This window comes from Talpa occidentalis, unplaced genomic scaffold, assembly GCF_014898055.3.
Source record: "Talpa occidentalis isolate TD23 unplaced genomic scaffold, MPIMG_talOcc4v2.1 talOcc4.9, whole genome shotgun sequence".
NCBI lineage: Eukaryota > Metazoa > Chordata > Mammalia > Eulipotyphla > Talpidae > Talpa > Talpa occidentalis.
The window spans coordinates 100,951,722-101,023,810 of record NW_023605305.1 but is presented as its reverse complement, the minus strand read 5'-3'; the positions used below and the strand labels follow the sequence as shown (position 1 = coordinate 101,023,810).

Sequence of the window (72,089 nt, the reverse complement as noted above, 5' to 3'; positions counted from 1 at the left end):
TGATTATATTCTCTGAGCAAACACATGGCTAGAATATTTGGAAACAGAGCGTTATCGCAATCCTAGCAGCCATCGTGGTTTATTTTGTGTTTACGGCTCTTCGTTCCCACACTCACAGTTATAGACAGCCAAGGATGATGTAGAGGTCATGGAATCAGTTCAGCATATAAAGATGTGGCTCCAAACTGAGCTGATTCATTAGCATTTTAATGTTACAACACATAGGCACATCATCATTTTAGTTCCCTGCTAAGCCAAATTTGGAGATGAGATTCTACACTTCTAGATCTTTTAGAGCAAAAACAGATGAAAGACCTGTGTGTTTTGCTGTATAATAAACATTCATATTAGATTTTACTAGATAATTTGAATTATCAAAGCTGCCATGCCTGGAACAATTTTTATATTCAAAGTAATACCTAGTAGACTGGGAGTTGGCATGCCTATACTCTAGGTCCAGGGAAACTGGATTGTGAGGTTTAAAGAGGATCACACTCTTAAAGCAAAGTCACTCGGGACCATCTTATTAAAGCTCTGCCAATGGATTAAGCTACACTGAACAAATCAATCTTTGGAAATTGTGCTGTGGGGATTTTATATCCCACAAATTATCTCAGGGGAGAGATGAATTCTGATGCAAATAAATTTCTGTCTGAACTCCATATAGTTTTGGTAGCAGATAATTTTGCTTAACCTTTGTCCTTATCATGTACATTCTTTTCAAACCCCCTAATGTCAGGCTTTGGAGCACTACTGTGTGCAGAGAATGTGTGGGGAAAGAGGACTATTTGGTGTCTGACCATTTGTCTTTTCAACTGATTGCTGAGAATGCCCCATCCTTTATGGTAGTGGACCCTTCAGTTATCGCCTCATCCCAGGCCTCAGTTCTGGGAAAAAATATTTTGCTCAGCGGTCCTTGCTCCTATACCTGCTTTGTGGGGCTTGGCGCCTTCCCTAGGAACTGCTAGAAATCGGCCTTAGGTCATCCTGGCTCTCATTGGGGATGTACCCTTCTTTCCTTCTCTCTCCTGCTTCCATTATAGGGTAGAAGGGGTAGCCCGGGACCCCAAACCTGTCTGCTCTAAATGGGTTCTGCCACCTGCTGCATAAAGACAAAACATACCCTACTGCATAAGACCTGCAGTAGAAAAGAACTTTATTTTTTTTAAACTTTTTTTTTTAAGATTTATTTTATTTTATTTATACAAGCACTGGGTACAGTCAGAAGCGTGGGAGGGTTAGAGAATTCACCAGAGCCAGAGCAGGGAGCAGAACAGGCAGATTGACGAAGTACACTGCTGAGGGGAGCAGCGGGCGGCAGGAGAGGTCTGCGCGCCATGTGGGACCCTCACCTGGCAGCCGGGGATTGAACCAGTGCTGTAGAGGCTGTGGACAGCTTCGCAGCCCAGCACTCAACCACTGCGCCACCAGGGGAGGCCCAGAAAAGAACTTTAATACAATTAGTGTGCAATAAAGAGAGAAGGAAAAGAAATTAGTAAAATAGTTTTCCGTGAAATATTTGAAGTTACCCCTCGTGGGTAAATGCCCAGCCAAACAGGGTTGGTCCACAGCAGGACCACTGAGGCCCAAAAGTCTGCCACAAGTCTAAGGCACCTTCTGGTGGGGACCCATAGGAAAGGGGCAGAAGGGGCCAGGCAAGTCTGGAAGGAAAAAAGCAAAATCAAGATAAAGGCTGCCATTGTTTGCCTCCCCATGGGTTTCTCACCGATGTCTGTTTCAAATGTCTCCTTCCATGTTCCTCAAGTCCCTGGTACAAGTCCAAGGCCAAGAAGCAAGCTCATCTTCTTTACATCCATTCTAGTCTCTTTTTTTTTTTCTTTTTCTTTTTTAAAAAGATTTATTTATGCATACGAGAGCTAGGGTACAGGTCAGAGGTGTGGGGGGTGAGAGGATTCACCAGAGACAGAGTGGGGAACAGAACAGGCAAACTGACTGAAATACACTGCTGAGGGGAGCAGCGGGCGAGACAGGAGAGGTCTGCTGCACCATGTGGGTTGCTCCCTGACCAGGGATTGAACTTGTGCTGCAGAGGCTGCAGATTGCTTCATAGCACAGTGCTTAATCCCTTGTGCCAACAGGGAGGCCCCAGGTCTCCTTATTGTTCCCCCTTCCTTCCTTCTCTCACCTCTTCTCCCTCTTCAGCTCCATTATTTTCTTGGGTGGGGCAGGGTACCTGGAACCTTCGTTTTCCTGGGGATACCCTATTCCTTCCATCTCTCTCCTCTCTTATTCCTTTTCTCCCCAGTACAGAGGAATCTTCTGGTGTGATTAAGCAGACAGGAACCCACCTGGTACCTTCACTCAGCTACTTAACAGACATCTCAAGCATCACACATAAAAATCAAAGTTTATGCCTTTAGCTACTTGCTTGGGGTTCTCAATCTCAGAAAACAGCACTGATTCACATTCAAAAACCAAAAACTCAGGTGTTCTCCCTTGATTCCTCTCTTTACTTCACCCTCTTGTGCCAACTCTTTAATGGTTCACTCTCAAATCTGGTCCTTACCTTTCCCCTGCTTTGTTTTGTATTATACTGCGAAGGGGTTGATTCTTGCAGATTGTAATTAATTCAGGGTTCCAGGGCAGCCAGCTTCCAGCTGGACTTACTTCAGAGGCACTGGCAGCAGATGTCAGGGTAGAAGAAGACCAGAACGGGGGATTTCCCTCCTTCCTATGAATGGGCTGCAACCTCCTGGTCTTCCATGTTCCAGATTCGGTAAGATGATCCTGGCTTCTGGGTCACAAAAGATAACTTCCTTACTCCATCCCTCCAGCATGGAATGATAAGAGGTATTCTGCTGTCACCAATGCCTGGGGTATCTCATCGTCCCATATGGCTTCTTGTATGAAGAGGTACTCTTGATATTGGGCAACCCCAATGTGAAATGGGTTGGCCTGCATGTGGGTCCCCACCCTATCTAGGGTGTGGGTGGAGTCCATAAAACCTGTGTTTGTAGAGCTCCTCAGGACATCCTTTTGGGTCATAAGGCAAGTTAGGAATAATTAGGCAGCTTCGGGGGCATAGCAGGGATTTCAAGAGAGTTAGGGAAGGCTTCAGAAATAAGGGCAACAAATTCCAAAGGGAGCTATTCAAACACCCTAGGACTAGGAGCTACAAGGGCAACAGGACATTCCAGGATCAGGGATGATAAAATATAAGGGATGTTATGCAGAAAGATCCCAAGTACAGTAGCCGATTAAGTGAGACCACCTAGAACTAACCAATCACAAAGAGACTGGAGGAACTTTAGCATCATTAGGGGAAGAAGGTATGTATTCCCTGGGGCACAACTCCACTTTGGCTTCCTTGCCCCTCCCTTGCCTGGTTCCACCCACCTAGGAGTCCCATTTTATTTCTGTTCCTCTTCTCCTCAAAAAAACTGTTTTATTTCTCTAAACAAAGCTGCCTCTTCTCTCTTGTTTGCCTGAGTGTCAGCGAAGTTCTTGCTGCAGCTTGCTCTAGTAGCTGGGAGTCAGCACTGCCCCTGCAGCCTCGGATCCGTTCCTGGCTGGGAGACTCGACCTGAAAACCTGAAATTATGGTATCACATCCTCCCCCGACCCCCAAACACTCTCACTGATATAAATTACCCCTCCTTACACTCCCTTCTAAGCATCTTATTGGTCAAGGTGATATGAAGTGGTCAAACTTAAATACTGTCAAGGGAAAATGGAATTACTCCAATTGACTTATCCACCTTCATCCTCTGAAACTGGGGAAAAGCCATGAAGTTCTTAGTTGCTGAATGTTTATTTTGCCACTTCACCTATTTATTGTCATCACCCATTTCCACTATTTGGTAATCAGGAGAGAACAAGGCAAAAGAAGTGCAAACCTAGTGTCTACTTCCTGGACCCCCTTTCAATTTTCTGCCCCAGCCTAGGCCAGCAAGAGGGCAAACTTATCTTTGTAGACTTAAAGTCAACACAGGTTCCACCCTGTAGTCTAAGCAGAGTCTGCTGCCTGAGGGCAAATCAGCCTTTTAGCCCCACTGAAGACTAACAGCCAATAAGAACATTCTAACACTGAGGATGCATTCTAACAGTGAGAGATACATTTGCATCTCTACAGTATATTCTTTAGAAAGGAGGAAAGTGATTAACCCTCAGCTGGCCTGCTGTTCTCAGTCAGGTAGACTGCATTGGCACACCTTTTATATTTTTAATGACTCTCTGTTCCTACCTACCAAAAGTAAATACACATCATGTTGGAAACAGTTCTGTGAGTAAAATTGATGGGATTTCTTCCCAGGCTCAAGTCTTCACCCTTTATTCATTTTTTAAGATTTTTATTTTATTTTATCATTTATTTTGCTGGGTGCAGTGCAGACTGGGTGCAGGCCAGGGATGTGGGGAGAGGATTTACCAGAGAAGAGTGGGGAGTAGAACAGGTGGAACTACTGAAATACACTGCTGAGGGGAGCAGCAGGTGAGACAGGAGAGGTCTGCTGTGCCATATGTGGGTCAGCGCCCTTGCAGGGGATCAAACTCAGGCCATAGTGGTGATAGCGCTGAAACTTAAACCCCTAGGCCACCAGGGAGGTCCCCTGACCCTTTATTCTTCAATAAACTCCTAATTTTGCTTGTCCCAATTTGTGACAACTTTCAATTCTGTTTATTACTCTACATAATTGGTAATATTTGTAAATATTGTGAGATGTTTTCCTATGCACTGAAAGCCTTCGAGGGGTGTCAATGAGATTAGAAACTGAGCCTTGATCTGTTTTTGCATTTTGATAAAGAATTTTATCTTTCTCTTCATTGCTATGTTTTTAAGTATCACATTAAACTATGCTTTTATGTGACTGTTACCCGTGAAAATGCTATTTTTAGAACGATTTTTCTCATTTTGTGTTGGGAAATTCTGTGAGGAAGTTTTTATGAACCATCTTAATGCAGAGTCAAGTAATATTTTTATAAACTTTCACAACATGTAACAAACTATACTACATTAGGACAGACTGCTGACAAGGAAAACTGTAAACAGAGTTAATTAAGTGACTACTCTAAATGTCAGCATGGCTGAGTCTTGGGGCTGATAATCTAGTACTGGGAAGGACCATGAGCCAAGAGTGCTTTTGGAAATGTTCTATTTCTTGACTGGGTGATAGATATATTCTCTTTGCTTCATAATTATTTATTAACTCCTTACATTATTTTATGTATTTTGCTTGTGTGTTATATATTGCAATTTTGCAATTGAAAAAGGTTAAAGAAACAGCTGCAAACTATAAGATATTACTCCTTAAAGGAATGTCAGATTATGCTACTCACATGCTTAATAGCCTCCAATAATTTCCCAATGCAACTATAATTGGATCCAAATTCTGCACTGTGAACCCCAAGGTTTTTCACAATCTGGTATCCATCCACCTCTCCAACTTCTCCTATCCTTGCTCTAAGCCCCACCCACACCAGCCTTAAATTTCTTGAATATATCAAATACAGGTCCACCTTGAGGCTGCTGCTTTTTTTTTTTTTTTTTTTAACTTGCTGTTTTCTTTGCTTCAACTATCCATCCCTTTCCAAGCTCATCACCAAGCAGGACCTACCTTAAAAGTCATATTCAGCTTCTAGTTTATCATCATTGCAGTAAGGCAACCAGGAGCAGGGCGGGTAGGCTGGTTCTGGGGGAGAAAGTCCAAATTTTTTCTTTGGCTCTCTCTGCATGGTCTCGTGGTCCTGCCTCTCTGTAGTCACTCATCCTCTCGTAGCAGTCCATCCACAGCCATGTCCTTCCTGTCTGAGTGACGCCACCCTTATAGCATCTGCCTTCAGACTCAGGTGTGCCCACTGATGCATGCCCACACCAGGTGTCCACCATCAGGCATGCGTGCCCGAGTCCACGCTCCCAAATGCCTCCTGCATTCAAGGCCACAGGTCATAGCCACAGAGGTCCCATCAAAGTCTGACCAATTCACTCACCCCACAATCATCCAGTGCCTTCCCTTCATATCTGATCTATATTGCTAATCGTGCCGAAAGGTCTACCCCAAACTCTCCACTGCTGTACTCCATCTTATTGTTTTTTTTCATATATACTTACCACTACATGAAATTACAAAATACAAAAGCCATTTTGTATATTCATCACTATTTGAAATAATCTTGTGAATGTGTTTACCTGTCTATTACCACCCCCTGCTAGAATATATATTCAACAAGAACAGGAAACATTTCTATCTTCTTGATTATTTTTTACTTCTGTACCAAAAACTGATTGAAACATAGTAGGTGTTTATTTGTGGAACACATCCAGTTCTTTTTTCTTTGCTTGTGGATATAGAAATTCTGCTCTGCTTAATTGGAGTGAGTCTGGACATTGCTTTGTAGTTGACAGATAATTGGATGCTTTCATTTGAGGGTAAAAAGCACCTCATATAGCCAACCTATAGCCCAACAGAAACCAAGTTGATTTTAGTGATTGCTCACTGATAGATACATTGACAACATAATTTCAATATTGGAGGAGAGAAGTTATATAAAATGGCTGAGGATAACAGTAATGGGAAATCAGTGGTAGCAATCAGCATAAAAATGAGGCAAGGATTGAAAATCTGAACATAAAGGATGTCTTGGGGCCATAGGGTAGGAGAGGAGAGGGAAGGAATAGTAAATTAAAATTAAAAAAAGAACAGTGGAGAGGAAACTATGCGGGAAATTAGGATAAAAGGCAAGCGAAGCAAGATAGGAAGGGTTGTAACAGTAGCAGGAAATGTTTGACCCCAGGTCTGGGAAGTCTCACAAATTTTGCAATGAGACATATAGTCAGAGAAACAGGAGGTCACTCTGCAGAATGTATGGCTGGAACAGAGTTGTTTTTCTTATGTTCAAATGCTGACTTCTGAGTTCTGCTGCCTCCTTTACTTTGATTTTTGCTCTAGATAATTAACAATTTGAGTTGATGGGAGACTGAAAAACAATTACTAGTGGGTGTGGGTGCCCAGGTTCTAATTTTCTAAATGCAGCTCTGGCAGTCAGAGGACTTTTCCCTAGGAGGATGCTGATTTGTGTGACAAATGACTTTCTGAGAATGCCCGTAATACCATACCTTCCGTGGGGGAGCACTTCCATCCTGGGATCCTCACAGGACTGTCGGACCTAATGATCACTGGAGCTAAACCAAAACCAGCAATAGTAATCACAAATATCTTCTTAATATTTTATTTAAAAAGTCTTTTTAATATTTTATTCTGCTTTTTAATACAGAGCTTTTAAAAATGCCGTGTTTGGGAGACCTCAAATGGTATTTTACTGCATTTTTTACTATCTTTGGGCAGAGAGCTGGCCAGATAATAAACATATACTAATAATCTGAACAGTAGGTAGGGAAAGCTTAAATGCAATAGAAAAAAACCCCACAAAATATCATAAAAATACATCTGTAAATAAAAAAAAAGTATGAGAAGGATGGGTTTTGGAAAAATAAATTTTTTAGTTTACAATGCACTTCCAAATTACACAAGTAATATTGATTATGAAAAGAAATGTTGATTATAAAAAAATTTCAAATTATATATATGGAAAAGTGAAAGTGATTTCTCAGCTCTGATTGTGACCACATCTCATGATGTTAACATGTTAACAGTTAACTCCTCTGGGCACGTATAAAGACATATATACACATATACACCCCAAGTTTCTCCACCAGCCCCAGACTCCTCTGCCATCTTTAAAGGGTGACTTTCACCAATGTACGTAGGGGAAGAGGAGGTTTCTTTAATGTTTTTCTCAAAGTAACATCCAGTCAGGAGAGAATTTTAGTGTCTGTGGACCACATTCATCTTGCTACTGGCACCCCCTGGAACTCTTAGATAACTTTCAAGAGGATGCAACTTACTCTCCAAATTCAGTTAAATTATTAATTAATAATTTTCCAATGGAGGAAGGTAAAAAAACTAATATTATTCTTCTAGAAACAACTACATCCACTGATATACAGTGTTTGATTTTATTAAAGAGTAATGCTCTATATATTCTAAAATTGTAAGAGTTAATATCCTTGATAAAGAGAGCTTTTACAAGGAAAAGAAATTATAATAGCTAAATGTCCAATAGACCAATACCATTTATGAAAGAAAAATAAATAACAAAATTAAAAATGGTCATCTCTATAAATATATAAATCAAAATAAAGCAACAACAAGACATCATTGTCCATACATTCATCAAAAATTTTTAAAATGATATTCCTTGTAACAGTATAATGACATGAGATGCTTAATCTAATCTTGGTAAAATTATAATTTAGTAAACTGATTTGAAAAAGTTTAAGAATATGTATCAAGGTGCTTTCTCCTAGTACTTTTAATTTATAAAGTTCTTCTAAATAAATAATAAATATTAATAAATAATTTTATGCATAAATTTTTTCAATATTATTTTAATATCTAAAATTTGAAGTAATGTAAGTGTTAGATATTAGGGGACAATACAGGGATATTATGGTACATACGTGCAATGAAATATTTTGTAGCCCTTACAAAATATTTATTGAATTTTTACAACATAGAAGATATATAACATGTTTAATGAAAATTCATGATATAAAATTATTTTAACATCAAAATAAAGACATATGAATTGATAATTTAATAAACAATAGCCAATTCTGTTTTTTGGGAGGGTCAAAGATTATTACATTTTTCATCCATTGTTATTTTTTCCAAAATTTTCCACAGTGGTCATATATTTATTATTCTTATCATCAGAAAACAATCCTTTGTATTTAAAAATTATGAAGAGCAATAGGCTAGATATACACAAAACATTAATGACAAAGAGAAAAAGGTGGATGGGCCTCCCCTGGTGGCACAGCGGTTGAGCGCTGGGTTGCGAGGCTGCCCACAGCCTCTGCAGCACCAGTTCGATCCCCGGCCACCGGGCGAGGGTCCCACAAAAAAAAAAAAAAGTTCAGAGAAAAAGGTGGAAACAGAATATGACCTAAATACATTCTGATTCTAAAGTTAGAATTTTTCAACAGATAGTCACTGTGATTTGAAATCTTACTATTGAGTAGACTACATAAGTTTCACTATAGACTCATTGGAAAATTTTGGTATCACACTTTGTAAGTCCAATTACCCACATTGAAAAAGAAGTAATGATATAAATTACTTTATAGTTTACTTTGAAAAAAAGATTGTTATTCCAAAAGTCATAGTGAATTACGCACATATTTAGCACAAAATACCAGTTGTAGTACTTACCTTTATAATGTTAATAACACTGATATATATAGACGCATATGTATATATTAGCAAATAGACAAAATGTAATTAATACCCTTCAAAAGTTTTAAAATTATGTTAAAATTAAAACTATGTAAATTAAGTAAGTGATATTCACTAAGAAGGGACCATATGATTCTGATTTATATAAATTGATTACAGATTCCTAGGGCAAACGTTCACCCTAAGCAGACTAGATAAACCTTATTTAATAAAACACACAATTTTTTTGCAATAAATCCACTGTTTAGGCAGTTCACTTAGTGCTCCATGAGCAGATCTCAGGATAAATTCAGCATTTCTGAACAGGAGAAGATCAACATGAGCTGAGGAAGTAGAAAAATTCCTACATCCTTTCATTTGAAGGGCAAAGAGGCAAATAAGAAGTTATGGAAGCTGTACTTGACATTAGCATTCTCCACAGAAAGCAAAAACGAATTCACATATTTATCTCTTAGGTTAAATGGGTTGATTCTTCAAGATGTTTCTCAATACTATTTAGCAGTTGAGAATTAAAATGCAACAAAATCCTGTTTGGCAAAAATGGATATTCAAACACTCTTTTATAGTCTATTCTCAATATTCTATTAAATTCTCTGTATTTTATATGTCTTTTGATAAGTCAGTAGGTAAAATGAGGTTGAAAATGAGAAAACTACTTAATATAGTCACATAATTGCAAATATTTACTGAGCACTTATTCTAGGCCCTGAGATACAGCAATAACAAAGTAATGCTGCTGTCCTTAAGGAACTGATGTTCTAGTGGGGAATAAATAAATTAATTAATAGATGCATAATATAATTTCAGAGAGTCAGTGCTATGAAATAAAATAAAGCAGGGTAAAGGGTTAGAGTAACAATAAATGGTTGTGTGAAGACTACTTTAGATCAAATACATAGGAAAGGCCTTTCAGAGGAGATCCAATTTAAACAGTTAAAAAGGAAGTGAAGAAACAAACCAGGAGATAATCCGAAACAAGAATGTTTCAGGTAAGGGGAAGAGGAAATGCAAAGACCCAAGTTAGAAACAAGCATCATGATACACTTCAAGAATAATAGGAATGACTGAAGTGGAGAACAAAGGAAAAATAGATGAGGAAACAGTAGGGAATCAGATCATCTTAAGGGAGGCTTTGGATTTTATTCAAAATGCATTTGGAAGCAATTGGAAGGCTTTAAGAGAGGGAGTGATGCAGTTTGATTTACTCTGATTTTGGCTGCTGTGAGGAAAATAAATATCTTTAGTCAAACAAATGTGGAAATAGGAATATCATCTAAGATGCAATTATTGTGGTAGTTCAGGTGTGAGATAACAGTGGCTTGCACTGAGTGATAGAGATGGTGATGGTGATCAATGATCAAGCTTGTATATTTGTTGAGAATAGAGGCAACACAATGTGCTAATAGACTGACTTTCTTATGAGATATGGAGAAATGTCAATGATGATGTCCAAGGTTGTTGGTATCATTTATAATATGAGAACTGCTAAGGGATTAGCAGGCTTTGGGGCAATTTGATTGTGAAGGTAATATTTCATTATTTATATGTATATTAAAGCATTACATTGTACACCTTAAATATATACAATTTTTGCCAATTATACCTCAATAAAGAGATATTGGAGGCTCAAAGGCTAAAAGAAAGTTGATTGGTATCTTTAAAGCACTAAAAGAAAAAATTAAATGGTCAACTCATAATTCTATACTCAGGAAATTACCCTGAATATTAAAAGTGAAAACAATTGACTTACCATAATCCTTATTAAAATTCAATAGCATGTTTTGGCAGAAATGAAAAAGTTGACTCTCAGATTCATAAGGTATTGCAAGGGGACCTGAATGGGCAAATTAATAGAAGAGGAGGAATAAAGTCAGATGCTTTGCACCTTCCAGTTTTAAAACTTACTATAAAGCTACAGTATTCAAAGCAGAGTGGTGTGGCATAAGGATAGATGAACTGACAAACAGAATACATCTTACAGCACAGGAATATACCAATATATCTATAGCCAATTGATTTTTGACAAGGGTGCCAAGTCCTGAGAAACAGGACTTGTAAAGAATGAAGTTGGACCATTGTCCCATACCACATACAAAAGTTAACTCAAAAATGGACCAGCGCTTAAATATGAGTTAAAACTATAAAACTTTATTTTTTTAATTTTTTTATTTTTTAAAGATTTATTTATTTATTTATACAAGCACTGGGTACAGTCAGTAGCGCGGGAGGGTGAGAGAATTCATCAGAGCCAGAGCAGGGAGCAGGACAGGCAGGACCAAAGTACATTGCTGAGGGGAGCAGTGGGCAGCAGGAGAGGTCTGCGAGCCATGTGGGACCCTCGCCAGCGGCCAGGGATTGAACTGGCGCTGCAGAGGCTGCGGGCAGCTTCGCAACCCAGCGCTCAACCGCTGCACCACCGAGGAGACCCAAAACTAGAAAACTTTTTAAAAAGAAAACTTAGAAGTAAAGCTTTATAACCTTGAAGCTGGCAGTGATTCTTAGATATGGCACCAAAAGACTTGAATAACAAAGGAAAAAAATAGATAAATCACACTTCATCAAAATAAAAGAATACTATGCATCAAAGCACATGATCAAGAAAATGAAAAGAGATGCTACAGGATGGGAAAAATATTTTCAAATAATGTACATGATAGGGTTTTAATATCCCTACATCTTACAACAAAAAGACAATCTAATTTTATTATGGGAAAGGATTTTGAAAGACATTTTTCCAGAGTATATACAAATAGCCAGTTAACCATGACACATGAAAAGTTGCTCAACATTATTATTTATTAGAGAAGTGCAAGTCAAAACCACAGGGAGGTAGTACATCACACCTGCTAGGATAGCTATAATTTAAAAAATAAATAAAATGAAAATAAAAAGTGTTGATGAGACTGTGGAGAAAATGGGACCCTTGTATATTGCTGGTGGACATGTGAAATGTTGCAACTACTGTGGGGGAACAGCTTAGCCTTTCCTTAAAAACAAAACAAACTATGACCCAAAAATTCCACTCTTAGGTATATACCTCAAATAATTGATAAATGGCTCAAATAGATATTTGTTCATCAATATCAATTGTAGCATTATTTGCAATAGCCAAAAGGGGGAAACAATTCAAGTGTCTATCAACAGATGGATAGATTAAAAGATTGTTATATACATGCAATGGAATATTATTCAGCCGTAAGAAAGGTATGGCATTCTGGCACACAGTAAATAATGATGAACTTTGAAAGTATTATGCTAAGTGAAATAAGCCAGATAGGGCAAATACTATGTGATTTCATTATATAAAATAGTTAGAATAGGAAAATTCATGGAGACAGGAAATAAATCAAAGGCTAGGAGAATGAAGGATGGGAATTCATTACTTAATGATTGGTTGCTGAGTTTTGAGGTGTAAAGAAAAAAATTTAGAGATAGATAGTGGTGATAATTGTACATGATAAATGTAATTAGTACCACTGAATTATACACTTAAACTGGTAGAGAGAGCACGTTTTAGTCTGTAGATTTTTACTGCAATTTTAAAAATAATTTTTAAAAATGAAAGAAAATAAAGACATCATTAGATATCCAAAAATAGAGTATGCAGGTTGTCACCATCTTTGCCATTACAAGACAGCCCATTGCAAGAATGTGGAGCAAAGGAAGCTTTTTAGCCTGCAAGGAAATTATTCAAAATGGAAATCTTGATTGAAAGGAAGGAAGGAAAGAACTCGAAATGGTAAGTATGTGAATAAATAGAAAGGTCTTTCTTTTCATAATTTCTTTAAGAGTTAATTGACTAAAGCAAAACTTTAAAAATTATTTTGGGTTTTAAACCCAAAAGAAGCAAAATGAAGAAGCAAAATGTGTGACAATAGCACATGTGCTGGGAGGGGATATAAGTGAAATTGTGCTGTTGTAAGATTCTTACTTTGTATATCTAATAGTATAACATTAATATTTTTGATAGGTTATAACAAATTAAGGATGCATATTATGATGCCTAGGAAAGCAAAGAAGTAGTTAAAAAGAGAAAAATAAAGGATATAGAAAAAATTCTAAATAATACTCAACTGAAGAGAAGATAGAGGAAAATTCCCACAAAACAAGAAAAATAGAAAACAAAGAGCAGGTAGTAGATTTAAATCAAATCATATCAATGATTACATCAATTGTAAATGAACTATTATAGTTTAAAAACAGAGATCAAAGACTAGGTAAAATAAAAGCAAGGCCCAACTATACCAACTATATACAATTTAAAAAGGGAGATCTTTCAATATATAAACACGGACAGGTCAAAAATAAAAGTGTGAGAAAATATGCAATAAAGTCAGTAAGCATAATATAGTAACACTAGTCTGTTAGTGATATCAAAGAAATGACTCTTTGGACAAGAAATATTATCAGAGATGAAATTATTTCAAATTGGTCAATGGTTCAATTCATCAAGAAAATCTAATGAACTTAAATGTTCATATTCTTTTTTTCCCCAGATTTATTTATTATTTATGCATGTAAGAACTGGGGTACAGGCCAGAGGCGTGGGGTGTGAGAGGACTCACCAGAGACAGAGTGGGGAGCAGAACAGGCAGATCTACTGAAATACACTGTTGAGGGGAGCAGCGGGAGAGACAGGAAAGGTCTGCTGCACCATGTGGGTAGCTCCCTGGATGAGGATCTAACTCATGCTGAAGTGGCTGAGTCTTAACCCCTTGCACCACCAGGGAGGCCCCAAATGTTCACATACTTAATAAGAGTTTCTAAAAGAGTTCATATACATAATAAGAGTTTCTAAATACATGAAGCAAAATTGATAAAACAAAGTGTTCTCCATTTGTTTCTACATATTGCAGGTCTGATTTGCTAAGAATTTTTTGGCCTATGATGTATGAATTGAAAGACTCAAGTGTTAAGATGTAAGTCCTTCTCAAACTGCTATATAAATCCAAGGCATTCTCATTTAAATTCCAAGTGGGTTTTTCATTTATTGTAGAAACTAGCTAAATGTAAAATTTACAGAAAAGTCAAAGGACCTACACTATTATCTTTAAAAAGAAGAATAAAATTGCAATTATTAGCCTGACACCAAAATTTATTAATTTATTAAAAAGCAAGAATAAGAAACAGTATAGAGGCCAAAATTTTTTTCCCTATGACAAGGTCCAAATATGGGAGTCTTGGAATTTTCCCATGCAGTTCACAGATGTCTACTCAGATGTATATCTTCCTGAAAAGTTTTTCTTCACTACTAAATTGTTTTTCACAATGCTTAAAAATATCCTTCATTGATATTCTAATTATGAATTCTATCTGTTGTAATCGCAATAATGATCACAAGATTTTGTTCACCACGTGTTCAATGTTCATATTATTTCTCATGAACTTGTCATCAGTATAAAAATTGGTAGGCTGTATGTCTTAATTGTAAATAACTGGTCAATTTTCAGTACTTATATTACTAGACTATGTCGTCTGAAGCTGGATCATCCATTCTTAAAAATACCTCTTTCTTTAGTTTCTGCATAGTGGTTGAGCCCTGATCAACTCAGATTTCAAGTAGAATTTTAAATTTAACTTTCTTCTTGAATGCATTTTTTAAAAAGATTTATTTATTTATGCATACAAGAACTGGGGTATAGGCCAGAGGTGCAAGGAGTGAGAGGATTCACCAGAGACAGAGCGGGGAGCAGAACAGGTGGATTGACTGAAATACATTGCTGAGGGGAGCAGCGGGTGAGACAGGAGAGATCTGCTGTGCCATGTGGGTTGCTCCCTGGCTGGCCTGGGGATGGAACTCGTGCTGCAGAGGCTGTGGATAGCTTCATAGTGCTGTGCTTAACCCCTTGGGCACCAGGGAGGCCCCTTGAATGCATCTGAATGAGGAAAGAAGCCATGAAAAGCAAGAAAGCCTTGTGTTTCAAGCTCCTGAAACATCTTGTTATTTGATTCCCCTTTGGCTAGAGAAAAAAGTGTTTAGTAGTTATTCTCAACCTGCTCTGTTATTTCCTGATAAAGGTAATTACATCACAGCATATCTTTTTATTAACCATCTTGGCTTTATACATGGCTAGCTTGGTGATTCAATTAGGTTACATAAGCTTAGATTCCCACTCAAGGCTGTCTCCTGTGTTCCCCATTCTGATCATCCACCCACTAGTTAAGGTCATCACTGCATCCTTTTTTATTTTTGCAAGAAGCTTTACCTAATGACTGTTTCATCTTTCAGAGTATCTGCAGACTTCATCATGCAGAGTGAGTATATCCCTAAGCACATCCCAATTCATGTCAACTTTGTGTTTCTTTTTACCTACAGACTAATGTTTCATGTGCCTTAGGATGACATTCAAGGCCTTCAGTGATCTGGCCCTGACTAGTCTTGGTCATTTTAAGTATTTAATTCCAACTCAGTTGATCCGGTGAAAGTTGCAACCAATAATACATCGTGTTTATTGATATTTACTGTGTACCAAGCACAAATCATCCTTAACATGGTCACAAGATTTGACTTAAAGTAATCCTTGTCCTGGGCCTCCCCTGGTGGCGCAGCAGTTGAGCTCTGGGCTGCGAAGCTGCCCTCAGCCCAATGCCGGTTCGATCCCCTGCCATGGGCGAGGGTCCCACATGGTGCGCAGACCTCTCCTGCCACGCCTGCTGCTCCCCTCAGCAGTGTATTTTGTCAGTCTGCCTGTTCTGCTCCCCGCTCTGGCTCTGGTGAATTCTCTCACCCTCCCGCGCTTCTGACTGTACCTAGTGCTTGTATAAATAAATAAATAGATCTTTAAAAAAAAAAGTAATCCCTGTCCTAATCTGACTTTTGATCTATCACGTCATCACCCACCCACAGCCCTTATTTTACTTCCCTTTAATCCAGTCTCTCTGTGGCATCCTTAATGTTTGGCTTCTCTAGTTATTTCTGCCATCATATTTTTTGGCGTTCCGTCTTCTGATCATCATGACATTTGCCCAGCTTTCCTGTTTGTTAACTAACCTTTGGCTTGTCCTCTGGATGCCCTGCTTAGAGTTACCACTACAGGAAGCCCTGCTGGCACCAGCCCCAGCAGTTTGGGCTCTAGTCTGTTCTTTGGCTTTGATACCAGAGGGTGGGTCTTGGGCATTCCAAACCAACTTTCTTGATTTTTTTCCTAGAATCGCAGGTTTGAAAGGAATCCTAAATTCTCTAACAGTACAAACTGTATCTGAGTTAAAAAAAACCTATGTTCTTATTACTATTTTGCCATTGTTTATAATATTTCAAATATTAGATAGCAGATTTCTGTCTCTAATATTTCCTTTTCCATTCTAAACATTCCAGTTCCTTTATACACTGTCTCCAACCTAATTGTCTCCAACCTTCCTTTCAATTAGCTTCAGTTGATTTGTGCCCTTTTTATATTGGATGGTAGACAGAATTTTACCAGTGTCCCAATTATGTTCTGACCAGCTTGGACTAGAAAAGGGTTTTATATAATTTGTGATTAACTTGTACCTAGACTTTTTCATGCTGATTGTGATCTTTTAAAATGCTTGTTTTGGAATCAATATATGAACTACATTCTGCTTCAGCTTCAGCCTCATCTCAGAACTAAATCATGAAACTCAGATCTGCCCCAAAAGATTAAAGAAAATTATGAAACCTTTGCCCAAACTCTGATTTGCCATGTCAACTGCATTCCTCTTATTTAGAGGTTTCATTAAAATTGAAAATTAATTTAATTTGGCTTAACTTCCTTTCCTCCTTCCTAACTTTGTGTCTTCTCACCACTGTCTTCCTGTTGTTTTCTCTCACTTAAAATGTTGCTGTAACACATTATATTGTTAGATTCCTGAGTTTGAGCCTTGCTAAATTCTTAAGTTTTTGGAATACATAATATTTGGTCATAGACTGTTTTTTGATACTGTAGGGTAAATGGTTTTCCAGTTTTTCTGCCCTCGCACCATCAGGATTGCCCTGCCTGATGGGGCACCTGCAGCTGTTACACTGTTGTAAGCTGTGTTGTTTACTTCTGTGGGCCATGGGAAGAGTATTGAGGTAGTCACCAAGAGAAGCAGTGGCAGGAGAAAGAGGCAGGAGGGAGAAGGAGAGAGAGAAGCCAGAGAAGCCCAGAGTGGAGACTTGCCCAGGGCTCCAGCCTCCCGGCCTCCTGGCCCCCTGGGCACCCCTGCCTGCCGTGTACCTGGTTGCTTCATTACATGTAAGAGCTCAATAAAGGCCTGAGAAAGTCACTTAGGGGTCCAGGACTCCTCCTTTACCTGTCAGGTCTGCTCAAATCATAAAGAAACCTGCTCTATGCCTATCCTGCCCCAATGGATACCTTGCTGAGTTCTACAAGCTAGTATTTTATTTAGACATTTTGCACTTTTATTAAGGGGTGATTGCTCTATAATTTTCTTATTTTTATTAGTTATTAGGTTTTGTTATTAAACCTTATTGGCTTTAGAAGATGAATTGGGAGAGCCTTCCATCGTTTTTCTGTGATCTAGAACAATCTAAATTTTGCACTGCAAACTTGGAAGAATCCAATACCTTACCTTTTCCAGCTTCTAGAAGTCATCTGTGATCCTTGACTCATGGATCCTTCTATCTTCAAACTGAGTCACCCCTACCTTTGCTTCTACTGTCACATCTTTACTGATTCTGTCCTTCCTGTCTTCCTCTTACATGACGGTAGGGTAAATGGTTTTCAGGCTTTTCTGCCCTCCTACCATTGGGATTGCCCTGCCTGATGGGGCACCTGCAGTTGTTACATTGTTGCAAGCTGTCTTATTTACTTGTGTGGGCCAGGAGTATGGAGATAGTCACCAAGAGAAGCAGAAGAGAGAAAAGAGGAGAAAGAAGGCCAGAGAATCCCAGAATGAAGGCCTCCAGGCCCCCAGCACCCCTCCCTGCTGAATACCCGTTTGCCACACTACACATAAAGCTCAATGTAATGTGCTCCAAGACTCTCTTTTATCCGTCTGCTCAAATCATAAAGAAACCTGCTCAGTGCCCATCCTGCCCCTGCATATTACATTGGACCCTCAGCATTGACCCAGGATAATCTCCCCACCTCAAGATCCTTAATCATGTCTGTAAAATGCCTTTTACCATGTAAGGTAATATAGTCCTAGGCATGACATCATTTCTTGGGGGGGGGTGTGGAGAGGTGGGAAGTGGATCATTAATGGGTCCAACAAAACTGGAGCTAAGCTTCTCTTTTCCAAAATGATCAGGTTCAGTTAAGCACCATTAAGTAGATTGTCTTTGCTATCTGTATCTTATTGCCTTTTCTGTTTGTTTTGGTGCAATACACCAATTTTGTGTCAGGCCATTTGGGCAATTTTAATTCTTTCTTCCTTCCTTATTCTCATTAGTACAGAACACTTGAAGCACTCATTTGGCTTTTAAAATATTTTTTTTCTTTTCTACTTTCCTTCTTCCTGTCTCTTTACCTATTTCTTCCAAAGTTTCCAAAATCAAAAGTACAAATATACATCAAGCTCAAACCTGGGCTATATTTTAGGTCCAAAGAATTTTCTTTAGGAATTTGCTCATGATGGCAGATAGTGGTTTATATACAGTGACCCATATGCTTCTTTTAAATTCAATAGAAAGAAGATAAGTGTCCAGGGAACAGTCCTGGATCGTTCACATAAATAATCTGGGATTCTTATGCTCATCACATAAACACACAGCAAAAACTTATCTGACCAATATTATCAGCCCTTCTTTCTTCCCATAACAAACTGAGGACATAAGAAATTTCGCTTTTAAGATTACTGGTCATCTGTACTTCCAAAATGTCTAAGCCTGTGGAAGTCTATTTCATGTGTATGAATTAAAGGTAGCAGAGCATAGAGAATAACAGTGCAGGTTCTAGAATCACACAAACTGTAGTCAACCACAGCTCCATAGATTACTGACTTTGGGAAAATTACTTAACCATTCCAGTTTAACTTTTTTTATCCGTGAGTTAATAGAACTTAGCTGGATTGTTGTATACATAAAGTAATTCATGCAAAACTCTTAATCTAGGACAGGCATGCAGTAAGTTCTGAATAAATATTAACTAGCACTTCTTTTTCTCAGGTCCCATGAAAATTGTATCAGGCATTTCAGAAATTTTCTCCCAGATTTGGTCAGCTTGAAAAACTATTAAAACAGTCTGCCTGATGTAATGGTACCACTGACAGAAAAACTTTCAAAGCCCATCTTCTTTCTAAGTTTTTCATAGATGTTGGCCTCAAACTCACTGACTGAAAAGAAAAAAGCTGGTTTGCACCATCATTATCTTAAGATTCTGAAGAATCTTAGGAAAAAGAAAGATCTAGCCCTCTAGAATTTTTCTGTTACTACTTGTCATGTTTCTCCTTTCTTTTCCTGGTAAAGTTATAAAAACTCCTTTTAAAAGACTTAAAAGGGGCCTCCCTGGTGGCCTAGGGGTTAAGTCTCAGTGCTATCACCTCTATGGCTTGAGTTCGATACCTGGGCAGGAAGATAATCCACATATGGCGCAGCAGACCTCTCCTGTCTTCCCTGCTGCTCCCCTCAGCAGTGTATTTCAGGAGCTCTGCCTATTCTGCTCCCCACTATGTCTCTGTTGAATCCTTTCACCCCCAGTACCTCTGACCTACACCCTAGTTCTTATACACAGTAAAAAAAAGACTTAAAAGTTTCTAGACTTTGTTTAGAGAGTTTAAAAACTTAGAGCTACCACTATTCAGGTAAATCCTTGAGGACACCATGGCAGAAATAAGAACCAAAAAGCAAACTTTGGTTAGCCAATATAAACCTGAAGAAGACAGATAATAGAATAATTTCATTATGTCAAAGACACAGACCAAATTCCAGAGCTACTTGGCTGAAAATTTCAGAGACAACCAAATGAATGAATAAATCCAGTTGCTCAAATACAATGATTTAAAATATTATGATTTTTCACCTTTCCCAGGGTTTCCTTAAATCCCTCCTAGTCTGCTTTATTATTACCAGATTCCTACAATGGTAAATTATGCAAACCGGAAAAGAGTGAAGAAATGATTTTTGAGGCATAAAGTCAAAATTGCAAGAGGTACCAGTGCCTGGCTGGATAGTTGGTGAAGCCAGGATAGTTGGTGAAGTCTGGAGACTAAACGTCAGTGTTTCCCTCAGTGTTTGCACCGGACGCTGACGGCTGGATCCTTTCCACTCAGCCCCATGAGAGTGTGGAGTGATGGTGCACAGGCACTTCATGTCATCTTCCCTCACTCCAAGGTCTTGTTTAGAAATTCCAGAGGCGGCGTAGTGATGAAAGATTGTTCAAATCCTTTTCTCTCTCTCTTTTTTAATTCTCTTCAGAACAAACATTCAAATACTGAGAAAGCCAAAGCAGCTGCCTCACCCCATGTCTAGGTCTCAAAGCCATGAATATTTATAGGTTTTTGAGAGTCTCAAGTCTCAAGGTCAGGTAGGATGCTATTTTTACTTGTTTGCTGTTTGAAGCTGTATACTATAGTGAACTCACTAGAAAATGACTTTTCTAATTATAACTGCAATATATTCTAATTTGGAAAAAAAGAAACTGGTAGAAATAAGAAAATAAAAAATATGCATCCTACCTATTTTGATATTAACACTGATTACTTCTTTGCATATATATATACACATACATACATACATACATACATACATATAGACACACAATGTTCAGAGTTTTATGATGCTTTAAAATTTTACATTTTATATAAAATATGTAAAAATGTAAACGTAAATATCTATTAACCTATTATTTTATTTCATTACTGGAACATGGCATATCCTCATACCAACTAATATATTTTTTCAAAATGTCACTTTACTAGCCAAATAATATTTTTTTAAATGTTGTGCTAGCTAAATAATATTCTATTGCAGCCATGCATGACATCAGGAAAGTGGTCCTCCTATTTCTCACATCTTCCACCTGTCTTCAGTTGGGCTATAATCAGTGGTTGCAGAAGAGGAAACTACCCACAGCTGGGGAAGAAAGCGCCCAATAAGAGCGAAGAGAACAAGTTTTGGAGTTCCACAGGGCAATAGAAGTATGTGCTCCCACCAAAAGTGGAAAGAAATCATGGGATTCAGATAGAATACTCAGAAGAGTATTAACTCAGCAACAGAAGAAAATTAGCCAAAGGCTAAAGGTTGCTTCAGTCTCGCATAACAATGACAAAGCCCCAGGAGGGTCAAAATATGTCCATGTAACTTAACTATGACCTATTAAAAGAAACCTCAATAATATTTACAAGAATACAAAAATATTTAGTACCAAGCAAGGTAAAAACCACAGTATCTTGCATCTAATAGCAAAATTTTGTCATAAAAAGCAGGAAAATATAGTGTATATTGAAGAGGTAAGTCAATCAAAAGAAACAGACTCAGAAATGACACATGTGTATAATTAGGAAGCAAGAACATTAAAATGATTATGACATTTTCCAATATATTCCACAAGGTAAGAAAACTTGAGCATCATGAGTAAAATTACTACTACTAGGAAAGGTAACACAATGTCTGGGATATAAAAGAAACACCCTGGATGTGATTAACAACAGATTAAACAATGCAGAAGAAAATATTAATAGATTAAAAAGACAAAGCAGTTTAATTTATTTAAATTGAAATGCAAATAGGAAAAGAAAGGGAACAAATAAACTGAGCATCAGTGAGTTGTGTGAGTATACAAGATGTTTTGTGCATCTATAACTGAAGTCCACAAAAGGAGAGGGTGGATGGTACAGAAAAATTTTTGAAGTAATAATGGCTGTAATTTTTCCAAATTTAAGGACAACTGTAAAGCAGATGCAAGAATCTTAACAAACACAAACACACAAAAAATCATTTAAAAATGACATGAAGGCATGTCATAGTCAAATTTCTTAAACATGAAATGTTTTAAAATATCTTTAAAACAAAAAAAAAAACAAAAAAAAATCTTTAAAACAACCAGAGAAAATAGAAAAATGTTAAAGGAACAAATATAAAGAGGTTTCTCATTGGAAGCACTGTAATTCAGAAGATAATGGAGCATTCTAAAGGAACTAAAAAAAAAGTCACATGTCAATCTAGAATTCTATACAAATAAAAATATCTATCAAAATGAAAGATATATGAAAGACTTTCTCAGTCATAAAAAAAAAAAAAACTGAGACAATTCATCACCAGCAAGCGTGTAGCATCAGACATGTTAAAGGAAGCTTCTTAAACAGAAAGAAAATGATAACACAGGAAAATCTGAATTTACAGAAAACATGATTAGTGCTGGAAACAGCAAATATGTGGTTAAGTATAAAGTTCTTTCCTTTACTTTCAAATATCTTTAAAAGATAATTGATTGTTTAAAATAAAAATAGCAATGTATTGTAGAGTTTATTATACCTATAAAGTGAAACTATTGTGTAAGTCTTATTTGCTATTCTACAAGACAGAAAGGGGTGAGAAGAAGAATAATACTGTTATAAAGTTCTCACAAGTGAGGTGGTATAATAGTAAACCATGACAAGTAAAAGACATATTCTAAACCCTAAAACAACTACCAAAAGCAAAATCATGGAATAGCTATTAAACCAATAAAGAAGTTAAAATGGAATTGCAAGTATATATATATATAAAAATATATATATATTTATATATATATATATATGTATATACAATCAACCCAAAAGAAGACAGAAAAAGAGGAGTTTCTTTGCAATGGGTACAAAGTTTCAATAAAGCAAGATGAGTAAGTTCTAGATATGCTGTACAATATAGATATGCTAGATATGCTGTACAAGTTCTAGCTATGCTGTACAATTTTGCTTATAGTGAACAAGATTATATTGCACAATTAAAAATCTGTGGGTGATTTTATGCTAAGTGTTCTCACTATAAAAAAATAAAATTAATAATACAGATGGGACCTATAAGAAATAAATAACAAATGTTAGCTTTAACCCAAACACCAATAACAACAAATGCAAATAGTCTAAGTATTCTAGTTAAAAAAGGAGAGATTCTTATGTTGGCAAGAAAACCAAGACCCACATGCAATAAATCCATTGTAACTGTACATACAGAGAGGTTGTTAGTAAATGGATTTAAAAATAGATGGGAAAAATATCATATGCTTATTGCTAATTAAAAGATATCCAAGTTGACAATATTCCTAAGTTAGATATTCCTATGTTCCTAAGTTAAATTTCAGAGAAAATTTTATCATAAGGGAATAAGGTTTTTACGTAATGCTCAAAAGGTCAAGTCTAAACAATTGTGCCCCTTACAACAGAATTTAGTATATGAATCCAAACTGATAGAATTGAGAGAATAAATAGACAAATACAAACCTATAGTTGGAAATGTCAGTACCCATCTGTCAATAATTGGTAAAATAAGAAGACTGAAGTACAAAGAAATATGGATTGATGTGCTTATGAGATATCTCTGAGGCTGTCTAACAGACCTTAGAAAACAGATTGAGTCTTGGAATGTATATTTGAAATGATGAGCACATAAGTTCCAAAAAGGATGAAGTCATCAGAGAGAGTATCTAAAATGAGAAAAGAGTCAATACAAAATTCACAACTCAGCAACATTCAAAGGACATGTGAAAGAATTGTACAAAAATGGGCCTCCCTGTTGGCGCAAGGGGTTAAGCACCACACTAGGAAGTGGTCTGCAGCCTCTGCGGCACTAATTCGATCCCCAGCCAGCCAGGGAGCAACCCACATGGTGCAGCAGACCTCTCCTGGCTCGCCCACTGCTTCCCTCAGCAGTGTGCTTCGGTCAATCTGCCTGTTCTGTTCCCCACTCTGTCTCTGGTGAATCCTCTCACCTCCCACATCTCTGGCCTGTGCCCCAACTCTTCTATGCATAAATAAATAAATCTTTAAAAAAAGAATTGTACAAAAATGAGGAGGAAGAGCCAGAGAAGTAGGAGAAAAACCAGTGTAATGTCATGCAATGGAAATCAAAAGGAGAGACTCTTCAAATTGAAGTTGGGGTCAAATGTCAATGGAAAGAGGTTGAATAAGGACAGAAAATCATCCATTGCATTTCATACTGGAACAAAGTCAAACTTTCCACATTATAATTCATAGTACAAAAAAAGGTAACTTTATTATCTAATATTGATTTGCACTTACCCTTGAGTCACCCCTTCTGCTGATATCAGGAAAAAATTCAATTTAATGAGTTGAAGTCATTCCCCTTTAGTGAAAAATAATTTTGTGCTTACTCAGCCTTTCAGGGTTCCTTCCCTGCCTTCTTTTCCACTTCCTGGGTGTCACAAAGCATGTGGAGGTGGTGGGAGCATTGTGAACCCTAACCCCCTGGCCTCTCCTAGATGACTTTTTTGGTCAGTAGAGCTGGTATAGCTGCTACTGCCTGTCTTTTTCAGGCATCACATTTTTAACTTCTGAGAACAGTAGCTTCTGCCATTGTGTCTGGCCCTAATGTTCCTATGTGGTTTCCTAATTCTACGTCCAAACAACTTCCAGTTCACTATACTCCAGGGTCCTCTTTTCTAATGATGCTCTACTATTCCTACATCATATTAGAAAATGATGGGCCTCCCTGGTGACACAAAGTGTTAAGACACAACCTACGAAGCTCTCTGCAGCCTCTGCAGCAGGAGTTCAATCCCCAGCCAGGGAGCTACCCACATGGCACAGCAGACCTCTCCTGACTCACCCGCTGCTCCCCTCAGCAGTGTACTTCAGTCTGCCTGTTCTGTTCCCCACTCTGTCTATGGTGAATCCTCTCACCCTCCACACATCTGGCCTGTACCCCAGTTCTTGTGTACATAAATAAATAAAATAAATAAATCTTAAAAAAAAAAAAGAAAAAGAAAATGCTAAGCCCAAGTCTCCTCTGAATGGCTCCAACTCCTGGGAAAGGGAGATACTAGCTCTGGTGCCTCAAAATTATTTGGATAATTCTACTGAAAAATAATAATTGAATAATATAATAGTAGTAATTGAATAATAATAACTGAATAATAACAATTCTACTGAATAATTCTATAATATTGACCCCAAAGCAAAAAGTGCTAAAGATATTTGTTTCCTCTATCTTCCATTTCTTTCTCTTTCTTGGCTCCTCCTCTCTGCCATGATAAAGTTCTCTCCCATCTGTGTGTCAGAGACTTACATCATATCTTTTGTCTTTTCCGTAATATAACTTGTTATGTTAACATCTCTAAGCTCGTCTGATGTTAGGGGAATTTTTGGAATGTAGAAAGTGCTTTACTTGCTCTAGATAGTCTGCCTTTTATAATCATTGCCTTCAACTACATCTGGCTTGATGTTTAAAATTGAGTAATGATTCAATCTTTCTCAACTGAGTTCTCTTTGCCTCCAAGAAACAATGAATGGGAATGTAGAAATTGGAAGTTATCAAAAATGAAAATAAACTGACTTCCTATTTCAATATTATCCCTGTTGTATAAGTTAAGGGATTATTACTGATTTTGGTAGGAATAGATTCAGAAGCTATGTAAGTTTATTACACAATATTTGACAAACAGTAACGTATATAGCTGTTCCTTCTAGGTTTTTTCTGTGAAAAGAAAGTTGACATAGGACTATAGTTAATAGGGGATGAAGGACTAAGAAAAAACTTTTTTTTTTCCTAAGATGGAGGGATTAGACTCTTAAAAGAGTTAACAGGTATAGGAGGTTGAAGACAGAAAAAGTGTTTGAATGACAGACCAAGGTTCCAGAAAAGGTGAAAGAAGGTGAAAGGAGGTGGTGCAGACAGAAGAAATCCTTCCAAAATGCAAGTCTCAGGCAAAACCTTCTGAAGCATTCGGAAAACTCATAGAATAATTAAATCCTTATTTTTATAGGACACTTTGTCCCCAATATAGACAGAAGAATCACCAGAGATACTTATTCAAAATTTTGATTTCCAGAGATTCTAATTTAGTGGTCTTGGGTAGGGCCCAGGACTCTCTATATTTTATGAGTACCCCATGAAATTCTTATGATAAAGAAACCTCCCTGGTGGTACAAGGGGTTAAGTCTCAGCATTATCAAGCTATCTGCAGCCACAGCAGCATGAGTTTGATCCCAGCCAGGGAGCTGACCCACATGGTGCAGCGGACCTCTCCTGTCTTGCCTGTTGCTCCCCTTAGCAGTGTATTTCAGTAGACCTGCCTGTTCAGCTCCCCAGTTTGTCTCTGGTGAATCCACTCACTGTCCCCCTTCCCTGCACCCCTAGCCTAGACCCCAGTTCTTGTATGCATGGGTAAAAATAAATCTTTTAAAAAAATAAAGAAAATTTGGGGAAATTTCTGCCAGGACACTGCTAAATGGCTAAAGAATATGCAAGTATGCAACATTAAGGGCCAACTCTAAAATGACTTGACACTTAAGTAAGAGGAACTCAAACGAATAAGAAGAAGTAGGGTCTGGTGAGACTGAACTTGGTTGTTCAGTTTTCTGACTGGGAACTGAAGTTATTTTCATGGTAGTGTAATATCTATAAAATTTGGCAAGACAAGGATAGAAACTTCATTAAACAGCAACTCCTCAAGTCTGTTGCATTTTAAGTGGACTTCATGTCTGTATTCCTAAATGTCTAAATACCAAACGTGACCTTAAGCCAAAGCAAGACTGCTCATTTTTATCACTCTCTTAAATTTCTGTATTTAGTGTTACTTCTTGTTGAGTTTTTAGCATGATTGTTCATTATTCTGACAACTGTGTACATTTTCATTCAAAGCAAGTTGTATAAAAGAAAGATAATAATAAAGTAGTTATAAATTGTGAACTAAAACATCCTTTACATTAAGAAAAGCTTTCTTTTTTATTAATTATATTATTTTTACTGAGATAACATTTGTTTACAGAACTGTTTGATTTTGGTATAGGGTCACACCTTTTCAAATATATGTCACCCACAATGCTCACCACTCAGGCACCCATAAATCTCTACCATAGTCCATGGGGACCCTCCTCCTTTGTTTCCCAACACCACCCCTTACAATTCTGGTAGCCTCCATTCTATAGCCAAAATTTCAAGAATTTTATTATCTTTCTTCCTTTGTTTTATTTCTTTATTTTCCACATATGTGTGAAACCAGGGGATATTTGTATTTTTCCTTCTGACTTATTTCATGCAGCATAATCCCTCTACTTCCATTCATGTTGCTGCAAGTGGCAGGAATAACTCATCTTTTTTTAATAACCAAGTAGTATTCCACTGTGTATACAAACCACATCTTAATCCACTAGGCTGTCCTTGAGCTGTTTCATAAGTTGGCTATTGCAAACAGTGCTGCAATAAACAGCACTGTGATTATATCCCTTCCAATTAATATTTTTGCATTTGATGGATACCTAGGAATGTAATCACTTGCTCATTAATGTATTTGTATCTGGATCTTTATGCCAAATTTATTAATAATGGTTAACAGTTCAATCCAATTTGTGAGTGGATAATAAAGTTTGCTATGACCTTGCAATGTATGCTCTAACAATAAGAAAGAACAGACTGCTAATACAGCAATGACATAGATGTACCTCAGGAGCATTGAACAAAATGAAGCAAATCATTCATAAGAGACTATATCCAGTTATGAGAAATTTAAAAAAAGGCAAGACTTTAGTGGTAGAAAGCAAATCTGTGTTCACTAGGGACAAAAGGAGATGGAGGTGGAGAAGAGCTTTATTGCAATGGGGTCTAACGTGATGGGAATGTGTTATTTCGTGATTGCGGTTGTAATCAATGAAGCTTAGTAAGTGAAAATTATACCTCAATAAATCTAATTTTATTTTATTTTTTTGCCTATCAAAATTCATTTTTATATTAATTTTTTTACATCACTGTTCATGTTTAAACAATATTTGATTCCTCCATCCCCTCAGGTGTAGTCCCCATAGAATTTCCTTCCCCAAGGCACGGGTGCACCATCACCTCAGTCCCCTGTGCTCCTCCCTCCCTCCCTCTGATCCCTCTCCCACCTCCTCCCCTGCAGGATGTCTCTGGTTTACAATTGTCTGTTTTTGCTTTGTTGTGTTTTGTACTGTTATTATTTTTTTAGACTGATGTCTTATTTGGTTCCCCTATATTCCTGCTATAAGTGAAACCATGCGATATTTTTCTTTTTCCTTCTGGCTTATTTTACTGACCATAATTCCTTCTAGCTCCCGGCAATTCCACTAACTAGGGATCTACTCAAAGGAGACAAAAAAGATTGATTCAAAAGAACACCTGTACCCCTATGTTAATTGCAGCACTATTTACAATAGGTAAAACCTGGAAACAACCCAAATGCCCAAAAATAGATGACTGGATCAAGAAGATGTGGCATATATACACAATGGAATATTATTCAGCAATCAAAAAATAAATATAATTTTAATATCATAAAATATAAATATAAACTTCCTAGAAATAAATCCAATATAAGAGGAATAAGATTTAAAATGAAGGAAATAATAAAACTTTTCTGCAATATATCAAAGATGATCTAAATATAAAAGGACTATACTTTGTTAAGTGGTTGGAAAACTCAATAATTTTAAAATGTCAATTCTATCCAAAGTGATCTATAGATTCAATATCATTGTCAAAACCTCAACAATATTTTTTGTGGGGCTTAACAAAATGACCTTAAAATTTACATGGGAGCCCAAATATATTTTAAAAAAAAGTTGGAGAGATTTGTCTTATAAGGTATGAATTTACACAATGTTTATTGACATCAAAGTAATAACTTTCTTAAGAGAACAATATAGATAGTCCAGAAACAGACCTACAAGTTTACTTGATAAAGGACAAATGGTCTTACATTGCTGAGGGAAGAAATTATGGGTTTTTCAACAAATGGTATAGTTATCCATGGTCTGGGACAATTATTTTATCATCTAAACAAGAAAATTGGATTCCTATCTTGCACTGTATTTAAAATCAGTCCAATGTGGTGAGAGTTCCAAACTTAAAACTAAAATTATATTTTTTTTGAAATTGCACAGTGTAATTTTCTGCTTCATAATAAAAAAGGATTTTTTTTATTGATGATACAAGACATAAGATTAAATTTTGGTCTCTATAAAAATTAAGTGATATTCATCAAAAGATAGTAAAGTCTGAGTGAAGAGAAAGTTGACAGAGTAAAGATAAAGTTGGGTCACAAACTGGGTAATGAATGATGTTTGCAAAACTTAAAACCAACACAAGAGCGATATCTAGAACTTCTCTACTTTAAATCTCCCAAGAATGAATAAGAATAGAAAAGTCACTATATTATCAGCAAAATTATTTGGTTTGCTAAGATTTTATTAAGGATTTTTGCATCTATGTTCATTAGGGCTATTGTTCTGTAGTTCTCTCTCTCTTTCCTTTGCTCCTTCCCTCTCTCTCACCAACCTCCCTTCTGTCTCTCTCTCTCTCTCATAACGCAAACTTGACCTCATAAAACATGTTTGGAAGCACTCCCTCCATCCCAGTTTTTAGGAAAAGTTTAAGTAGATTAGGTGAAGTTTGAAAGTTTGGTAAAACTCACTGGTGAAACCATCTGTCCTGGGCTTTAAGTAGTCCTATGTCCATTGCAGCACCATTTACGTTCATTGCAGCAGTCAAATTATGGAAATGACCTAAACACCCAACAACAAAGACTGGGTTGAGAAGATGTGGCACATGCACACAATGGAACACTACTCGGTTATAAAAAAAATGAAAATTTGAAATCTGTGACAACATGAATGGAACTTGATGGGACTATGCTAAGTGAAATAAGTCAGAGGGAGAAATACAAATATTGGATGATTTCACTCGCATGTGAAATATAGAGAAATAAACAAACAAATAAAGGAACATACCAAATTAAACCAAAACAAGCTTCAGAAATTTATCTGAAGAATTGAAGTCACCAGCCAGGGAGGGTGGGGAGAGTTGGGAGCAAAAAAGGGGAAGGATCCCAATGTGTTATGGGTGCTTTGGTGGTGGGTAGGTGTGGTGACTTACATCTGAAGATGTGTGAACTTATACCTCTAAATCATACATGGTGGTGTAAACCAACATTATTGCAATAAAATTGCAATAATAGAAAAAAGAAAAACTAACAAAAACAGCTAAAGAAATGTTCAAATAGGGCCTCCCTGGTGGTGCAAGGGGTTAAGCATCATACTGTGAAGCAATCCACAGCGTCTGCAACATGAGTTCGATCCCTGGCCGGCCAAGGAGCTGCCCACATGGCATGGCAGACCTCTTCTGGCTCACCTGCTTCTCCCCTCAGCAGTGTATTTCAGTCAATCCTCCTGTTCAGTTCCCAACTCTGTCTCTGGTGGATCCTCTCAGCCCCCATATCTCTGACCTATACCCCAGCTCTTGCATGCATAAATAAATTTTTAAAAATGTTCAAATAGTTCAGAGGAGCAAGCTCCAATGAACCTAAAGATAAAAGATCCTTAAATGTATGAAAAGATTTTCAAACTCACTAGTAGTCAAAGAAACACAAATGATGAGAAATCATTCTGTACCAAAATGATAAGAATATCTAAGTCAGGCAATGCCAAAATTTGGTAAGCTGTTTAATGAATGGGAATTCTTATTTACTGCTAGTGGGGGTATAAATGATTCCAGTTACTTCAGAAACTAGCTTGGCTTTCCCAATGTCTTGGACATATATCTTTCCTACAAATGAGCTATTTCATTAGTATGTATAAACTCTAGAAAAATTATTGCAGGGTCAATTCTTACACATGTTATCCAGGAACAGATAAAATAATGTTTCCAGGAGCATAATAGAAAAAACTGGAAACTGTCCAAATGTCCATCAATAATAGAAAGGATAAATTGTGGCAAAATCTTATAATGAAATACTATAGAGTAATAAAAATGAGTGATATTTAGCTATAACAGCATGGATGGATTACATAAAAGCATAATTTTGAGTGACAGAATAAAATCACAAGACAAATACACTATTTGATTATGTTTATGTAAATCTCAAAACCTGGCAAGACCAAATAATGTTCTGCTCAGGTCTACCTATATGGGTATAAAACCTCTAAAGAAAGCAAGGGAATGGTTGATATATAATTTAAGGTACTGGTTACAGCTCAGTAGAAGAATTGTAACAGTGAATGGCATCTAAGAGGCTCTGAAGAATAGTAATGTTCTATCTCTTGGTCTATCTCTTTAGATAGGTGTTCATTTACTGCTATTTAATGTGTGCCATGTTCATCTACATTCACTCTTTTTGTGTATGATACATTTTTAAAAAGTTACATATTCCAAAGTTATAAAACCAGATTATCTCCATAGTTAGGGTGGCATAAGAAATCTGAATTTTTATCATGTTCCTATGGTGATTCTGATAAAGTAGTCTGAGAACCACTCTTCAGTATCTGCTTATTATTTCTATGTGTTTGAACCCCTTACTCTTAAAACTTGGCATTTCATAAATATCAGCAACATGATTAAAAGAGGCAGTTTATAATAAACACACAACCTTCCAATTCCAGAAGTTATCACTTTACTATACATAAAAACTAAACATTTACAGAGGAAAGTCAAAGGAAAATCCATTTTCAGATAACATTGGGAAAGTTACAGAGTCTGATGAACAAACATCATAAAACATTTCCGTACCAAATCAGTACCATCCAGAGAAATCCAATCAACCATTATACTGGAGGTTGAAGAGTTTAGTACCTGAAACCCAGTGTCCTCTTGATTTCTCATTTGACTACAAAAAAAATAAAACACCGGCATCTTTATAAAACATGAAACTGTTATCAATAACTTCATAGAAATAACATTTTGGTAAGAAAATAATATATTAAAAAGATGACATAGGTCAGCTGCCAGTCAATATTGATGTTAAATATTCCTATGATGCATTAAGTTATATCAGTTCAAGCAACGTTGTCCAATTGTTTCAGAGGTCTATTGAGTATTGTTATTCCAATGAATCTTGCTATGGCATAATTTTACTTTACATATATACAGAGCTTGTTATTGTATGTACACCTTCAGGAACCACTCCAATAATCACACCTCGGTGGTGTCTGTTTTTCAGGCAGAAAGTTTCCCTTTGGCTTATTGTTGACTGCAAAAGGCACAGGCAACCATTTCTCTCTAACAGTTCGTGGCATTAGGAAAGTCTGGACTTTGAGCTGTTGTCTTCCTCAAGGAATGATGAGCAGTATTAAGAATTCTGACTGGTAAATAGTGTCTCTGGGTGAACATTTCAAACATGAGCTACACTTTTGATTTCTGTGCTTCTACGAGACTGTATGACCCTTTCATATTGGCTTTTCTTGCAAAGTAAATAATCATTCCCACCGCAGGTATTATTAAGGAGGATGCACAATAGAGCACAAGAAGTTCAGGAGAAAAATAGTCCCTGTCATTTTCCTTTCCTAGAAAATAACAGAATAGATGCAATTAATGTCTAGGACAAAAAAGAAACTGTTTAATAACAGTTACATGGTTTATTTTAACAGTACGATCAGTTCTCCAAAGAGACATAAATTGAAGCAGTGATAAAGACCAACATAACCCAAAATGCATATTTTCTGAATTATCCAAATAAGCAGCTGGTAGTCGAAATGGTCATGGTAACTCTAAAGTTGACAGTTACTGACCTACCCAAACTTGAATTCAAATAGATTCAGGTCAGTTGTAGAATGGAAAGAAGGGGCAACTTTTAAAGGCTCATTTAAAAGAGGAGGAATTGGAAAGTTGACTTGCTTTGGGAATTATAAATTTACTAAAGAACTAGGATTCTGATCACATTGAATGGAAAACCATAAACATTTCTCCAAGAAAATCCTTTTAACATCCAGAGTGCCACCATTATAATTAAATACCATGTATAATGTAGTAAGGGAAGGAAGTCTTCCTGATAACTCTTTCAGAAATATACAGTTATCTCTGAAGGAAGACATCTTAATATATGTTTATTTCTTGGCAGTTATTTGGATAGTATTATGCTTCAGGGAGACTTTGTCTGGCCCACATCTCCACCAGTCCAAATTAGGAACCCTAAAATACTTTTATGTAACCATTGCATGTTCATGTCATAGCTTTTATCAAAACTTGAAGTTAATCATTTATTTATTAAATTTGGTTTCTTCCTCCAGACTATAAGTTACTTAAGGATATATATCTATTTTCTTTTAGATCCACTACTGAATAGCTAGTACATCTGGATCACTGTTTGGAGTAGTTGACATGCAATCATTTGTTTTTTTATTTATTTATTTATTTATTTTTTTATAGAGGCATGTTTTATTTATTTGTTTGTTTGTTTGTTTGTTTTGTTTATACATGCACTGGGTACAGTCAGAAGCGCGGGAGGGTGAGAGAATTCACCAGAGCCAGAGCGGGGAGCAGAGCAGGCAGAAGGACTGAAGTACACTGCTGAGGGGAGCAGCGGGCGGCAGGAGAGGTCTGCGCACCATGTGGGACCCTTCTCCGGTGGCCGGGGAGCATCCGGGGATCGAACCTGCGCCGCAGAGGCCGCGGGCAGCTTCGCAACCCAGTGCTCAACCGCTGCGCCACTGGGGAGGCCCTCATTTGTTTTTAATATTAAAACTTTTTTGCTCTTTACATCCTGTTATTTCTACGTAAGGTTATTTTATCATATAGGTGCAAAATTGATATAGAAGGTAACAGTATAAAAAAACTTCAAAATTAGTACTCTTTCTACTAAAAATCATCTGACAACCACAATACCATTTAATATTTTAACCCTTTGAAAACATCTGCAGAAGACAGCATGGCATTTACTGGAGATTCATCTTTATTCTTATGTTTGTATAGCATTGTACGACCTCACAAGTATTAAATTTCTTTAAAAGGCATATATTTAGGCTCAGTCCCAGAAGAAATGAATAATCTTGGGTAATCACTACATTCTTTCTAGAAGTTTCTAATCACTGGAGGTCAACCATATAGAAAAAATATGATAATAGGAAGTAAAAATTTTTAAGTTATTGAAGTTGAAATAATTTCACCCTAAACAAAATGACAATTGACTCATTTTTCTACTTTGCTAGAGCAGAACTAGAAAAAGTACACGGGTAATATTTTAATAGGCTGTCCATTATCATAACTATAGAGAGGCATTAATAAAGATGACTTGTTGGACAGCGGCATTTCTGCTCCTCCTGTCCAATATAATCAATATCATCTTTTGCCTTTCAGTTTTCCCCACAGACATCTGTTGTAAAACACAAATTTGCTACTCAGTTGGTAACCAGGGCAATCTTCAAATATGGCTTTCTATTAGTTGTATAAACAATGAAATTCTGAAAGGCTTCCAACTATTTCTATCATTAGAATACATTCAAACTAAAACAAAACAAAACAAATTAAAAAATGCAACTAAATGCAAAAGAAAATTCATTCAAAATACCCCTGCAAATGCCAATTTTTGGTCTCTATTTATGTCTACTTATATTAAACCATATTTTGTATGAGGACTGAATTTCTAGATTTTTGACTAGGTAAGATTAACTTTTTGGTCATTTAAGTAATGAGTAAAACATGACAATTATGTTAGTAATTAAGTTAGTAATCTAATAAAGCCATTAGAAAAGACAATGTGTAGGAAAGATTTAAAAATGGAGAGGCTTTGACATGCCTTTAAGGAGAATCATTAAGGACAAAAGTCATTACCAAAATTTTAGAAATTTAATTTCCTGGGGTTAAGCATGACTAAGGGTGGTCTGGAGACATCAAGGATTAAAGAAAATAGGAACAAATGAATTTCAACCTACTCATCACCGAGATATCAATCAGTCTAGAATCATCATCCTGAACTTCATTGGGAAGCACTGATTACATACACCCCTGTGTCATTTTCAGTGACATGACACAGATAAGTGTTCTGTTCTTTGAACACATAGTAATTTTACTGACCAGATTACCTCTTTAGAGGATAATCATTTCAGACAGATGAATAAAAGTTTTACATGCAATAGTAATATTTTCCCCCTGTTTGAACATTTCTAGATGGCTATATTGATATTTTTATGTTTTGAAGATGTACTATAAAGGCAGAAAACACAATAAGATTTGGAACCTTGAGAAATTTGACCAGATGAACAAAATGTTTGCTTTTTTCCTCAGTGAGTTCCAAATTTTTTTTACATTGCTTGCTAACTGATAGCCAAACACCAGTGGTTTCTAAGAGTTGCCTTTTGTTTGTAGGACTTTCCACTCCAAGTTTGGCTTCAAATACACAATGGTAGTTCATTAGTGTGTAAGGAGTGGGAGACTGATTCCTAAATGTTGAAACATTCTGCTCACACCGATTAGATTAACAGATCCTCCTGTGCATACATAAGAGGGCTTACAAGAGAAAGGGCCCTGAAGTTTCTCTGCTAGGGCCATTGGTTGGTCCCTTCCTTTCTTTCCAACAGAATAGAGTAGGATGAACAAGGGGGTTGGGTTTTTACAGAGGAAATGATCTAGAGATTCTTTTATACTGTTCAGCATCAAGATAGTCATTCCTGATTATTATACTGAAACAAATCAATCTAGAAAATAATGTAGTCACTCCATGTTCCAAGAGTGACTTCTGGTAGGAAGGAGTCAGAATAGACCCTTCCTTCTCCATATACCAATCCTATTTCTTTAGCTACCTTATAACCCCCAAGGAAAAGCTTTGAAAATATGTTTAAATACTTAGAAAACGCAAGACCTCAGAGACCAATGATGAATTGTCAGCTTTGAAAAAGCAAATGGGAATTCTATATTCGTCAATGATTAATTTTGGCCTCCTGGCTAAACTCCATAGTACAGAGCAGCTGTGCGTGAGTATTTTAGAAAAAATTAAGAAATAACCACCAACAACATGGAATTCAATTTCACTTTGCCAACTCATACACCTAATTCTAGAAATTCTTTATGATGCACCAAAACTATGGCCTATAATAAAAATATAGTAATAAACAAAAACAAAAAATGAACTAACCTCTAACATCAAGTGTTAGACTTCTTAATTGCAAGCCAATCTCATTTTTAGATTCACATTCGTACACTCCTGCATCCTGTAACTGGGCCTTGTGGATGGTGTATGCGCCATCTGTAGACTTCAGCACCGTGTCTCCTGTCTCTGCTTTTTTCTTTAGGATTATCCAAGTTTTGGGAACATTTCTGCAGGTACAGGAGATAGTGACAGTGTCTCCTTCCTTAACACTCTCAGAAGGAAAAACTGTAAGTTGGATGTCTTTTGGAGCAACTGTAAAAAGAATTTAAAAGTCGCCTTCGATTAAGTGAAATATAAGACAATTCCATATTAATTTAATAACTATCAATAGTTGTCAAGGAGTTATTTATGCTTACTGTTTGCATGAAGTGTTTAGAGGTATAATTAAAGAGGTAAAGCACTTAAGCATTTACTGGATTGTTTAAACGATGATGCTTTTAATTGAAGAAGACATGCTTCCTTTCTCTCATGTCCCTTAATGTAAATTCTTCCCCTAGCCCAGCCAAACAATGGGTGTATAAAAACAGCTATAGGACTCCAATGTAGAATAGAACATTTTTTCTCGTCATGCTGTTGTACAGGCTTCTGAATTTTGAGTTGGACCCTCCCAGCCCAAGAAATTAAGCTGTTCAAAAATGGGTTACAAATACCATTTACAAGTTGCCAGCCACTGGGATAAATATCTCACATACGGCATCTCTACTAAAACATGGCCTACAGGCAGAGATGCCATTTCACCATTTTAATATTGAGATTCCTGTTACATCCATGAGTTTTGTGATTTGATTTGAGAGTCTTTCCCCAACTACAGCTACAGTGCTGTGACAACCATCTTATGCGCTTTTCCTAAGGTTGTTCATTTAAAATACATTATTATTATGGAGATAATAAGAAAGTCACCAATAGTTTATTAGAAATAATATCAAGGGCTGAGAGAGAAAATGACAGCCCCAGTGATGTTTCAGGCCCTGGAAGGTATGGGGGCAAATCCAAATTGATTACTTCATGGTTTTGCATCATCCTGTTAACTAGGAATAATTTTGTTGTCAGTCTTGGCTCTTCCTCCTGAAGAGAAGTGCGTGTGTGTGTGTGTATGTGTGTGTAGGAGGAAAGTCCACTTCCTAGATTGGATCACTTAGTCCATTCTAAGAATTCTATGTCAATAAACATATGAACCAGAGGGCACTGTCATAGCTACTCTTAATCTCAGAATATTCTGGGGCTGGGGGGCAGGGGAATGCATTCTTAGATTTTTAAGCAAATACTAGCAGGCATCTTGGCAAATCTTCTAGATGTGCTAGTTTTCATTTCTAAATACATATAGAGCTCTTCCCATCCTTATTTCAATGCCATCATCATTTCCTCCTAAGTGTAAAGAACTCTTGACATAGGTCCTGGAGCTAGTGTTCCACGTGAACTAAAAGAACTTCAGGTTAAACGATTTGGAATGGCTCATGAGAAAGTATCACTCTGGCATCTTTCTAGGCATAGGAAACCTCATGAGCTCTTCAAAACCCTAAACACACTTTTTTACTAAAAATCTTGTATTTAAAGAGGATTTTGTTCCAAAGCAGCAACATGACCAAAATGACAAATAGTAACTGATTAATCACACTCCGCTCACCTTGGATAATCAATTCTACCTCTTTTCTGCTTATTCCAGCCTGGTTAATTGCTTCACACACATAAGTACCAGAATCTTCCATTTTTGTAGATATTAAATTGAAAGTTGTATTCTCAGAAAGAGGCTGTAGATCCCCATTATTTAGCTGTCGGCTCCACTGGATTTTGGGAGCTGGAAGGTCATTGCTAGAGCATGTCATGTTCACAGAACTACCTTCCTCCAGAGTTGGGGAGGGACTGACCAAGATGGTTGGAACCCTGGGAGAGACTAAAAAGGTAGGGACACTTGTTAGTTTAACCCCTTAAACCCTTTACTCCCAAGTGTTTTAATGGTATTGCCAAACTGGGCCATGGATTCAGTGGATTAGAACAGTTTATAAACTTTGATAACTTTATACCAAAGGAGGTTTCTGTCCCTATTTACTTTAGCAGATACAGAATGATAGGGCTGAGTAGGGGTACATCATAGATATTTTGTAACAGAAATCATTCTGTAGAATCATTCTTACTGTCAAAAAGGGTGGGTGCTCACGGATGGGTGTGCATGGACGGTGTGTAATGACGTGTGGCACATTAAGCATCACCGTAAATTATCTGAATCTCCTATGTAAAAGTGGAGTCTCTTTTCACACTCCTTTAATCACAGTTTATGACTCACTTTGACTAATATAACCTGGAAGAAGTGACACCAGGCATTCCAAACCTAGATTTAAGAGGATTCTTTCATTAACATCCTCGTGAAACAGCGCAGTCTGGTGATTAAGCCTAAGCTACCTCCATTGAGGCTGAGACACTGCCTGGAGAAAGGGAGGTCCAGACACCCCAGAGAAGGTTGCACTTAGGACCAGGAACCTCCACAGACCTGCCAATTAACCGAGAATGCGTGAGTGAGCTCATCTGATACCACGCTGAGTGGAGCAGCCACCGCCTTTCCAAATCACCAGTTCATAGACTCATATGCAAATAAGCAATTGTTGTTTTAACTCTTAGGGATGGTTTGCTATAATAATCATATTCTGAAATTTCAGGGTTTTTTCACAAATGTTTTAACTATTAGCCTCATGCTAGTTCTTGCCCAGCAACCATGATAAAAAAAAAATTCATGTTAAATTGTGGAGATATCACATATGTACTTACCATTAACATGAAGTGTCTGTGAACTCTGCCTTTGTTTGGGTTCAGATTCCACTTCAACAATATGTAACTTCGCCTGACAAACAAGAGTTTTTCCAGTATCTTCAGTGGTGGGGATGAAGGTCATTTCCAAACTCCTGGTCTCTAGAGATTTCTTCCCTACCATGTCCAAAAAGTTTTGATGTTTCATAACACTGTCACCCTTCAGTAACTGAATCTCCAACTGGTCAGAAGGATACACCTCTGGAATCACGCAGCTTAAAGTGACCGGGTTTCCATTCACTGGTGGACTGCTCATCTTAATTTCTGGATCTCTAGGAAATGCTGCAAATACCAAGCAAAATGGTGTTTGCAAGTGTCAGTTGATTGGACAATGGAACTATTCTTTAATAAAAGCAAAGTTCTCAAAAATGACAGCTTTAACTCACCTGGGATAGAATGATCACAAATATATAGAAAACATTAGGTATATATATTATATTTAATATATTTAATATATATGTGTATATAAATATGTATATATTTATGGTATTAAATATAATAAAATAGACAGGGTACCCAATAGTCTATGGTGGGGGATTATGGGAATTGGTGATGGGTATGGTGTGGGAACATACATACATGTGAAGAGGTATGACCCATGCCTCTGAACCACATATGGTGTTGTGAACCAAAATAACTTCAATAAATAAAAAATAAACAAATGCTAGGGGGAAAAAAGGCTAAGCACATCACTTATCAAATAAAAAAGACTTCTTATTTTTTCTTTTAGTGATGCAATCTTACTGCTTGTCATGTCAGCTTCCACTATCTTATTTAGCAACTACAATTTTAATATTTGCTATAATATATTGACTATTGACTATATGCCAGTCTCTTAATATTCATTATCACAGTCTTAAAAACAGTGTGATGAAATGGGTATTATTTTACATATTTTACAGCTGGAAAGACATAGAAAATGCATTTTAATGCTAGGAAAACCTGTAAAGTTTATAAAGGCTAAGATTTTCACTAGGCAGCTTATCTAATAAGTTACTGAGCTGAGATCAGAACTTGCATTTCTCTGAACTCAGAACACAGGCTTGGTTTTACAGAGCCTTGCAGCCTCCATATCAAATAATTCCCACAGGGCCATTCTCAATTTAGACATTTTAATTTCCAATAGCCAAGTTTAGACAGCAAACTTTAAATATTTCTCAGCTAAAACTTGTAGTTATGAAAAGCTATAAGAGATTTAGATTCTAAATAATACATCTGGTGCAAATCAAGGAAAATGAAACCAAAATAGTTATCAAGAGCAAGAGCAATGCTTAAAGACTTACTGCTTGGGCAAAATGTTGTTGAAGTTATACATTCTCTAAAATTTTAATATTGCAATAAGACTGCACTGCTGGTTCTCATTTCTGCTGGAAATGTGCTTACATCAGCACATCCTGGATTCTGGGTAATATGATAACACAGTAAAATTTACCCTTCTTTTGAGAGATTCAAGTCCCTTTATAGACATACTCTATTCTGAACAAACTCCTCAGGGGTAATACAAGTTTGGGCAGGTTTTCTGCTAGAAAATATCTACAGTTGTTCTCTTGAATTTGTTCTCAGAAAACCCTCTCAACTTTGTGATCTTGCATATTTTGATTCTCATTCATTATAAACTGAGGAACTCTAGCAATGTCAAATTCAGAGAGATTGGAGGTTAACTTTTTATTAAGTTAACAAGGACAGAAAGGAAAAGTGGAGTGTATGCATACAATGCACATCGATATTATGATCTAGTGCTATCTCCTGGTTCTGCTTTTTACCTGGGCTGCCACTCACCATCCCCTATGATCAATGTAATTCTCCATCTTCATCATTGACTTTCTCCTGGTCCCCACTGCTTTATTTTCCACACACAGCAGATCAGTTTTCAAATGTGCTTTCAAAACAATAGACTCAAGTATCAACCCCCTCCCAATTTGGAATAATTGAGCAGCAGTCACCTCTACCCAATTATCTGAATGGAAGCTGACCTCCCACTCCTTACTCACTACCACCTCTATACACCCCATATATGTACACAGAGCAGACAGGAAGAAATGAACATGCAACATGTTCAAGAGCATGACTGAGGAGTCTTGATAAGATACAAAGTATGGGTCATGCATGCTGTGTACATATGTAACAGACACTTAATGAATTAAGTTGCATCAAAAATTCTGGTGCAGAGATTTAAGAACTTTTCACACTGCTAAATTCTCTTTCTAACCCCATGGATCTCAACATATATCACAGACTAATGTTCTGTTTCTCCCAGTAAAATTGGGGGTTGGGGGGCAGTAAACAATTCTGAAAACTACTTACAGTAGGGTATCACCTGGATTCCCTTTTCCAGCTTCTTATTCCCACACGTCACGGTGCACAGGTAAGAATGTTCATTATCAAAACTGACAGGATTCAGGGTCAGTGTGGACTTGGCCCCCTCAGTCCTGGCCTTCCCGCTCAGAGGACTGTCTATCTGGGTTCTCCAAGAGAAAGATGGGGCCCCGCAGCCTGTGACATTGCATGTCAACACGAGGGAGTCTCCAATCTGAGCAGCAACCTGGGGTCCAGGGGAGAGCTCAATAGCAAATGGTTTCTCTGGAAGGAAAAAAAAATGAGATAAAAAGCAGATAAGATTCTTTTCTTCTTTCACCACACTCCAATAAAAGATTTTTTTTTTTCCTGACCTCCTTTCAGTTAACATCTGTGCCAAGAAGAAATTACCTCTTGTCACCTTGGGACCATCAAGAATGAAACTCCATCTTTTAAAAATGAACTCACAATAGGCTGTTGATTCATTCATTTAACAAAATGAATATAGATAAAAATTTGTCGAGACAGAGATTGGCATCTTTTCATAACAATAATTCAGTCTCAGATCAAATGTAGTTTATCAAATCTCTGTAATAGTGAAAAGCTGCTCAAATAATTTCAGAAGTTCCAGGGTGTCAAGCATTGTGTAAGCCACTTGATATATATCATGTCATTTAATCCTCACAACATCTTGCACTGGTACTATTCATTCTCCATTTTTGCATTCTTCTGCTTCTTTCCTTGTAAGTCTCCTCTTCCTCCTTGAGGAAATGAGGCTCAGAAATGCTAATTAATGTCACCCAACTTGCAAGTGGCAAGTTCTGGGCTTGAAATAAGGCAGGTCTGTTTTAAGATTCTAACTTTTTGGTTACTTAAACAGCTAAATCAAGTCATCCTCATGAGGAGATCAAGTCTAAGAGAGATACTGAAAAAGCTACAAAAAGATATCTTCTGATTAGACACAATACCCTGATAGACTAGCACTTAAGAAATTCTAAATCAACAATACAAGGTTATACCATTGAAAGTCACACAGAATCATACTGAAAGCAAAGTCAACATCTAAGCATTAAGGTATACATAAGCTACGGCTAACGTTTGTTGATGTGGTAGGAAGGTATTTAACTGTTAACTCAGGGTCAGAAAACTGAGATTTGAGGGCAAACTCCTAAGTGTCCAGGAACATTCTTTGACTGCCAGTGCTATCCCTGCCTGACATATGGGCTGCTTTGAGGTGACTACTGTCTGGAGAGAAAGGGAATTCCAAATCTCACTCTGAAGAAATTCCAGATTTCTTCCCTGAAGAAACTGAGGGAAGTTGGGCAGCTCTGAAAGTACCAGCTGAGACTTCACAGAAAAATCAATTAAAATCATCCCTGGAAATAGCACATTGGCGATGGAAAAAAGAAATCTCAACCTACATTATATATTGATACAATCCAAAGAGTACATTTTCAGGGTTCTCTTCTATGCCCAAAAGAGCAGTTTTTCTGGTTGGGTTATTTCATTATGACATTGTAGGGTCTTCCAAAGAACACAGCCCTCAAATTTCCTCAAAAAACTGATATACTATGAGAATTTGTGACCAGTTCCCAGGCCACTCGCTGTATTTCCTTGGAAACCTGTGGCTCCTTTGGAAGTAACTGTGGCAACAGATAAGTCCTTTGAAAGTCCAATTCTCCATTCAGTATCCTCTCTAAGCCCAGTATGCATTTCCTTTTCATGGGAAAATGAGATACAGTTTATCACAGGGTGGAGTTATTCCAGGATAGATGATTAACTTTACATGCTTTTTATTACTGTAATAGGTTTTGCGAAAATACTAGCCTAACACCCAATTGAGTTAATCTACTAAAAGTGAGTTTGAATTTCATTTTTCTAACCATTCAAGTTGAAGCTCCATGTTCTCATATTTTAAGTTTGTGTTGTACATGCTTATAATTTATTCATTCAACATTTACTGAGTACCTGTTATGTGGCACACACCCAGTATTAATATACATGAATACATAGTTGGGATATAAAGGAGCTTGCAGTTTAATGAAAAACGTATTTAAATAGATATATCATTTTGGTTCTTACTAAATAATATCTAAATTATCTATTTATATGTCTAACTCTCTTCACTAAAGCAAGACAAGCTCTTCCAGGGTGGGTGCCATAACTTTTAGATCTGTAGCTCCAGCACCAAGCATAATCATTCAAGGATTCTTAACATATACTAAAATGAACAAAAATACATTAATTATTTATAAGAAGTTTTTTTTTGAATGCAAAATTAGCAGTTTTATTCAAATCTAAAAAGTGATTTTTTTCCCATAGACATTTTTTTTATTTTTTAGTTTTTTTAAATAAATTTTATTTTTATATTCCCCATACAATTGCAACCCCCTTATTTTGACCCCAATCCCTCCCCTCCCTGCCCCACACCCCCCATAGAGTGTCTCTGGTTCATAGTTGTTTGTTGATTTTGATTTTCACTTTCTTATAGTTATTCATTTTCCTGGTCCCTTATTTAAGTTTTCTAGATTCCTGCTATGAGTGAGACCATCCGGTATTTTTCTTTTTCTTTCTGGCTTATTTCGCTGAGCATAATCCCTTCCAGCGCCATCCATGTTGCTGCAAATTGCATGTGTTTATCTTTTTTGAATGCTGAGTAATATTCCATGGTGTATATGTACCACATCTTCTTGATTCAGTCATCTATTTTTGGGGATTTGGGTTGTTTCCAAAGCTTAGCTATTGTATATAAGAAGTTTTGAATGTTCCCCGAGGAAGGAATGACCAACTTTGCCTGACATAATCTGAATTGGGTGAATGACTTGGTTTTGAAAGATGTTAAAAATTTGCTGGGTGAAGGAAGGGAATAGATCTTCTAGTCAGGAGGAAGTGTGAACAGAGGCACAAGATCACCAAAGAAACTGCAAAGGTGGTTTCTGACCAAAATGTGAAGAGTTTTATAAAATTACTGTAAGAAATATGGATTTTAATTATATGCAATTAGGATTTGGTTGAGGTAATGTAAAAGAGTGCCTGTTTTGTTTAAAGTAGATAACTCCTGTAGTACTGCATAGGATTATCTTGGGGAAAGAGGGACTATAGGGTGATCATTTTAAAAGACAATAAACTACAGTTGAAAAGCCATGGGTTTTTGAATTGAAATGGGCCTGTGTTAAAATCATAGTAAATACATTCATAAGCTATTTGAGTCTAGGCAAATGATAGACTATATTGAGTCTGAGTTTTTATTCACCTCACAAAACTGTGGTAAAAACTAATGAGATGACACATACGTAATGTGGAAAGCAAAATTTCCTGGCAAATATTTGGTGTACAATGAATCACAGCCAGTGTTAGTTTCTGTGAAACACCATTCTCTTATCTGTAAAATGGATATAAAATACGTATTCTGTAGTTGTTTATTGAAAATTACAGCCAACACATTTAAAGTATCTGGAATACAGTTATATTCAATGAATATTGTTATTGAAGCACATCTTGCAAGAGTCCAACTGACCAATGAGGTTGTAATGGCAATAGGGCTAGTAAAAAAGATCATATTCTAGAGATCATTTTTGAGGTAGAACTGACAGGATTTGGTGATTTGTAATGGTTTCATGAATTTCAGAGTAAACAACATTGTAGTAGTCAAATCTTGAAAATTTAGAGTAAGAAGAGAAGAGGACTTGACATGGTAATGCATAATGCAGGATTACTGATAGCCATAGGCAGAAGGAAGAAAGAAAGCCAAGGAATGAGGCAGTAAAGGAATGATGAGAGATGGAAGAGTCAGAAAAGTAGAGCCAAGGAAACTCTAGGAGGAAAGACTTCCAGAATGCAGAAGATGAACACAGAATTTTATAGTATATCAGTTTTTTGAGGAAATTTGAGGGCTGTGTTCTTTGGAAGACCTTACAATGTCATAATTAATGACAATCAGGAGGGTCATGAATGAAGCTTAAGGAAGCAATTTTGACATTGAAACTCTCATGCTATTGATCAAATCCCAGCAACAACACCTTTGTCATTCCTTATTTACATTTTACATACCTTGAACAATTAATTCCACCTCTTTTTTGTCTCTTCCAACCGGATTAACTCCTTCACACATGTAAATTCCAGAATCTTCCATCCTCATAGCAATTAAAGTGAGGGTTGCATTCTCAGAAAGGAGTTGTACATTTCCATCACCTAATTTCTTGCTCCAGTAAATCTGTGGAGCTGGTAGACCTTCACTGGAACATGTCATTGTTACAGAGCCACCTTCTTGTAGCCTTGTGGAGGGATTCACAGATACAATTGTGTTCTTAGGTGAACCTGAAAAGGCATGGTATTAGAAATTGCTAAGCCTCACCTTGATCCAACACTGATAATATATTTCTTACAGACTGTCTTTATGTGTTTTCACAAACTTGACAAATTCACTCTGCCAAACAAACTTGACAAATTCACTCTGCCGAAATAGTAAAAAAAAAAATAAAAAATAAAAAAGTAGTCAATCCAGTTTCTAATTAACTTGATTGAGTTACTTTTTTTGATGTTTGGTATTTTCAGATGGCCAAAATCACTCAGAATTAAGACCCTCAGAGCAATGTGGTTCAATCTCTCAAACAATCTCCCATCTCAGCATTCTTGGCAAGTATATCTAAGTCAGCTTCCATTCTGTGGAATAACACAATCCAGCCACTGCCTTAAAAACAGTCCATTTGATTTTTGCATAGCTCTCATTATTAGCTGAAATCTTCTCTTGGTAACTAACTTTTACATATTGGTCATTATTCAGCCTTTTGCTGTGACAGAATAAATCAAGTCCCTCAGCCACATGACTGTCTTTCAAATACTTAATTATAGATATTTGCCAAGCTTTGTATTCTCTAGGAAAAATATTCCTTATTTTGAATATTTCCTGAAAATATTGATAAAGACCTTTCCATCTCATTCTTTTCTAGCTAAATGTGCAATAGTAGACAATGGTCCTTTTAAATATGATGTCTAGGACACATTTCAGTCTAGAAGAGAGCATAGCATAGTGAGTCTACATCTATATAATTCTTTTTTTTTTAAATCATCAATTTATTTTAAAATGAATTAAACAATTATATTTATTAAATAACCAGGTTATTTTTCCACATTGTTTCCATACAGATACCACTTGTGCTGAAAGGATCTTTTTTTTTTTTTAATTTTTATTTTTATATTCCCCCATACAATTGCAAACGCCCCATTCTGACTACATCTATATAATTCTGACACTGCAGACAGTTTCTAATTCCCCAGGAGTGTCAGGAATATGAAGATAATCAAACCTCATCTCTTCCCCAGTGAACATGTGTACAGGTAAGCAAATGCATGTGCATATACCTGTAAAAAATAAGTGTTCACCTTGTAAAATCTCTATGCCTTGATATTTCAAGACATAAGAGTTTACAAAACATGATAAAAACCTTTTATCATTTGAACCCAATTGCTATTATCCAACTAGTTGATATTGTTATTTTCCTTTAATAGATAGGAAATAGAGAATTGACCCAAGTCTACAGTTAATGGAGCCTTGACTTAAGTAACCAAATCTAGGACTCTTAATTGAATTATGCTGTTGGCAAACATATTTCAATGTATAAAAATGGTAAAAAAAAAAAAAAAAAAAAGCCACAACAAACAAGTTTCTTCTTGACTTAGCTCTTAAGTTTATTGCTGTATTCATACAAAACTGAATTCTCATAAAGACTGACAACAAATACTTACTGTGGACTTGCAGGATTTGGGTAGTCTCCCTTTCTGTGGACTTATCATCAAGTTCAGGAATGTGTAATTTAGCTTGGCAAACAAGGGCTTTTCCAATATCATCATTGACAGGAGTGAAGGTTACCTCCAAACTCTTGGTTACCAGGGATTTTGTGAGCATACCCTCCAGAAATTCCTGATTCTTCATGAGTTGGTTGCCTTTCAGTAAATCTATCTGCAGTCTGTCAAATGGGTAAACATTCGGGACCAAACATGTGACTGTGATTGGCTTCTCAAACTCCAGAGGGCCACTGAAGTGAATCTCTGGGTCCTTGGGGAAAGCTGCAAAGGTCAAATGAATACATGAGAGTAGGCTTTTTGTTCATCTTATATAAAGTTTGTTACAGATTTAAAGCAATGCAAACTGATTTTTTTAATCAATATGTAATTACTACAACAAATTAATTGTTTCAATAACAGTTTGTGGCTTGGGGTGGGTTCAAGAACTGGAATCACTTTTTACAGAGTTCTTCAGTACTGATCCTGTATTTACTTAAAGAGTTGCATTTTTTAAAAGATTTTATTTACTTTTGCTTATAAGATTTGGAGTGAAGGCCAGAGTTGGAGGCGGGTGCGAAGGTTCACCAGAGACAGAGTGGAAAGAACAGGCAGATCTACTGAAATACACTGCTAAGGGGAACAGCAGATGAGACAAAAGAGGTCTGTTGTACCATGTGGGTTAGCTCCGTGGCCAGGGATTGAACTCAGGTCATCTCAGTGTGCCTTAGTGGTAGTAGTGCTGAGACTTATCTCCTATGCCACCAGGGAGGCCCCAGGGTTGCACGTTTTAGAGTAAAAGAAGGGAGAAGAAATTCATATTTCCTGAATTTATATGTGCTGGTCCATTGTGCTATTCATGAACACAAATGAGCTTATTTTATCCTCACAATAATCTTAAGCCATAGAGACCACATTTCACAGACAGGAAAACATAGTGTGTTTATATAACTTTCCTAAGGTCATACACCTGGGTAAATGGTAAGTCTGGGATTTAAATCCAGGATTTCTATTATTCTACATTGCTACTACAGATTTATATTATGTTATATCACATTCTTTTATTTCAGACAGGTAAGGAATTTGAGGCTTAGAATACCATTGTAAAGGACAGTTAATGGGCAAGATATGCTAAGTGAAAAGGGCCACTTTAAATAGTTGACTTCTGACAATGGTGTTTCTGACAGGAATTCATCCAGTAGAAAGATACATGTGTGCAATCTTTAAACTCTGAAAGGCAGATTTGCCTCCTGAAATACCTAACTCACAGTCTGAAATAGTATTCCACTTGAACCATTTAGTGTCAAGGAAACACACTATTCCAGTTAGCCATTGTCTCCTTTGCAAGGGTTACCTTTTCATTACAAACCTTCAGGATTGAAACAGATTGACTGGATTCAAGATTCTATGAAATAAGAAGAACACAAAGTTCCCAACTGTAAAGAATACTGCAACTGAACGTGGAATGGAGACAGGACAGTTAAACATTATAAGAGACAGATGTTCTTGAACAATCGCAGGCAAGATAATTAAAGCCAGAAGGGTCTTCATTTCTGTTTAAATCTTCAGCTATTTGGTACTTAATGAGCAAAGGCAAAGGAACTGAAAATGCTTTGCTGTGTGAAAAAACACTATTTTTATTTTCCACCAATAACTTCTGCCCGTCATGTTCTGGAGCTAACAAATATGCCAATAATCCAAACATTTGCTGTTAGGTAATATAAGAACTTGCTTCTTTTCTCTGTATTTATATAAGGGGACTGTTTAAGGGGCTCAGGAGGCTATTCAGACATAAACTATGCATGTACAATCAGCATAATTGAAAGCAGCCGGCCAGACACAGTTTCTTGAGAAGCATTGGCCACCTATGGGGATTGTTGGTGACTCAATTAAGGTTACTGGGGGAAGTTGGACTCCATTATAGCAAAGGAGACCTGCCATAGTTATAAGATCATCAAATGAGCTCTTTATGAAGAGATGACCATAGAATTCCAGTTTTTGTTTTTGTTTTCTTGGAATTAGTAGTCATCAATTACCAGAGGCCAGTGATTTATTTCAGGTTCATTGCTTAACCCTTTCACTAGATTTATTTGCTGGATTTAGAATAGACTAGAATACATTCTGGTAGGTTGGTAAGCAAGGGGCATTCATTCACATCCAGGAAGCAAATCTAACTCTTCAAACAACTAACTTGAGGTTGAACGGTTGACTAGTAAGTCTTCATGACACTAAACAAAAACAAAAGCCTCCACAATTTATCTGTCCCAAAGTCAAACTAGTGGAATGCTTGTAGGCAGTTTTCTTATGTCTAAGGGGAAAACTTTGTTATAAAAGTCTGTTGCTAAATTATGGAACATCTACTGAATTTTTCAACTATTTATCAGCACCAAATTGTGTAAGAAGAAATAAATGGAAAATCCCTGAGGGATGGAATTCATAAATCATTTAGACACATGACTAAGTAAACATGTAAGCATATACTCAAATAACACTTTAAAAAATATAAAATACAAAGAATCTTAGAGATCTTCATTTTATTGCAAGAAAACTAAAGCCCACATAGGTTGATTCTCACAGATGATCAGCATTTTGGGGAAACAGTTGGAAAGAAAAGTCAAGATTTGGTTTCCTGGTCTATAGCTAGGCTCAGCTGTCTCTACCTTTCTAGATGCAGTATGTCCAAGAATCTGAACACGAATATCCCTTATAAAATTGTTTTAAAATATCCTTTTACAAAAACTATTTTCCAGCAAAATTGAGAGAGAGTCAAAGATTCTCTAAAGTACTCACAGTAGATGTCCACCTGGATTTCCTTCTCCAGCTTCTCAGCACCACATGTCGCTGTGCACAAGTAGGAGTGCTCATTCTCAAAACTGACAGGATCCATGGTCAGTGTGGACTTGCTCCCCTCATTTTTCACCTTCCCATTCAGCGGACTGTCTATCTGGGTTCTCCAAGAGAAAGATGGAGACTCGCAGCCTGTTGTGCTGCAAGTCAGTGAAATGGAATCACCAATCTGAGCAAAAATTTTGTATTCAGGGAAGATCTCAATTTCAAAAGCTTGAGCTGTGAAGGCAAAAACAGAAAACAAACTTATAACAGGTTTGTTTAGGATCCAGTCTCTCTTCTCTGTTTGAGTATAATTTCAAAAATATGATCTGGCTGATTTTCTTTCTAAATTGCTTTGAACTAACTGCAAAGTCCTGGAGTTACAGCAAAGGTGTTGTTGGATGCATCTTCACTTCAAAGGACCAATTTTTCTGAATTGATGCCCATTTCTCAGTGCTGTTTTGTTACTTGCTAAGTTTGATCTCATTGTCAAGTACAGAGAATGAATCCAATTACTCTTTTGACATTTGAAAAAAGTTATCCAAAAAACATTAATTTGCACTTCAAAACTATTACAGCATAATGGTACATAGGCAGGAGGCAAATCTAACTCTCCAAACAACTAACTCAATAGTATATTAAAAATTAAGCTAAATTGTTTGTCCACTGTTTAAAAATACGAGTGCTTTTCCTCCCTACTCTAGCAAAACTGACTGAAGCCAAAACCAGGGCTAAAATGCAATGCAAGCATTTGGAACAGATCAAGGAGAAGGACTTACATGCTGCAAACATCATCCAAAGTAAATTTGAGACGCCAAAGATCACCACCATCTTCCTAGGCATTTTAAGTTGCTGCTGTGATAAGAAAATAATGAGTCCCAAACTGTCCTTTCTATTCCACCTGAAAGAGCCTGGGAAGAGTCCTGACCTCCAAAACCAGTGAGGCTCAGACTGGAGTGAAATAGAAAGTCTGCTCTTTATAAAGGGTCTTGTTGCTGAGACACAGAGGCGGAGGGAAATCCCTTCAAGGGGAAACCCAGAGCAGAGCCAGAAAAAAAGTTCAACTGACTCCCAGCCAAGTCCAGGATTAACCCCTCAGTTGCTTTCAGTGCTGAAATCACTCTCTCTTCTCTAGAAAAGTAACACTTCCAAAGTTTTTCCTGATTTTCACTTCAAATGAATACCTTCGCAAGAAAGATATCAGGTAATGCTTAATGCAAACTGAGGTTTTTTGAGGAAAGAGAGGAGACAGCAAGGAGAGAGAGAAAGAAAACAGTCAATTATGCTCCAGTTTCTGAAGTGGCTAAGTTACCACTATGTCATTTGAACTGATTTTTCTCCATTAAGAAGATACACTTGCAATTCTAAAATAGAGACTAAATTTTCTCATACAAGAAAAAAATCCTTTCTTTTGATGAGTTATTTTTAAAAAAGCAGATATATCTTTGCAGCTTTACATATCTTATTCATAAAAATGGTAATTTTGATGATAAACATCAACTCTCTGAAATTACTTTTGGGTGGAAAGAAAAAGAATCTTACTAAAACAAGAGAAATCATTTTCCTTCTTTCTTATATTTAGAAAAGTTACTCTTTGCTTTAATTGCTGCATAATCAGAAGTCTTTTGCAGACTTAAATACAAATGTATGGAATTCATCTGAATTGGTAAATGTTTTGGATATTTAAGCACAAACACAGTTAAAACATGAAAAGTAATTTGTTTTTGTTATATGGGGGGTGATGATAACCAATTTGTGCTCTTTCCTCCTCCAGAGAAATGACTTTTTAAAAGGTATTTTTGAATGGCAGTTTTGGCCTGGCACACACATAGCTCAAGTCTGCGAAACGCTAGCCCATCAAAATGAAACCGGAATAGCTACTTCCTTGTATTATCAACAGGGAGGTCTATCTCCCCCACTGGATTATCAGTTCCTTTCATTGATGGGACCAGTTTTTGCTCATCATTGTATCTGCTTCCCAACATCTAATCCATCATTTTGCACTCAGTGAGTACAGAAGTGCAATAACAAATAAACTAATCAATAAAATTTTGGAAAGGAAATTTACAAAATGATGTATAAATGATATATATAAATGATATATATATAATGATATATAAATACTACATGAGAAATATGTTGAATTCTAAGTGAAAATCCCAATCTCTTAGAATCACAAGGATGTATATAATAAACAGCCCTGCACTATGCAACAGAGGCCATAAATGAATTTGAGAATCTACAACTGTCCCTACAAGATTGGGGAGGCATCTGGACTTCTTCTTGAATACTGATGATGTTCCCATTAAGGAAAAAGGTGAGAAAAGAATCAGAAAAGTGACTTCAGGCAAAATTAGCTAGTAAACAGCTAGAGGTCCTTTGTTAATATTGGGGGTCTTTTGTTAATATTGGTGTCATGGAAGATTATCAGAATCATTTATGTTGACTGAGAAATTTTAGAAGAGATCTTTCAGGTGAGAGACAAGTGACATATAGGATCCAAAACGGGATCACTGAGACTTCAGTTGCAAATAATTTCAGTTCTGAGTTCAGATATGATCCTAAATCTGGAACGGTGGGGAAAATGTCTAACCTATTAAGCTTGTAGTGGTTTCAGCAAACAATTGAAAAATCTCTCATTATAACTTTGAGTTGGATGCCTTCGAGGTCGTACCTCCTCCTCCTAGGTTGAACTGATTGCACTTTCTTCTGTGGCCTCCATATACTAGATTACACCAGCCACAAAGCACCTTTGTTGCTGCATTTACCTGTTAATGTTTCCCATCTCTTATACCTTGCACACTCGGGTTTTATTTTTTAATCTTATTGTCTAGCCTGGAATCAGGTGGTCACTAAAATTTGTGAGAAAATGAGTGAACAGAATTTCAATTATAGGGGCTATACTTGAGACTAACCTCCCTGAACAGAGCATTACTGGGTTTTGTCTTTGAAACTGTTCAGTTTGACATTTTTGTCAGTAGCATAGAAGACATGATTATCTAATATAATTATTCATAATGCAATCCAGAAAGATAGTCAACCTTAAAAGTGACAGAATCAAGAGAAGGAAGATCTTAAAGAATGTAGTAATGATTTAGATAGTGAAGTGAAATTCTATGTAAATGCATTAAGGGCCAATATTTAAATATAAAACATCAAAGGCCCAAGTAAAATATGGATTTTTGATTTGACCGTCATCCATAGAAAGATGCTCTAGTGGTCTTAGTGAACTAGAAAGTGAGTATGAGCCAACACTGCCATGAGAAACCAAAATAGATGGGAAAAACTAAATCTGCACTCACAGTATTAACTTTCTAATCATCTGAAGCCATGGTCTCCAAGACCACAATGTTAAAAGAGGTATCTGATTGGGGTTATCAATCCTTATGAGAGAAGAGATGGACAAAATGAGGGTGTCAGGCCTCCCCTGGTGGCACAGCAGTTGAGCGCTGGGCTGCGAGGCTGCCCGCAGCCTCTGCAGCGCCAGTTTATTCCTTAGCCACTGGCGAGGGTCCCACAAAATAAATAAATAAATAAATAAATAAATAAATAAATAAATAAATAAATAAAATAAAATAAGAGGGTATCCAGAAGAAAGCAATGAGGATAGTAGATGGCACCAAAATCCCTGACCTAGGGGAGCTATTGAAAGAACAGTTCATTTAGTATGGAAAACTGACAACTAAGAAGCGATACTAAGAAGCGACAACTAAGAAGTGACAACTAAGAACGATAACTGAATGATGTGCAGAGGAAGGATTATATTTACTGCACTTCATTATATTGAAGGCTGAAAGCAGGATTCATTGGTAGGTGATTACTAGATTAGGAATCCAGGAATGTGGGTGTTTTGTTCACTGTTAGAGCCTCAGCTTTTATCACAGTGAACAATAGGTAAGAGGGGCCTAGAAAATCAATAAATAAATGATGACGATTTGAAAGAGTACTTGACTCTTTCAAAGAGACCAATAGTCCTGAATTCAAATGCAGTGATTCCACCTAGGACTTAGAAAACTTTGACAAATACATGTAGCCATCTGTATTTATTTACACATGCTCAAATAGGGGTAATAGTGTTTTATTTTTATTTTTTATATAATTACTAATAATAGTTCAAGTAATCCTTCAAGATCTCTAAATACATTCACACACATACACAGTTCCATATATAGCATATTACATAAGATCATGATATATGTGCTATTCTATAACTATATATCCTATTTAACAGTCTAGTCTAAATTATATAGGAACCATTTTAAAGAGTTCACAGTATTTTTATGACCATGAAACCAAGTGATCATGTGAAATCCCTTTAAATATAGCAAAGTGTTAATAGCTAACATGTAATAATATTAACATATGACCATATAAAGTTCTTTATGAAGAACCACTTTCTAGTAATGAAATAATTTCAATAATGAAATGTGTTGTCTTGTTAATTCACCAACTCCTAGTCACTGGAAGTTATCAAGCAAGGTTGGATGACAATTTCTAAAATGTGGTAGAGGTCTTTTTGTCTTATATGGGACCAAGAAATACCCACTGCATGACCAGTAAGGTGCCTGCCAATGTTAAGACATTATTCTGGGCAGTGCTGTTCATCCTTTCTAGTCTAACTTCGCCAATCTCCTCACTGTCTCTACCAAGACAGCATATTCTGAGGTTGCTCAGAGAGGCTTCAGGCATACATCTTGCAGTCTTTTTAATAATTCCCAAATTTTTAGCAACTCCAACATTTTTAAGACTTCCAAGTAGTCAGTTTATTAAGGACATCCCTGAGGCAGAATTTCCTATCATTTTTTCTTGAATGACCTAACAGATCTTAGGGAAGTTACGTTCCTTGTAGTAACAGTGGCTCATAAGGGCAGTGATTCTTACTGGCTAATAGGAGGAGCAATTTCTTTCCTTTTTTTCTTTAACATTTTAAAAGGACAGGTTTATTAGGAAAAGGTGTAAAAGAGAGGCACTTGCATTATCACAGGTAGGCAGAAGAGCTCTGCTGCTTGTTTTGCAAAGGGGAAACATTTGTGAAAAGAAACACCAGATAGGCAAGAGAGGTGCCTCTGAAAGGGACAGGTTTGTTGAAAAGATGCCTATGTAGATATAGGCAGGTAGTCTTGGGAGGAGAGCTGCAAAGCAATCCCTTTTTTTAAAAAAGCACATCAGAATGGGGTGGAGAAAGTAACAAACCCCTTCCATAGATTCTATAAATGTCAATTCCTCCCCTCCATGAGAATCATTGCTCAACACAGATTCAAAGGATCTATTTCGTATAACTCCATTAGTTTCTACATAGCTGAAATCTTAATTTATTCATTCATTCACTCATTATTTATTTATTGAGGTAACACTGGTTTACAACACTGTGTAACAGAAATTTTTTACAGTGACTTACGAAAGGGAGGTCCTAGGCTAGGCACGTCAAGTCTGGATCATCCCCTTGAGGAAAACAAGCACCAAGAGTCATTCTAGTTTTTAGTTTTGTCATGTCCAGCCTGCGGCTAACCCTCGACATGCTAAGATGACTGCTCCATCTCTAACCACGTATCTGTATTTCAGGCAGGAAAACCAGGAAAAGCGAAGGGCAAGCTGACAAAGGCAGTGAGGTTATCCTCTTTCAAAGAACTTTCCAAAAAGTCCCAGGGAGTGACTTCCACTTATATCTCATTGAACAGGAGGGAAATTGAATATTGCATATTTTGTTGCTCGAAATAAATGAGGATTCTTTGCGGAAGAAAAAAGTGAAGAACGGATGTTAAGTAAGCAATTAGTAGTGCCTATCCCAGTTTCCTTACTTAGTTCATTTCATTAAATGTTTACTGAGAAACTACTGTACAAACACTTTGCCTGCGCAGGGGATCTATAAATGAAGATGAGCAGAGTTCCTGCTACAGAAAGAAGAACTGTGCAGTATCAGTAAAGTATTTTCACACAATATTACTTGTGACTCAGAGGAAGGAGTCATTTACTTATCTCTTGCCTATAATTAGGAAATAAAATACACATTAGCAAATTGATTTAAGTTTGAGATGTTCCGGAAAGCAACTACAGAAAGGATCATTGATTAAGAATCTTCTTCATCATGGATTTATGTAATTTTCTGGAATTTTGAAGAAAACGTTGCTTATCATTAAGAGTAAAAATAAAATACACAGGCCCTATTGAATTTTTGGTCTGGCACTGATTTATTACATAAAATTATAATAGTAAAGAAAAACACTACAAATTTAAAAGTTTTTTTTTCTTTTTTAATTTAGAATTAATTTATGTTTCCACTGTCCTGCATAATAAATTTAGCATTTCATATGGACAAAAAGGCTTTTGTGTATGCCAGTTCTGTTGAAATGATTTTTCCCTCCTTTTTGCTAATCCCCCTTTCTGGCCTTCTTAAAAACATCTCCTTGTAATTATTCCATTACCTACTATTTCCAGTATGCGCTTTACTTTCTAAATATATTTTAACGCTTCAGGTATAAAAATCTTTCCTATTTTCACGTATCACCCACTCTGAGGCTCTCTCTGCCCCAACTGCAGTGAAATGCTATGAAATAAGCAAAAACCATGTTTTCAGCTCAAGTGGGTGAGTCAACAGATAATGACCAAAGCATAATTCAGTATATTTCTTTCAGTTATTAACAACACCTCACATTTGTCTAACTTTTAGATAAAGACCCTTTTCCAAAGACCCTTACAATTATCACCTATGAGCCTCACAGCAGCCCCATGAGAGCAGCAAGTGGGTGCTTTTATCCTCACAGAGGTTTTTAGGACACTGAGACTAAAAAGTTTAGTTAAACATGATCAAGAGTATGGTGAAGGGCCTCCCTGGTGGCACAGTGGTTGAGCGCTGGGTTGTGAAGCTGCCCGCAACCTCTGCAGCATCAGTTCGATCCCCAGCTGATGGGTGAGGGTCCCACATGGTGCACAGACCTCTCCTGCCACCCGCTGCTCCCCTCAGCAGTGTACTTCATCAGTCTGCCTGTTCTGCTTCCTGCTCTGGCTCTGGTGAATTCTCTCACCCTCCCGCACTTCTGACTGTACCCAGTGCTTGTATAAATGAAAAAATAAATCTTTAAAAAAAAAAAGTATGGTGAACTGGATCTTAAACCCAACTCACCTCACAGCCAATTCACTACTTGCTGTATGACACCTTCTTGCCTCGATGCCATCTTGCTTCCACACCATTTTGCTTCCACTCCATCTTGCCTCCATGCCAGGGCTTCTAGAAAAGATGCACTTTTCCATTAATGTCTCTTAAAGGACCCCAAATTGCATGAGTTCTAATCTGACCCTGTAATACCACAAATGATTTAGGTGAATGCACCACTTCTCAAGTTGATGACTACAAACATCTCAATACCACCTTCAGCACCATTTACAAAACTTTAATACTGAACAACTCATGGTGAACATCAGGAATTGCTGCAGGTGCACAAGCAGGAAAGAGATGAGCAAACACCTGAGAACACCTTGTCCAGAATAACTCATTTTCATTTTTTTTAATGAAGTGACATATAGCATTATATTAGCTTCAGATATACAAAATAATGATTCAATAACTGTATATATTGTGAATGCTCACCACAAATCTAGTTAATATCTACCATGCAGTTACAATTTTTCTTATGATGAAAATTTCTACAGTCTATTACTGAGCAACTTTCAAATATATAATACAGTATTAAATATAGTCACCATGACTTACTTATTTTATAACTGCAACTTTGTACTTTTTGATCCTCTTTAACCATGTCACTCACTCCCCCCATCACACACACACCTTCAGATTCAATTTTAGAGGCCTAAGTCCTTAGCTCAAACAAGTAATTCTTCCTGCCTTTTGTTGTAGCTTAGAATAAAAGTTAATGGTGCTTCTGAGCCTCAAAACACACTTCCTATCCATCCTTATAGCTGCCTCTAGTCAACTGTTAGTGTGAATCCCTTGGAAACAAGCCCCATAAAACCATCCCACTTTATTTCCTGGCCCCAAATTAATTTAACTGCATTCTTCATTTGCAACATTAAGGAATCAAGAAGATAAAAATATTTAGGACTCTTCCATTCCAAAATGATTGCGCAACTGTTCACATTGTGAAAGGAGACTCAGAGGACATTTCATGAGCTTTCAGTAAATAGGGACAAACAGCACAAAAAAGAAAAACACAGAAAATGCCCTGAGAGAAAATCACCCTAAACCAAAATGTGTTAGAGCTATTAATAAATTATTTGTTTAATTTGGAAGTGATCTCATGAATTACAGTGATCAGAGTTTTGTATAGAAAAATAAAAAAACATATTTTTCTGCCATTTGACGGGTACCTAGAAATTTCTCCCCAAAGCACAACTCCTTTGGAAACTTCCCTTTAAAAATGTGATGAGTGTGCAAATGTGTGTGCAAAATTAAAGTTATAGTTTTCATAAACAACACATAAATTTTTTCTTTTGGAACTTAAAACCCCTCAAGGATTATAAATCAGGATTGTACAATTAAACTGTTTACGAAGATATTTTGATATTTGCAGGTTCCATGAAGACAAAAGATGTAGTCAGGAGGAAAGACACCTGGGTTCTTGTCTCCATTCTGTAAATAAAAAGGCAATCTATGGCAAAAAAAAAATCTGATTTCTAGGGTCCAAGCTTTTTTATCTGCAAAGCAGAAAGGGACAGAAGAAAAAGAACTTCATCATTATGGTTTCTGGGCTAACAGTGAGCAGCTAAAAAAATTAGACAAATTGGCCAAATATCTGTTGGTCCAGAAGTTATGACTCTAAGCAAACCAGCATAAATCCACTTGCAAGAAACTTATTCCTTTTCAGAATCTTCATGGGAATCCCATTTCATGTCTTTAAATCATTCTATTTGAGCTCTGGACAAGACATGTCTATGTCCCCTTCATGGTTAAGGTTGGTGGCAAAATGAATATTTAGTAAGCATTTCCCATGTGCCAAGCACTTTTGTAGTACCCAGCAATACAGAGTTGAAAAAGCAAAAAAAAATCTGTTTTCATAGAGTTAACATTCGATGGAACTAAACAAAGAAACACGAAGAGCAAATGAACTGGCAAAAGGAAGATAAGTTAGGAAAGGCAGGGAAAAAAGCAAACACATGGTGAAAGTACAAAGTGTTTGAACAAGAGGATGGTGAGTTTCTCTCAGAAGTTTTCCATTTCCCCTTTCCTAGTTTTTTTAAAAAAGGTTGTTAATAGCCTCAGCTACAGAATATGATATGGAATAAATATCTTTTTTCTTTTTAAGATTTATCTTTTATTTACGCAATAGCTAGGGCATAGGTCAGAGGTGCGGGGGAAATGAGAGGATTCACCAGAGACAGAGCGGGGAACAGAATAGGCAGACTGATGAAATACACTGCTGAGGGGATTAGCAGGTAAGGCAGGAAAGGTCTGCCGCGCCGTGTGGGAATCTCCCCGGCCGGCTGGGAATCAAACCCTCGCTGCAGAGGCTGCAGACAGCTTCACAGCACTGCGCTCCACCTGCTGTGCCACCAGAGAGACCCTGATATGGAATAAATATCTTAAGAAGTTGGTTTTGCCCCAACCCAGTGTAGTACAGATTCTGCAATGTTGGATTAACCAAATTTGGGAGTTTCCAGGTGAGGACAAAGGAGAACACACAGGGCAGAGTAGATCAGGGTGAGACTGGAAAATGGGATGTAACAACAAGATAGAGTCAAATAACTGCTAAATATAGTAGTAGAGTAGATGAACTGGGAAAAAATAAGTGGTGGTAGTCACAAAATGGAAATCTTGAATCAAAGATTTCAATTAGGAATATTATGGGAGGTGACAAGTTTTCGAGAATGACTAGGACAAGGAATGAGTAAAGTAGAGTAGAGGTAATAAGTATCCTCAGCAGCAGGTCAAAGAATTCAGAGACAAAGTTCATGAGGATATTCAAATGACTAGGAATAAAGATAGAAGTGGTAGAGAGGAAGAGATTGAAGCAGGTGTCAAAATCAATAATGAATGAAGAAGAACCCACCAGCAGGTGTCAGGTTAAAAATGAGGGCTTTGGGCAATAGTGGAAGAGAGAAATGTTTTACAATTGACAATGAGAAGGAGGATCCCGAATCTAACCTATCGGTTCAGTGGCATATAGTCATCACCATTCGACAGAGTTCTAGTAGAGAGAGTGTTATCAAACCAAAACACGCTTCCATTAGAGCTACCATATGACCCAGCAATTCCACTCCTAGGGATCTACCCAAAGGACACAAAAACATTGACTCAAAAGAACACCTGTATCCCTATGTTTATTGCAGCACTATTTATAAAAGGTAAAACCTGGAAACAACCCAAATGCCCAAAAATAGATGACTGGTTCAAGAAGATGTGGCATATATACACAATGGAATATTATTCACCAATCAAAAGAGACACTTGTGCCATTTGCAACAATGTAGATGGTGCTAGAAGGAATTATGCTCAGCGAAATAAGTCAGAAGCAGAAAGAAAACTATCGGATGGTTTCACTTACAGCAGGAATATAGGAGAACCAAGTAAGACATCAGTGTTAAAAAATAATAACAGTACAAATCACAACAAAGTTAAAATAGACAATTATAAACCAGAGACATCCTGCAGGGGACGAGGCCGGAGAGGGATCAGAGGGAGGGAGGGAGGAGCACAGGGGACTGAGGTGATGGTGCACAGGTGCATTGGGGAAGGAAATTCTATGGGGACTATACCTGAGGGGGTGGGGGAAGCAAATATTATTTAAAAATAAACAATGATGTAAAATTAAAAAAATTTTTTTAAGAATACAGGAAAAGAAACACGCTTCCATTAGAATAACAAGATGAAGGACAGGGTTAAGAAAGGTAGAGACTCTTGACTGTCAGAGATTTTTGCAGATGACTGATCACAAATTCTAGAGGTCAAAATATAAGTGTTAGAAGGCCCAGAATTGGTTCATAATAAGGGCTGTACAGGGTGGTATTGAGAGAGTCCAGAAGTTTGGACTTGTCAAGAAAGAGCTAAGGAAAAATGAGATTTGACCCAATTATTGCTTAGAGGAAGGTCTAGGATCATAAATAATTAGTCCCACATTCTGTGTCTGACTTTATTAGCAGTTTGTAGTGGCAAGAGGAAGATGGACGGGGAGGGCAGTCTTTCCAGGAATTCACTGAACTTTGGAGGAAAAACAATAGAAAGTTAGCAGGCTTCCTTTAAAGCCTACAGCAGAATTACTAATATTTGCTGCTCTTGCTCCGAAAAGACTTCTAAGAGTATAACCAAGAGTATCACCAGTATTTATGTGAATGATATGATACAAAAACTGACCAACTAAAACACCCCAATTAATCTTCTTATTCCATCCAACATGAACATTGCTTGTTTAAAGAGAAAATGAATTATAGAAAGATGTTATAAAGATCACTCATATGCATGGCCCAGCCCTTATGGAACACAGTTTGGAGGTTTCTCAAAATATTAAAAATAGATCTGCCACATGATCCAGTAATTCCTATCCTAGGTATCTCCCCAAAGAGTGCAAAAGCACTATTTCAGAGGATCTATTCAGTCCTATGTTCACTGTGGTTCATTTATAGCCAAGTATAGAAATAATCTCTAGGAGAGATGAGGGCATTAAGATGTGGTAATGCTGATGGTAATCCACTAGTACAATGGATTACTACTATGCTACAAAAAAAGATGAAATATTGCCATTTTTGGCAACATGAGTGGCACTGGAGGGGATTATGCTAAGCAAAAGCAGTCAGAAGGAGAAAGCAAATACTGGGTGATTTCACTCATATATGCAATATAAAGAAGAAACACAAAAGAGTAGCAAAACTAAACCAAAACAGACCCTAGAAATCTGACTGTAGAATTAAAGCAACTAGATAGGGACTGAGAGGGTTGGGGACAAAAGGAGGAAAAATGGTTCCATGACCTGTTGTAGAGGACTATGGGTTCTGTGATATGTAATATACATCTGAGAGATGTGAACCTATACCCCTAAATTAAATACTGTGTTGGAGACAAGCACTACTTAAAAAAAAAAATTGAAAATAAAATGCAGCCTCCCTGGTGGCGCTTGCAAGGGGTTAAATTGCAGTACTAGAAAGCTATTGGCAACTACGGCCAGGGAGATACCCACATGGCACAGCAGACCTCTCCTGTCTCGCCTGCTGCTCCTCTCAGCAGTGTATTTCAGTCCTTCTGCCTGTTCTGCTCCCCACTCTGTCTCTGGTGAATCTTCTCACCCCCCCATACCCCTGGCCTGTACCCCAGTTCTTGTATGTATAAATAATTTTTTAAAAAAAAAGAAAATGCAATTATTTTAAAGGAGAAGGATAACTATGATTTTATTTATATCTGGTATATAGAAAAAGCAAACAACAAAAAAAAGAACTTAGTAAAACAAAGTAAACCTTTGAGCTATATGAGCAATTTGGTTCCCAAAAGAGTGGAAGCAAGTTGGGGTGGTAAATCAGGAAAAGGGGGCCTATTGTATGGTGAAGGGTATATTTGGATTTTTTTTTTAATTTTTAGCAGTAAATTTAGTGTAATACACACACATGTTCATTCTCAACAGGTGAATTTTACATGTTATAATGCAATGCTCCCTCAATTTAAAAAAACCCTTATATTCAAGTGCTCTATAATTTTTTTTTTTTTGTTGATTTTGATTTTCACTTTTTTTTTTTTTTTGCTTGTTTTTTTTTTATTAGATAATAAATTTTATTGTTATATTCCCCATACAATTGCAGCGCCCCCATTCTGACCCCAATCCCTCCCCTCCCGCCCCTGCCCCCCTAAAAGTGTCTCTGGTTCATAGTTTTTTGTTGATTTTGGTTTTCACTTTCTTATAGTTATTCATTTTCCTGGTCCCTTATTTAAGTTTTCTAGATTCCTGCTATGAGTGAGACCATCCGGTATTTTTCTTTTTCTTTTTGGCTTATTTCACTGAGCATGATCCCTTCCAGCGCCATCCATGTTGCTGCAAATTGCATGTGTTTATCTTTTTTGAATGCTGAGTAATATTCCATGGTATATATGTACCACATCTTCTTGATCCAGTCATCTATTTTTGGGCATTTGGGTTGTTTCCAAAGCTTAGCTATTGTAAACAGTGCTGCTATAAACATAGGGGTGCAGGTGTTCTTTGGAATTGATGTTTCTGTGTCCTTTGGGTAAATACCTAGGAGTGGAATTGCTGGATCATATGGAAGCTCTATGTTTAGTAGGTCCAGAAATCTCCACACAGCTCTCCACAGTGGTTGGACCAGTTTGCACTCCCACCAACAGTGCAGAAGAGTTCCTTTTTCTCCACACCCTCGCCAGCATTTGTTGTTGCTAGTTTTTTTAATATGTGCCATTCTCACTGGTGTAAGATGGTATCTCATGGTAGTTTTGATTTGCATTTCCCTGATGGCAAGTGATGTTGAACATTTTTTCATATGCCTGTTGGCCATTTGCATTTCCTCTTCAGAGAAGTTTCTTTTTAGCTCTTCTGCCCATTTTTGACTGGATTATTTTCTTTGTTGTTGCTGAGTCTCATCAGTTCTTTGCAGATTTTTGTGATCAGTCCTTTATCATTAGTGTTGGGTGCAAAAATGTTCTCCCAGTTGGTGGGGTTTCTCTTTGTTTTTGTTATTGTCTCTTTTGCTGTGCAGAAGCTCTTTAATTTGATGTAGTCCCAGCTGTTTATCTTTGCCTTCACTATCACTGCTTTGGGTGATGTGTCTGTAAAGATGTCTTTGATGTGCAGATCACGTAGTGTTTCGCCTATATTTCCTTCTATATATTTTATGGTTTCAGGTCTTATGTCTAGTTCTTTAATCCATTTTGAGTTGATTTTTGTGTATGGTGTGAGGTAGTGGTCAAGCTTCATTCTTTTGCATGTAGCGACCCAGTTTTCCCAGCACCATTTATTGAACAAACTTTCTTTGCTCCAATGCATAGTCTTTGCTCCTTTGTCAAAGATTAGTTGACCATAAATCTGTGGGTTTATTTCTGGATTTTCTATTCGATTCCATTGGTCTGTATGTCTGTTCTTGTTCCAATACCATGCAGTTTTGATGATTATGGCTTTGTAGTATAGTTTGAAGTCTGGGAGTGTGATGCCTCCATTCCCTTCTTTTTTTTTCAGGAGAGCTTTGGCTATTCGGGGTTTTTTGTGATTCCATATGAATTTCATCAATAATTGTTCTATTTCTTTGAAGAATGACATTGAAATTTTGATTGGAATAGCATTGAATCTGTATATTGCTTTTGGAAGGATGGCCATTTTAATAATGTTTATTCTTCCAATCCACGAGCAGGGGATGTCTCTCCATTTCTTTGTGTCTTCTTCTATTTCTTTTAACAGTGTTTTATAGTTTTCTTTGTATAGGTCCTTTATCTCTTTTGTTAGATTTATTCCCAAATATTTGATTTTTTTTGTTTCAATAACAAAAGGGATGGTTTTTTTTATTTCTTCTTCTTCAGATTTATTGTTTGTGTATAGGAAGGCTACTGACTTTTGCATGTTGATTTTGTATCCTGCCACTTTACTGAACTGATTGATGAGTTGAATTAGCTTTTCTGTGGAGTTTTTGGGGTTCTCTATGTATAATATCATATCGTCTGCAAATAGTGATAGTTTGACTTCTTCTTTTCCTATTTGGATTCCTTGGATGTCTTTCTCTTGTCTTATTGCCCTGGCTAGGACTTCCAGTATTATATTGAAAAGCAGTGGTGAGAGTGGACATCCTTGTCTTGTTCCAGATCTTAATGGAATTGCTTTCAGCTTTTCACCATTGAGAATGATGCTGGCTGTTGGCTTGTCATAGATGGCCTTTATGATGTTGAGGTATGTTCCTTGTATCCCAAGAATTTCAAGGGATTTTATCATGAATGGGTGTTGCAACAAGTGCTCTATAATTTAAAAAAATTCCTAAATATCATTTATCACATCCTAACAATCCTAGGAAGTACACAGAGTGAGTAATTTTATTTCTGTTGAATGGAGGAGGAAACTGGGGTCAGAAGATCTGCTTGAAGGCGCACAACTAGGTAATAGGAAAACTAGGACTAGAACTTTAAAAGTGTCCTGATTCCAGGTCAAGTGCTCTTTATGCTCTCACATATTGCCTTTTTTTCAAAACAGCCTCAATTCAGTTGAACCCCAGACTTTTTTTTTTTTTCTTTCTTCCCGAACTGCTAGGTGCTGTCCGGAAAGCCTTGTAGAAACTTAAATGTCAACCTTTCCTGTGAAGTGGCATCATTAGATACAAACTATTTTTATCATTTTTTTCTTCTGATTTCATAAAAACCAACTTTCCACTTTCCAACGCACACTGTGAATTAACTGCCCTCCTAACAAAATATACTTGCAAGGAGGAATGTGATGAAGTAAATCAAGTGAATTAAGAAATTCCCTACTTTCCATCTGGGCATATTTTTGTTGGCTTAGTACATTAGCTGTGGAAATTCCAAGATCTCCATATAAGAAATTAAAATGTTTATACTGTGATTTGCCATATTCTAGCTATAACAGGGCTTTAAACAGAAATATCCTGTTTTTGAAACCTTTGTGCCAGGATGAATCAGGTAAATAGTAAGCAATTCATATGTTTTAAAAGGAAATTGTAACACAAATACTGCATTGTCCTTATGAAGACTCAAACATTTTTTTTTAATTCCCTTAGCAGCAGGTTTTTAAGAACTCCAATGGGAAAATAAATAAATCCCAAAGAAGAATAAATAAATAGGGAGAAATACTGAACTTTAAATGAAAGTAGACAGCTTTGATCTAAAAGATTTCCCATTTGAAAGATTCTGGCAATTACAAATCACCGGGATCTATTATTTCCTCCATCCCAGGTCTTGAGGCCATCAGAGGACAACCTTCATAAACCACAGGCACCCGGAAAGCTGACATTTCCCATCCCTCTCAGGATTCTGCAGGAGAAATGATGGTGTTGGCAATTTTATATTATTTTCAGAGCTGTTCTTAAAGGTTTTTTCAAATAACTGCTGTAATACCTTTTATTTTTCCAGATTAGCAAACTAAATAAAACTTAGAAGGAATTGTGCTGTGTAATTCTCCACAAAGCATGACTCCATAAAAGCAGAAAGGCTGCTGTGAAACTCTACTGGTTAAAAGTTCCAAAACCTATGGAGAGCTGTGTGGAGATTTCTTGACCTACTAAACATAGAGCTTCCATATGATCCAGCAATTCCACTCCTAGGTATTTACCCAAAGGACACAGAAACATTAATTCCAAAGAGCACCTGCAACCCTATGTTTATAGCAGCACTGTTTACAATAGCTAAGCTTTGGAAACAACCCAAATGCCCAAAAATAGATGACTGGATCAAGAAGATGTGGTACATATACACCATGGAATATTACTCAGCATTCAAAAAAGATAAACACATGCAGTTTGCAGCAACATGGATGGAGCTAGAAGGGATCATGCTCAGCAAAATAAGTCAGGAAGAAAAAGAAAAATACCAGATGGTCTCACTCATACCAGGAATTTAGAAAACCTAAATAAGGGACCAGGAAAAAGACTAATTAATACAAAGTAAAAATCAAAATCAACAAGCAACTATAAACCAGAGACACACTACAGGGGCGGGGGTTGGCGTGGGGTGGGGAGAGGAAGGACTAGGGTCAAAATAAGGGGGGGTGCAATTGTATGGGGACTATAACCAAAATGATAATGTATACATTGTGCAAAAATGAAAAATGATGTAAGAATTATATAAAATAAAATATTTAAAAATAAAGAAAAGAAAAAAAGAAGTTTCAAAACCACTTCTATTGGAGGAACTCTAAAATCATCTAGTCCTGTGGTTCTTAAGCACAGAGCAGTGTTTAGGTGTGAGCACTATCGTTAATAATTTATTGTTAGTAATAATGTGCTGTTATTTGGGAATGATGTATTTTTTTTTTCTTGGGATATTTTGCTTTTATTCAGACCCAAGATCATTTCAAATTCAAATTCTTGGCTTGCAATTTGTAAGATTAGGCAAATAGTAATATGAAAGACTTGTGGGCTGGCACTTGGCCACAATTATCAGGAGTATCTTTTAAATTTTTCCTTGCACTAGCATGATTCTTAAATATCATTTAAACATTTATAAAACATATCAAACACTTAGAATAATAAATAACATCTATGTATATATAATATACAATTGGTTGTTCTGTTACACAATTTTTTTCTTTCTTATTTCTGTTTCACACTTCCTCTCTGTTTTTTGAAAAATACAAGTGTCTATTTTTAATAACAAAATATAACAACTATGTTCAGAGATACTGAGAACATGAGACAGCAGAATGATATTAATCTAATCCAGATGAACCCAAACTAGTGTAATTTATAAAGAGGATTAGGAGTTTGAATCGGGACTTGAAGGAAATGGTAAGCATTTGGATTAGCTGTTGAGAGAAATTGGAATAGATGACAAAAACAAATAAAAGGGTCGGTAAGCAACATTTCTGAATTTATTAGATTGCAAGTAATTCCCATGCAGAGTCATCAGGCTTACTCACCTATATTCTGAAGTGTTTTGTTCTGATAGGAATTTTTTTTTTTAATGTATTAATCCAGCAGACAGAGAATCTAACTTGCTAACAAGTTGTTCTCCTCCCACTGCCCACAAGCTTCAATAGTTCCATTGTAGCTATTTTGGGAACATAGAAGAACTTTCTTGATTAGGAGTAAAGAGGTAGAGTTAAATCTAGCCACTGCTATAATTGCCCTTAACCCTCAGTCTATCTTATCTTGACTCCACAAGTAAGATTAACTGACATTCTGGCAATTATTATAATAGCTGCCTTTAGAGAAGAAGAAAAAGGGTCTGCAGTCATATTTGTTTTGCATGCCTGCAAAATATTTATGAGAATCGCCTAAATTTGGGTTTATGAGTATGAAAATCATCCATCCTGAACTGTGATGGAGAAAAATTTGAGTCCCTCTGATCAAGCCCAACCCCATGAGACACAAATAAAGCCATCAATGCTGACAGAACACAATGACAGCAGCTGTTCCAGGGCTGGAACTCAAATCCTGACAGTGCCCTCTTTCTACCAATTCCTGCAATGTAATCAAATTCATTTTTTTTTGAAGATTTATTTATTTTTATAAGCACTGGGGTACAGGCCAGAGGTGCGGGAGGGTGCGAGAATTCACCAGAGAAAGAGCAGGGAGCAGAACAGGCAGAAGGACCGAAATACACTGCTGAGGGGAGCAGCAGGCGAGACAGGAGAGTTCTGCCATGCCACGTGGGTATCTCCCTGGCTGGCCGGGAATCGAACTGGTGCTGCAGAGACTGCGGACAGTTTCACAGCACTGTGCTCAACCCTCTGCACCACCAGGGAGGCCCTCGAATTAATTTTTAAAAAATACATAATTCCCAAATAACAGCACATTATTGCTACTAATAAATTATTATTGATAGCACTAATGATCCCTAACACAGTAGTGATTACTACTCTGTTCTTAAGAACCACAGGACTAGATAATTTTAGATCTCCTCCAATAGAAATGGTTTTGGAACTTATAGCCAATGGAGTTTCACAATAGTCTTTCTGGATTCATGAGAGTTACACAGTACAAAGGCATCTGCCTTTAGGACTGCACATTAAGAATGAAATAATTTTTGAGGTGTTCCATTGACTACATAGAGGGAGGAGGTATGCTTGACCATTTTGAGGGGAAGGAAAAAATTCTTTAAGGATCAGATATGCAAAGAGGCCAAAGCAGGTCATATTAAAGACAGAGAATGTAGAATTGATTTGTTACAGAAAAAAGTCACTTCTAAATTTCAAAAAGTATTTATTTTATAGCCACAACACAGCCTTATGTTGTGGCACTTAATAATTCTATTATCTTACTCATTCCCACATTATTCCTGGAAGACAGGCCCATTTTACAGAATGTAGAGAGTAAAGAGTGGTTTTCCAGGATTATGTAGTTGGTGGAAGTGCATATAGCAAATTCTCATTTTATCACTTTTTTTTTTCAAGCAACCTTAGTCAAGTTACTGCCTTTCTCTCTAAGTCTTGGTTTTCATATCGCCATATGAAGATACAAAATTATCTTTAGCTCCAAAATAACATCATCCTTCTGAAAGGATGGTTACAGAGGTTACATGAGATAATACAAGTAAAGTTAATAACATATTTCATGGTAAACAGAAAACAATTAATTTCAGCTACCCCAGAGATAAAGAGAGATCATATTTGAAGTCTGATTTGTGATTTCTCTCCATTGACTTCTGCTGAATATTGATATGGCACGATTCAAAATACATACGTCTTTCTATTATTCTAGTTCAATCATGTGAACTAATATCTATAGTTTTAAGCCACTAAGAGAGAATAAATGGAGGAAAGTGAGTGGCTATATGTGAGTTTGCCTTATTTTCCATTTTCTGTGTGTGTGTGTGTTGATTATTAGTGGAAACCAGAATCTTCCGGAATCAGAAATAGAAATTTGGGACAACAGCTTAAAGACTTCCCATCACATACTATAATCCAGGGTCAAAACTGGCACAGAGAGATCCAATCTCTGCCTCAACACTGGTCAAGGATGTTCTATAACAATTGTTCTCCAAGCACCATCCCCAGACTGACAGCATCAGCATCACCCAGAAACTTGTTAGAAATACACATTTTTTAAAATAAATTTTATTTTTATATTCCCCATACAATTGCAACCCCCTTATTTTGACCCCAATCCCTCTCCTCCTTGCCCCCCACCCCCCATAGAGTGTCTCTGGTTCATAGTTGTTTGTTGATTTTGATTTTCACTTTCTTATAGTTATTCATTTTCCTGGTCCCTTATTTAAGTTTTCTAGATTCCTGCTATGAGTGAGACCATCCGGTATTTTTCTTTTTCTTTCTGGCTTATTTCGCTGAGCATGATCCCTTCCAGCGCCATCCATGTTGCTGCAAATTTCATGTGTTTATCTTTTTTGAATGCTGAGTAATATTCCATGGTGTATATGTACCACATCCTCTTGATCCAGTCATCTTAGAAATACATATTTTTAGGTCTCACCCCACGTCTACTTAATCAGCAGCTCTGCCATTGGGATCCATCAATCAGTGTGATTCTGATGCTGATTAAATATGAAAATCACTATTCTCCAAAAACTCAAGGAAATTCCCTTTTCTTCTTAAGATATCCAAAACAAGAGACTGGAAACATATTCTTATGGTCCAACCTGTTCTTAGCATAAAGCCTCCATATGTGTTAATAATTTTGCTCTAGCAGATATTAAATCATTGAAAGAACAATTAAGATGAAAGGAAACATTTATGTTCTTGATCCAAAAAATTAGAAAATGAGGCAATCAGAGGAATAGGAGGGTAAGTTTCCATTGTAGTTTGCTTTTTCCTTTAGCTATAATAGCTTAATGACTTATGAACTGAACAAGATCCTGGCATTTGTCCTTTCCAAATAAAGCCCAGAAGACTCATCATGTTTCTAAATACATAAGGCTGTTTGCAGCAGAAAGCCCAATTACAATGCAGCCCTTGGGCCAAAAATTGGTTCACACTTCCAGTGGACTAGTACACTATGCTACTTTTTGAAAAATAAAAATGTCATGGCAACCAAGGAAACCTAGAGAAATTTTCTTCTAAAATTCTAATAGGGTGTAGCACATAAACAAGTTTCCTAATGCTTATTTTATAGGCCCTCTAAGAGACATTTTGCTTAAGTGACTGGTGACATAACTGTTGTCCATAGGGACTGATAGTCCAAAAGTCATTGAGGAAATTATCTTAAAGTCATTGGAGTAAGTGAACCACTGGGTAGATGTTTCATAGAGGAGGGGTCAGAACCTCATAGGCAAAGATTTGTAGTGTTTAAAACCTGCCACACCCAAACACACACCTGCATCCCAGTAAACTATGAAAGTGGTCTCCTCCCTCTAACCAAGCTGAAATTCAATCACTGCTCTTAAGGAAGTAGGTATCCACCATGATTTAAAGAATGCATTCTCCCTTGTAAGAGAATTCATTCAGTGTAGAAGTTCAAAGCCTCTGTAAAAGATAGAAATGTCTGTGTAAGAATGTCTGGAATGACTGTGCCTGACTTTCTTGGGGACTGAGAGCCTGATGCTGATAAGAGCTAGTGCAGCGTAGCTACTGGGGCTGTCCGGTGACAGTATCAGAAGAATGTGGGGCGTTGTGCAGAAGAGCATTCAAAAAATACGCAATGACAGTGAGCTACAAAATAAAATTATTCAAACACTTGGAATATTTATCATCAAGTGTTCACAACCTTTTTTGGAGGGATCTATCATAAGATGACTTTTTCCACTTTCTTTCACCTGTAGATTTAAATCTCAGTTCACTTTTCACAAGCCATAATGTCACATCTTCCCCGGCTCTCCCATAAAGGGTTACCAATTAAAAGCTTTTGTTCTTTTACTTTGATCTTCAGAAGTCAGTCACCGTCTGGGATTTCAACTCTAAAACGTGTGCCAACAAATTGCAGACATTTGACTGTCCTTGATTTTAATACAGAGATACTATTCCTAGTGAACCAGAAAACAGTTCAGTGAGGTCACTAGGGTTGCTAGCAACCAAAAGGGAACTTGCATAGTCCACATCATTTATTGAGCTTGGCAAGTCACTAATAGCTCTATATTCACAAAGGAGAGAATGGCTAGATGGTAAATGTAATACAACAAATCTAATCCACTTTCTTATTTCAGGATAAGACAATTTAATGTGGGCAATGTGATGTGGTGCAAAGAATAAAGAAGAACCCCGTAGTAGGAAGAAAAAGGTCAATTCTTCATGTACTTAGTGACTGCAGGCATAGGAGGGTACAGTCAGGGTAATGTCTGATCCCTCCACTTATTCTCCTGTCTTATGGTGATAAGGATAGTAATACCAACTTTACATGTAAGGAAGAGTGGCAAAAAAAAAAACCCCTGCAATGTTTTAAATATAGTCTAGCCTTTTCAGCTTCGGTTCTACCCCAGGAATAGAATTAAAGAGTTCAAATGGACTCTCACACAGATCCTTAAGGATCTTATACATGGATATTGATTTCAGCCCCCTTTAGAACAGGTAACTTGAGTTATCAGGGTACACATCACTGAGAGAGTACATAGGGAAGATTAGTTATTAAATTTATCATAAAGAAAATTTACACAGGGCCTCCCCTGGTGGCGCAGCGGTTGAGCGCTGGGCTGCGAAGCTGCCCGCAGCCTCTGCAGCGC

At 36.9% G+C, this 72,089-nt stretch overlaps 1 protein-coding gene across 2 annotated transcripts; it reads right to left on the bottom strand.

Annotated features, from left to right (window-relative positions):
- Positions 1-31,667: 31,667 nt before the first annotated feature.
- VCAM1 (vascular cell adhesion molecule 1) lies at positions 31,668-50,917 on the bottom strand. 2 transcript variants are annotated; one of them, XM_037499722.2, is made up of 9 exons: positions 50,665-50,917; positions 49,847-50,122; positions 47,021-47,341; positions 45,326-45,592; positions 41,285-41,560; positions 38,942-39,262; positions 37,806-38,072; positions 36,167-36,433; positions 31,668-32,603 (listed from the first exon to the last, which is right to left on the bottom strand). In XM_037499722.2, exons 1-9 carry the CDS (start codon positions 50,726-50,728, stop codon positions 32,443-32,445), a joined length of 2,220 nt encoding a protein of 739 aa, XP_037355619.1. In that variant the 5' UTR covers positions 50,729-50,917; the 3' UTR covers positions 31,668-32,442. The 2 variants fall into 2 exon arrangements, with proteins under 2 accessions (XP_037355619.1, XP_037355620.1); XM_037499723.2 differs by lacking the exon at positions 37,806-38,072 and having other exon boundaries at positions 50,665-50,916.
- Positions 50,918-72,089: the final 21,172 nt, after the last annotated feature.

Excerpts from the sequence above, each read along its gene's own strand:
- VCAM1 (XM_037499722.2), bottom strand. The coding sequence starts at position 50,728 with ATGCCTAGGAAGATGGTGGTGATCTTTGGCGTCTCAAATTTACTTTGG. Across the intron at positions 39,263-41,284 it reads AATCCAGGTGATACCCTACT|CATTTCCTAGAGATCCAGAA; the intron begins GTAAGTAGTTTT and ends TGGTATTTGCAG. Across the intron at positions 32,604-36,166 it reads TCTAACACTTGATGTTAGAG|GAAAGGAAAATGACAGGGAC; the intron begins GTTAGTTCATTT and ends GTTATTTTCTAG.